This window comes from Protomyctophum bolini (genome assembly GCF_963924005.1).
Source record: "Protomyctophum bolini genome assembly, chromosome: 18".
Classification (NCBI taxonomy): domain Eukaryota; kingdom Metazoa; phylum Chordata; class Actinopteri; order Myctophiformes; family Myctophidae; genus Protomyctophum; species Protomyctophum bolini.
This window is the reverse complement of record NC_137879.1, coordinates 23003533-23075621: the sequence shown is the minus strand read 5'-3', so window position 1 is coordinate 23075621 and position 72089 is coordinate 23003533. Positions and strand designations below refer to the sequence as shown.

At 39.8% G+C, this 72089-nt stretch overlaps 2 protein-coding genes across 2 annotated transcripts; both read right to left on the bottom strand.

Moving 5' to 3' along the window:
• Positions 1 to 7429: 7429 nt before the first annotated feature.
• Positions 7430 to 9096, bottom strand: fgf21 (fibroblast growth factor 21; the record flags this gene model as incomplete). The annotated part of the gene is made up of 4 exons (XM_080790048.1): positions 7430 to 7723; positions 8111 to 8214; positions 8745 to 8822; positions 8952 to 9096. The coding sequence occupies 4 exons, from the start codon at positions 9094 to 9096 to the stop codon at positions 7430 to 7432; spliced, it is 621 nt and encodes a 206-aa protein (XP_080646174.1).
• A 30732-nt stretch (positions 9097 to 39828) lies between these two features.
• Positions 39829 to 69047, bottom strand: LOC308333308 (liprin-alpha-3-like). Its single transcript, XM_080789624.1, has 31 exons — positions 68407 to 69047; positions 61511 to 61612; positions 60753 to 60917; positions 60025 to 60099; positions 59832 to 59891; positions 59401 to 59535; positions 58574 to 58666; positions 58164 to 58216; positions 57216 to 57309; positions 56474 to 56608; positions 55583 to 55666; positions 54978 to 55109; positions 54806 to 54868; positions 54174 to 54256; positions 53343 to 53529; positions 52997 to 53184; positions 51993 to 52236; positions 50558 to 50697; positions 49919 to 50067; positions 49332 to 49428; positions 49119 to 49200; positions 48819 to 49019; positions 48539 to 48601; positions 48060 to 48086; positions 46926 to 47101; positions 45841 to 45938; positions 44921 to 45096; positions 44214 to 44282; positions 42772 to 42922; positions 41909 to 41976; positions 39829 to 40769 (listed from the first exon to the last, which is right to left on the bottom strand). The coding sequence occupies exons 1-30, from the start codon at positions 68740 to 68742 to the stop codon at positions 41924 to 41926; spliced, it is 3711 nt and encodes a 1236-aa protein (XP_080645750.1). The 5' UTR covers positions 68743 to 69047; the 3' UTR covers positions 39829 to 40769; positions 41909 to 41923.
• Between the last annotated feature and the right edge of the window lie 3042 nt (positions 69048 to 72089).

The window sequence follows — 72089 nt, the reverse complement described above, 5'->3', positions numbered from 1 at the left end:
GTCACCACACTTACTGAAACAGCCACACAAATCATATAATGTTGTCAGGGTTCACTGGTTCACTCATACTGGTAAACTGACTCACGAAACTATATGAATCATACATCAAGTTGGCATGTAATTGAATAAAAATGAAAGGCTGAAACTTAAGAGAGAGAAGTGTCCACCTGTTTTATGGGAGTGTAATAAAGCAACGTTTGTAGTCAAACCAGGAATCAAGTTAGCATTTTGCACTTCATGGTTCTCTCTCTCAACGTCTCAATGGTTTTTTTTGTGCTAAATGTCTGAAAACAAAAAAAGGTCTGTGGTCAACACATTTTCACGTTTTGTTGTTTGACATACAGTATATTGGTAAAAAAAAAACATTTGGTGTGTGGGGTGACATGGAGCAAATCCGCTGCTGGACTGGGAAATTAAACCCAGGATACGATGTCAGACATCAAAGCCTGTCGGCAGTTGGCTATCAGTGCGACAGTGCCCCAGACTCAGAGGTCCATGTGTCTGATGTACGTGGTCCACCCATGTGATATAATTAAGTGCCATATGTAGGCTACATTGTTGTGTAGACGCCATGTGCATTCATGGCCTTTTCCTGCTGTGCTGTGAACGCCAATGTCTCGGCCCCGTACAGTAGCACCGACTCCACCGTGGCTACAAACAGCCTTGAGGTCATCTTCCATGTCAGATTTCCACACTCTGCTCATCCCATGCAAGGCATTCCAGGCAAGTGCCCTCGGGACATTCAGATCCTGTTTTGTTGAAGCAGGCCGGACAGTGTGAATAGTTTTCACATTTTGTGAATTCATAATCTCAGATCTGTTGTCAACAAAGATCCACAGTTGTTTGTTGATTATTGTAGTTTATTGAGATATGGTAGATCTACTGTAGTGCCGTATACTGTATGTATGCCTATTCTAATTTTTATAATAATAATTAATAATAATAAAATAAATTACACTATCATTTATTATTATTATTATTATTGTTGTTATTATTTTATTTTGGAAGAACATGGTATAGTATCAGTTTGTAACATAATAACCTAATGCTATAGCTTTTAGTACTGAAGTCATGATGTCACCTATAGCCTGGCCCCAGTCCCTGAATCGCTAGTGAAACAAGTGTCGGGCTAGGCATGTTCTGATGAAGACGTTAATCAATAAAGCCTTGACTGGGAGCTTTACAAAGTTACAGCGTGCAGACTTCTATTTTCTCCTCTGTTGGTCCTGCACCTGCCATCCAGTTGATGTGCCAGTTCTATTCTTTCTTTAGATGTCATCCTGGGTCATAAAGTAATGTTTACTCAAAGCATTTTATTCTACTCATATGGTTATCAAGCATGAATACACTATAGTAGCCTACTAATTCATCCAAAGAGGCCAAAAATACACATCACAGACTGTACTCTAGTGTACTGTATCAAAATATAAACCGAACAATATAAATCAGAGTCAAGTGAAGGAAGTAAAATACTTCAAGTACCTGGGGTCATGGGCCAACTCAATAGAGCAAGATCTTAAGTGATGAAGGCACTTGCATGGGCTCTCACGTTGCAGTACTTGTCTTAACATTAGCAAGATGTTACCAACAAGAATCTGTATGATGGAATGCCTATTGCCTAGGGTGAGCCAGAAAATAGCAGCCAGGAGAATGACACTAGCAGGACACTGCCAAATAAGACACCAAGAGCTCCAAGTCAGCAAACTAGTGCTGTGGGAACCAACACACAGGCACTGGTCACAAGGATGTCCTACATTAACATATGTGGATGTACTCAGGAACGACATGACACAGGAGTGCAAAGCACCAACGAGCTGGCCAGATATTTAATCGGTTTTCACAAGCAAAAATTAAAATAAAATGAAATGTAAAAATTCATCAGTGACTTCAATATAAATCTAAAGTGAATAGTACCTCTAGTGTAGAACAAAAGCCAAATAAAAGTCAAAATAAACATTACATTTTTCTACATTTAAGTCATCTCATTCAGTAGTCATTCAGTTGTGAAAACAGACACTTGGAAAAGAGTATAGACTTTATTAACAGGCTTTGGGCACAACATGTACAATCACATCAGCTGGCAAGATAGAATTAAAATTATAATTGTTGTGTCCCATGGTTGCTTAAGAGCTGTGATTGAAATTTAATAAACAGTATGACATTCAATAACTGATTTTCTTTGGTTAAAATTAAATAGCTATATTATTATATGTCATCGAAGAACATTCTGAAAAAATATGCAATAAGCTCATAACGTACGCGGCGTGGCGTGTGTTACAGTGTTGGTGAGGATATACTGTTTTTCTCAGCAACTCAGACAAATGGGCCTGCAATATAGAAGTAGTAGTAGCTCTGGTCCATAGCCCTAATGCTAATTATGCCCTGCATTAAGGCTATGGGACCGATCGCATCTAGCTCTCGCATGAAATGCAGACGTTTTATCTACTCACATTACTAGCCTGGAGGAGAAGAGAGTGTGTGAGGAGGCATTTCAGTAGGTTTCTGATTTTGAGTGAGTATGGATGGATGCCATTGCTATCTGAGAACTGTAATGACATAGATAGACGTGGTGTTTTGGATAGTGTGCTTCAGGACCCCAGCGGCAGCTGCTACCAAAAAGCTGTTGCAGAGACTTGTCACTGCATAGTGCATACCGTATAGAATCCATGGTGCACATAGAGGGTGTAGGCTTCTAGCCACTGACTGCAGTGCTCAGACACACAGTCACTCAGTCAGACAGGTGGGGCAGCCGCATACATACCGGTACTGTATATGTGTTGTGATTTCTTGATAGGTCTCCGGTTCCAGGGCTGGACTGAGACAAAAATTCTGCCCTGACATTTTCACAGAATTTGGCCCATGACTGGCCCACCACAACCAGCGCGCAGATAGTCTACTTACTTTTCGGGTCGAGGCCAATACAAATACTTGAAATACAAGCCCTTAACATCACCAGATTTACAGTATAACAAATGATACACAACCAACAGACAATTCATTTAACATTTGGCCCATACCAGCCCACCATGGTCGGCCCACCGGGCATATGCCTGGTACGTGGTCAATCCAGGCCTGTCCGGTTCTAAGGGAATATATCAGAAGTTCAGAACAATGTCCAATCTGGGAATAAATTCCTTACCAATATATTTCTTCACCAATATGTGTGTGCTGTCAAAACCCCAAATTGGCCTAAATTGAATCACTGTCAATCACTGATCAGTCAGCACCTGGTGGCAATCACTGATTGGGGAGAGGCACAGAAAGCAGGAAGTGTTTGTTCAGTATGAAGGCAGCATCAGTGGTGAACACTGCATGGAGAGAACAGCAGAACTAAAAGACTGTCCAAACATTGGAGCTGCAAAACCGAAACCTGTCAAGCCATCAAGGGGAATGCCACTGGTGCGTTAAGTTAAGTGTTTCTGCATTCCAGTTTATTTTATTGCTTAAATTTGATGCTAGTTATTTATGTTTTTGTGCTGCTAGGCCATATTTAACTGCTGTAATTATGTTTGATTTAAGTTGCATATATATTTAAGTTGCTTAGTCGAATTGATGATCTTTAATTGAAGATAATGAGTTTAAACAACCTGTTTATTTGGATTACTGAAGTGACTATTGATTCAGTGCTGTCAGTTACATCAGTAACCATGGTTATTGAAGTGAAATGAGTGCATTTCACTTATTGTTTTTTGTTTGATTGACCTTACATAGTTAATGACGGCTTGTATTTTGTTTTGTCTTTTTCTCTGTTTAAGGTTTTCAACCTATATACTGTACTTACCTGTACTGTACCACAACTAAAACCCCATAAAGATTTTTCCTTCCGGTGAAAAAAGAATCCCTTTCTGGCCAAAAAGTGCATTTTATACTTTTGGTGGGGGGCTCAGAGTTCTAAGTGGGTAACTGGTGAGTAACGTTATTTTTATTTTCGCTACAGACGAGAGGCTGGTCTGCATTGCATGAAAAACCTTGGCTAAAAACCTTTAGACATTTAGAAAAGTGGCTATGGCCGTTTTTAGACCAGGAGTGGTTTTTGTGCACAAATGCTTGCAATGCATTCAGAACAATGAAAAAAACCCTAGTTAGGTTATGGTACCCCAACTTTCAGCAGCTGTCACAGATTCCCCTATAGGAAAACTGAATTTCAATCATTGTGAGATGTGTTACTTAGTAAAACATCTCACAAAGTAAACATTGGCGAAGAAATGTATTGGCAAGGAATTTATTTCCAGATTTCATTATAATATCCTGTGACTATTTAGTAATTTAATTGTCACAAATAGCCTATCTTGGATCCCTCTCTTGTGCAGGATATTATGTGTGCACTTAGTTAGGTACAGTATGCATGGGAAAAGTCCTGAGAATCAGATTCTATTTTCTGTCTTCTATGGCAGTGCTTCTCAAATTGTGGGTCGGACCCCCAGCACCATATAGGGAGCACCTAACCTTGCGTCACCAGGCTTAGGAAGCACCATAGATGAGAGGGAAGTATCATCATAGGAAGCAGAAGCACATACAGTAGATCAGGGTGAGCAACTCTGGCAGCGTCCTGTTACATTGCATCTACTGTCGGGCAGAAACCTCTTATCGCTGTATTTTAACTTTCTTCGTAAATTAATGCCCAACTTTGTCATTCTATGTCACACAAAAATAGCTGATCTAAAAGCTCAAAACACGTCGCAGTGCTTGTCGATCTGCTATTTTTGCTATTTAAAAAAAAAATCTGAATCCTGAAAAGTAACTTATGAAATTTCAAATGCATTTAGTTATGCTTATGTTAACTATATGGAAGGAGGTAGGGCACACCATCTTTGGTAAAGAATGACTTTATTGAATAAACGACAACTTTTCGATCTGGGGTGCATATACTTTCTTTGTCAGGTCAGTAGCCTACAGATGCACACATGTTTCATCACATTTTTTTTTTTTAAAACATCTGTTTATTATGATTTTTGGCATAGAAGCATTTCAGTAATGATTAACCATAAAATTACAGAAATTACAAGCAAAAAACATACAAACAAGAGACTTACAATAAAAGGAGACAAAACATAACTCAAAGAAAAAGACAAAAACAATAAAATTATAACTGACAAGGCTGATGACTACACGGCACTCCGAGGACAGAAACAACATCACTATCAATTCTAAAAAACATTTCTGATATGAAAAAGACATATGCATACATGTGTACCCTCATAGAAAATACAAACATACATACAGTATACACATATCAAACATTAATTAGATGACATTACGGGGCAGAACAACATTGAATTACACCACTTCAGTCCAATGTAACAAGCATCTCAATAATGGGCGACCAGGTTTTTAGATAAAGGTGTTCCCTTTTCGACAAGGTGAATCTAATTTTCTCCATATGCAGCACTCCTCCCAGCTCCCTTAGCCACATGTCAACTGTCGGAGGTTTATCCGATTTCCAGGCTTGTAGTAGGCCTATTAATTTCCTAGCTAACAGTGTTGCGAGCGAGATGGCCTGTGCCTCGTTTGTTTTGTACTTGATCTGGTTCCACCACACCGAAGAGTGCAACTAGAGGTGCCGGGGGGAAGTCTCTTTTATAAGCTTTAGCCAAGAAATCAAAAATTTCATTCCAGAAATGTTGCAATTTATGACATTGAAGGAACTGATGAGACAAAGTCCCTTGTTCCGTTAAACACTTTCCACACATGGGAGAAGAATCTTTAAAGATTTTGTTTAATTTAGTTGGGGAATAGTGCAGCCTATGAACAATCTTAAATTGAATCAGAGAGTGCCTAACATTGATAGAGCTATGGTGAATGTTGGTGATACAATCCTCCCATACTCCATCTGAAATCTCTATGCCCAATTCTCTTTGCCAATTGTCCTTAAACAAGCTTGAGGATGGGTTAACCACGGTCAGTAAGGTGTCATAGAATTGAGAGACTGCACCTTTTTCAAAGGGCTCAGTGTTGAAGAAACTATCCAAGACTGGATGACTGGGTTGTTGTTCATATTGTGGGACATGCGTTCTAAGAAAATGTCTTAATTGCAAGTAATGGAAGAAATGTGATGATGGGAGCCGGAAGGATTCTCGTAATTGTTGAAAAGAGGCAAGATAACCTTCACCACGGCCTTGATTAAAGTATACATTTCGAAGGTTCAAAATACCTTTCCCCTTCCATGACATAAAAACCGGGTCTGCCAGTCCCGGCTGAAAAGCCGGATTGGAACATATAGGAGAATTTCATCACATTTATGTTAACTTTATGAACATAAATATTAAATCAATAATATCAAGGCTGAAATCAATAATATATCAGTATTCCAATATTAACCTGCGGCCGCATTAACGAAGGTGAGGGCCGCATGTGGCCCCTGAGACACGAGTTGCCCATGTATGCATGCAGGGAAGCATGGGAGATTCTGATATACTCACTACTACTCATCTGTCCACTAGAGGTCACTCCAGTGTTCAGATTCAGAATATAAATGTACTGGTACATCTTCACCCCCTCCCTCCCTGTCACACAGACATCAGTGATGGTGTTGGTAGCTAGGTACAGTGCAATCTTCTTCAACACGAGGTAAGCTTCTGGTTTTGTCCACGGTTGGACAGAGCAATATGCTCTCAAATTACATTATGTCCTCTTATAGAGACTACTAGACTGTTTCAACATTTAAAAAAATATGAGTAAATAAAGATTCAATAGAAAAATAATTTATTTATTGAATGAGCCTATATTATTGGCTAATTTACATTAAACATAAAAAACACACATTAAATAAGTTATTAAATATAAATAGATAAATTAACGAAGTCACTAAAATCATTTTAACAGGTAAACACAGAAAGTTGACTGATTGATGCACGAGATTAACTGTAGGCTACAACTGGCCATGCTGGCACATAGTAACACCAACAATCTGATTACATTCAGCTGTACTCATCAATGTCCCAGTGAATTGTCAACCAAAACTCCTGCGTTCCCGAGGCTAAACATGACCTGATATATAATTCATTGTGGGTGACTTACATGAATCAACTCCTAACACAACTGGACAACTCAAATCCAGACTGGAGTAGGTCCATATTTTCAAACAGGACATTGAAGTCTGATGTAATGCATTGGGCCATGCATTAGGCATGTTGTGGAATGTGGAACCTCAGCAGTATTTACTTATATAGTTAAAAAGTTAATTTAAAGAGTTTGTCACGGTCCGGGCTGGCCTAGCAGTCTGGGCACCTAGGCTGGTAATCCAGAGTCCAGACAGTGCGACAGCGTGTCGCGGGTTCGAGTCCCGATCCCAATGACCTTTGCTGCGTGTCTTCCTCCGCCCCATCTCTCTCCCCATTTCCTGTCAACATAATGTAGGCCTGTGTATCAATAAAAGGCAAAAAGGCCCAAAAATATAAATAAAGGGAAAACAAAGAGTTGGTCACACATGTTATTTATCCACTGAGAACAGAGGACTGGACATGGAGTTCAAACTCATTCCTAGAGGATCGCCCATGTCCATGTTTAAATGTTCTTGTTCATTCTGTGGTTCATGTTCAGGCACACTCTCCGTGGTCAGCCTGTTCCTCATGGGTAAGAAACGAGTGAAGGGGAGGTGGTGTCGTTCTGGGGAATGGTTTGATGCGAGGGACACAGGAAGTCCATGGTGTGAAGACACAAAACGGGTGTATCCATCAGCTAGCAGCAGCTCCCTGAAGGTGCAGTCAGCCTCTGTGTAGTGGCTCTGAGGAAACAGAAAAGCATGTATGGATAAAGCAGTGCTTCACAAACATTTATGGATCAGGGTCCACTTCTGAAAAATCTCGAAAATGTTCACGGCCCACCCATTTTACTTTATTTTAATGATCTAGGAATCAATCAATGGAACTAACACAGTAAACTATTTAGCTGAATCACAAATATGAAAAATATTTTTTCATTTATGACATAAAAAAATAAACTTTACTATGGAGAATTGGAGATACATAATAGTTTCCGCAGTGCAATCTATCAAATACAAAATTTGCAATATCAATTCAACACACAAACACTCTACTGTTTTATATTAATGTTATATTATATATTATAATAAAATCTTAGTGTTTAGCTGTATAGTGTGCTTCTTGCTTACCTGTCCCCTCAGATGGCCTTCACTGTCTATACAGAGGTAGAGAGAAGAGGACACTCCCTTGATGACTGTCTGGCCGGCTCTCACCGACCTGAGCTCCAAAACACCTGGAGACACACAAACAGATCTCTGGTCAACGTATACTGTAGGGTAGGCCATTGTTTCCCTAAACTTTTTCAGCGAAACCTCCCAAAATGTATCTCCGCCGGGACTCAAATGTACAAAAAGACTTTAACAAGTGAGCTTGTAGATCTGCTATTCTCACTGTTTCCTAAAAGTTTCTCACTTTTATTGAATTTGGTCATTTCTTTTTAAATGCCTTCTGATGGGGGTATTTAATCGCGACCAATACAAAAGTGGGTCTGCGACCCAAATATGGGAAACATCCTGCACATTGCTCTCATAATGGACTCACATGTCTGCAGAGCTGTGTTTAAGTATTTTGGTCAAGTGAAGTATCAAGTTATTTGAGACGAGTCATGGCTCAAGTTAAACGTGACAACACGCATGCTTGCACACATGGACACAAAAAAGACTTACATATTGCAGTATTAAAATAAATATTTGAGGCCACATTACGAGTTTGGTTCTTTCTTTCTTTCTTTCTTATATACTGTTTTCTTTATATCACACTCACTATGGTGGGTCTGAGCACGGCTCCCGGAGACTCTCCCATCTGGGGATAACTCCAGATATATTCCTCTTCTGTGATTCTCTGCAAAAAAGAAAACAACAAAAAGACAACATTAAGCATCTTAAAGAAGTAAACACGATTGACAGTATTTTAGCAATATGGTTATTTACATTGTATATTGCCTGCCCTACATTGTACTGTTGTGAGTACCTGTGTAAAGATGCCTCTCTCTTACTTGATCGCTGAGCGACAGAAGAGGGCTGGAGTCAGGGATGTAAATAGACAGAGACGGTGGAAGGTGGAAGACAAAGAGAAAAGCAGAGCAGAAGGATGATATGTGGGAAAATGCGCACATTTTAGACAAATAAATTAATAAATATTAAATAACTTAAAAATTAATATATGAATGGTCAATTATATACAGCTGTGAGCAAGCTTTTGTGATTGTGATCTCAGGCCAGGATTTGGCCCCTTTTTAAAGGAGCGCGGAAAAGGCTGGAAAGAGCCAGCTGAGAGTAGCAGAGAGATGAGTCAGATGTTTTCCTAGAAAAAGGATACATGCCATGTATGGGCTTTTTCCTGCTACGGAAATTGGGTCTTTGAGGGTGCCTGGCTGTCCTCACTAAGTAGTGAGGACAGTAATGAGTATAATAAAAACAAATGGACATCCAGCGTCCAACCAGGGAAACTCCCCCCTGCCAGGTGTAAAGGAGCAACTTGGACACTCAAGCATGAAGGAAGCATGAGTTAAGTCCGTTGCTCTCCCCAGGTTGGCGGAGGGTGTGTAGAGCCCATAATCACAGTAGATGATTGACACAGGGGTGAAAAATGGGTTACAAAATCGGTTTTCCCAGACAAATTGGTTGTCTGGGAATTGGAAAGTTCCATTTTATTTTAGCTATTGTTTTTACGAATTTTATTTTGTTTATTTCAACTTGTATATCTATATGTAGCTAACTCTTCTAAACTGCATGCCGTAACAAATAGTTACGTGTTTTAAAGTGTGTGATACATACACGCCAAGTAAGTTACAGTAATAGACTGAGGATGCATTTCCTCTCCAAAATGTCCACATTTTAAGGGTAATTTCAAAACTGCAACAACATCCGGCAAAAAGCTTTTCATCTCAGTAACGTTGTCCTTGCTGGTGTAAACATTGTAAATTGTAAGTGAGTTATGTTTATAGAATGACACAGAATGTTACAGTAAGCATCAGGGTTGTTTATTTGACCGCAGCTGTGTAGTCTCACTAGTAACAACTAACAAGACCTAAGTACGTAGGTTGTCGCTTGACAACTCAGGATGACCAAAATACATGTGATCACACGGTAGAAGATGTTATAGGCAGTGCTTCTCACAAATTCTCAGCCTAGTCGGCTGTGAGGCCCCTAATTGGCCAACCAAATCAAACGTTCTTCTGCTGTAGGCTATTTAGAGCATTAAAGTTAATTATAGGATTTTGTTGTTTTGATCAAATGGGTTTCACAAGTTTGTTTTTGTTGATAATTTGGGTCAAGAAATGATGTCGATGTCCTGATTATTAGTAGTTTTAGGAAGGTCTAATCCTAGTCTGGACCCTAGTAGTAACATGCCAACTGCTATTGCCATTGAGAATGCATTGGGCGTTTAAGTAAAATAACTCAGAAACTACAAAACATTTCAAAGTAAAAAGTTCCAGCATGTGACTCCACAGTAAGCTGAATTATAAAAAGTGTGAATGGAGTTTCTAGGTGAAAGGGCTTTTTTGACGTGCCAGTGTCTGCCATTGAGCCCCATGTTAAAAGTCTCAAATTTGAAAGCACTATATTTCTAAAACTATGACACCCTTCAAAGATTCCTTTTCAGGCTAGAATGGGGTTGGTAGGTTAAAGTATGTAGGACTAGTAGCATGCCAAAGTTTGTGCTATTGCCATAGAGAATGCATTGGGCATTTAAGTTAAACTAGAAAGCAGTTCCTGTAGAAACTGCGTGGGCTCGCATAAAATGCAATGTATAAAGTTATTGCCGTGTCAAGTTTGAAACTCATGGACCGGAGTAATAGTGTTAATTGTAATTAACTTAATTGTAAGTGTAATTGGTGGTCTAAATCCATAATCAAAATTTCGGGACTGTAGCATATTGTAAACAAAAGTAGAAAATGTATTAAAGCTGAAGTAAAAGTTAAAAAGTATGAACATTTGGAAAAACTATAGTTTAAGCATAAATAACTGCATAAAGCGGAATTTATGTGGAAGTATGTGGAAGTTGTAGAAGTGTTTTTAAAAGTTTTTCTTTAAATGTAAAAAAAAAACTTTATTAAAAAAAATTCAAGTTAGTTTTTTCTTAAGTAAGTAAAACATTTTGAAAACAACGATGGGTTATAGCCCATGTTTTTTGAAATTTTGAAAAAAAAAGTTAGCCTCGTTTCGCATCATTTTGGACCATGGGCTAGCCCTTATCGTACGGCATACTATAGCACGCCGTTTTTCATAATTTTTGAGGATTTGAAAAAAATGGGAAAAAAAATGAAAAACGATGGGTTATAGCCCATGTTTTTTTAAATTTTGGAAAAAAAAGTTATCCTCGTTTCTCATCATTTTGGACCATGGGCTATAGCCCATATCGTACGGCATACTATAGCACGCCGTTTTTCATCATTTTTGAGGATTTGAAAAAAATGAAAAAAACGATGGGTTATAGCCCATGTTTTTTGAAATTTTGAAAAAAAGTTAGCCAAGTTTCTCATCATTTTGGACCGTGGGCTATAGCCCATATCGTACGGCATACTATAGCACGCCCTTTTTCATCATTTTTGAGGATTTCAAAAAAATGAAAAAATGAAAAAAACGATGGGTTATAGCCCATGTTTTTTTTAATTTTGAAAAAAAAAGTTAGCCTCGTTTCTCATCATTTTGGACCATGGGCTATAGCCCATATCGTACGGCATACTATAGCACGCCGTTTTTCATCATTTTTGAGGATTTGGAAAAAATTAAAAAAACGATGGGTTATAGCCCATGTTTTTTGAAATTTTGAAAAAAATAAGTTATCCTCGTTTCTCATCATTTTGGACCATGGGCTATAGCGTATATCGTACGGCATATAGCGCGCCGTTTTTCATCATTTTTGATGATTTGACAAAAATAAAAAAATGAAAAAAACGATGGGTTATAGCCCATGTTTTTTGAAATTTTGGAAAAAAAAGTTAGCCTCGTTTCTCATCATTTTGGACCATGGGCTATAGCCCATATCGTACGGCATACTATAGCACGCCGTTTTTCATCATTTTTGAGGATTTGGAAAAAATTAAAAAAACGATGGGTTATAGCCCATGTTTTTTGAAATTTTGAAAAAAATAAGTTATCCTCGTTTCTCATCATTTTGGACCATGGGCTATAGCGTATATCGTACGGCATATAGCGCGCCGTTTTTCATCATTTTTGATGATTTGACAAAAATAAAAAAATGAAAAAAACGATGGGTTATAGCCCATGTTTTTTGAAATTTTGGAAAAAAAAGTTAGCCTCGTTTCTCATCATTTTGGACCATGGGCTATAGCCCATATCGTACGGCATACTATAGCACGCCGTTTTTCATCATTTTTGAGGATTTGAAAAAAATGAAAAAATGAAAAAAACGATGGGTTATAGCCCATGTTTTTTGAAATTTCGAAAAAAAGTTAGCCAAGTTTCTCAAGTTTCTCATCATTTTGGACCATGGGCTATAGCCCATATCGTACGGCATACTATAGCACGCCGTTTTTCATCATTTTTGAGGATTTGGAAAAAATTAAAAAAACGATGGGTTATAGCCCATGTTTTTTGAAATTTTGGAAAAAAAAGTTAGCCTCGTTTCTCATCATTTTGGACCATGGGCTATAGCCCATATCGTACGGCATACTATAGCACGCCGTTTTTCATCATTTTTGAGGATTTGAAAAAAATGAAAAAATGAAAAAAACGATGGGTTATAGCCCATGTTTTTTGAAATTTCGAAAAAAAGTTAGCCAAGTTTCTCAAGTTTCTCATCATTTTGGACCATGGGCTATAGCCCATATCGTACGGCATACTATAGCACGCCCTTTTTCATCAATTTTGAGGATTTGAAAAAAATGAAAAAATGAAAAAAACGATGGGTTATAGCCCATGTTTTTTTTAATTTTGAAAAAAAAAGTTATCCTCGTTTCTCATCATTTTGGACCATGGGCTATAGCGTATATCGTACGGCATACTATAGCACGCCGTTTTTCATCATTTTTGAGGATTTGAAAAAAATGAAAAAATGAAAAAAACGATGGGTTATAGCCCATGTTTTTTGAAATTTCGAAAAAAAGTTAGCCAAGTTTCTCAAGTTTCTCATCATTTTGGACCATGGGCTATAGCCCATATCGTACGGCATACTATAGCACGCCCTTTTTCATCATTTTTGAGGATTTGAAAAAAATGAAAAAATGAAAAAAACGATGGGTTATAGCCCATGTTTTTTTTTATTTTGAAAAAAAAAGTTAGCCTCGTTTCTCATCATTTTGGACCATGGGCTATAGCCCATATCGTACGGCATACTATAGCACGCCGTTTTTCATCATTTTTGAGGATTTGGAAAAAAATTAAAAAACGATGGGTTATAGCCCATGTTTTTTGAAATTTTGAAAAAAAGAAGTTATCCTCGTTTCTCATCATTTTGGACCATGGGCTATAGCGTATATCGTACGGCATACTATAGCGCGCCGTTTTTCATCATTTTTGATGATTTGACAAAAATAAAAAAATGAAAAAAACGATGGGGTATAGCCCATGTTTTTTGAAATTTTGAAAAAAAAAGTTAGCCTCGTTTCTCATCATTTTGGACCATGGGCTATAGCCCATATCGTACGGCATACTATAGCACGCCGTTTTTCATCATTTTTGAGGATTTGAAAAAAATGAAAAAATGAAAAAAACGATGGGTTATAGCCCATGTTTTTTTTAATTTTGAAAAAAAAAGTTAGTCTCGTTTCTCATCATTTTGGACCATGGGCTATAGCCCATATCGTACGGCATACTATAGCACGCCGTTTTTCATCATTTTTGAGGATTTGGAAAAAATGAAAAAATAAAAAAAACGATGGGTTATAGCCCATGTTTTTTGAAATTTTGAAAAAAAGAAGTTATCCTCGTTTCTCATCATTTTGGACCATGGGCTATAACGTATATCGTACGGCATACTATAGCGCGCCGTTTTTCATCATTTTTGATGATTTGACAAAAATAAAAAAATGAAAAAAACGATGGGTTATAGCCCATGTTTTTTGAAATTTTGAAAAAAAACAGTTAGCCTCGTTTCTCATCATTTTGGACCATGGGCTATAGCCCATATCGTACGGCATACTATAGCACGCCCTTTTTCATCATTTTTGAGGATTTGAAAAAAATGAAAAAATGAAAAAAACGATGGGTTATAGCCCATGTTTTTTTTAATTTTGAAAAAAAGAGTTAGCCTCGTTTCTCATCATTTTGGACCATGGGCTATAGCCCATATCGTACGGCATACTATAGCACGCCGTTTTTCATCATTTTTGAGGATTTGAAAAAAATGAAAAAATGAAAAAAACGATGGGTTATAGCCCATGTTTTTTGAAATGTTGAAAAAAAGAGACAAGCGCACATCTATTAGTCGCACGTCTATACCTTTAATTTATATTTCTGTGGTATGGTGGTGTCGTACCCCCAGTTTGACATGATTAGGACTCGGACAAACATTTAATGGTATTTCTATTCTGACCCCAATTTATATTGTAATATCAATGTTAATGTACCTGAGAACGGATCCATTTGGTTCCTATCATTTGACTAGAACTCATTGTTTTTTCTCTACTGTCTTGGGAGGCATGTGGACAGTTCAGAAAATAATAGTTGTTTGACCTGTTTTCCAAAATAAATTCTAATAATACCATGTGTTGTCATTTTTAAGTTTGTTTTCACACATTTGGGGTAATGATGAAAAACGGCGCGCTATAGTATGCCGTACGATATGGGCTATAGCCCATGGTCCAAAATGATGAGAAACGAGGATAACTTTTTTTTTCAAAATTTCAAAAAACATGGGCTATAACCCATCGTTTTTGTCAAATTGCGGAGTTGCGGAATTTGCGGAAATTGCGGAAATCGTAATTGCGGAAATTGCGGATTTTTTCCCCCCATTTTTTTATTTTTTTCAAATCCTCAAAAATGATGAAAAACGGCGTGCCATAGTATGCCGTACGATATGGGCTATAGCCCATGGTCCAAAATGAAGAGAAACGAGGCTAACTTTTTTTTTCAAAATTTAAAAAACATGGGCTATAACCCATCGTTTTTGTCATTTCGTCATTTTTTTCAAATCCTCAAAAATGATGAAAAACGGCGCGCTATAGTATGCCGTACGATATGGGCTATAGCCCATGGTCCAAAATGATGAGAAACGAGGCTAACATTTTTTTTCAAAATTTCAAAAAACATGGGCTATAACCCATCGTTTTTGTCATTTTGTCAATCCTCAAAAATGATGAAAAACGGCGCGCTATAGTATGCCGTACGATATGGGCTATAGCCCATGGTCCAAAATGATGAGAAACGAGGCTAACTTTTTTTTTTCAAAATTTCAAAAAACATGGGCTATAACCCATCGTTTTTGTCATTTTGTCCTTTTTTTCAAATCCTCAAAAATGATGAAAAACGGCGCGCTATAGTATGCCGTACGATATGGGCTATAGCCCACGGTCCAAAATGATGAGAAACGAGGCTAACTTTTTTTTTCAAAATTTCAAAAAACATGGGCAATAACCCATCGTTTTTGTCATTTCGTCATTTTTTTCAAATCCTCAAAAATGATGAAAAACGGCGCGCTATAGTATGCCGTACGATATGGGCTATAGCCCACGGTCCAAAATGATGAGAAACGAGGCTAACTATTTTTTTCAAAATTTCAAAAAACATGGGCTATAACCCATTGTTTTTGTCATTTCGTCATTTTTTTCAAATCCTCAAAAATGATGAAAAACGGCGCGCTATAGTATGCCGTACGATATGGGCTATAGCCCACGGTCCAAAATGATGAGAAACGAGGCTAACTTTTTTTTTCAAAATTTCAAAAAACATGGGCTATAACCCATCGTTTTTGTCATTTCGTCATTTTTTTCAAATCCTCAAAAATGATGAAAAACGGCGCGCTATAGTATGCCGTACGATATGGGCTATAGCCCACGGTCCAAAATGATGAGAAACGAGGCTAACTTTTTTTTTCAAAATTTCAAAAAATATGGGCTATAACCCATCGTTTTTGTCATTTCGTCATTTTTTTCAAATCCTCAAAAATGATGAAAAACGGCGCGCTATAGTATGCCGTACGATATGGGCTATAGCCCACGGTCCAAAATGATGAGAAACGAGGCTAACTTTTTTTTTCAAAATTTCAAAAAACATGGGCTATAACCCATCGTTTTTGTCATTTCGTCATTTTTTTCAAATCCTCAAAAATGATGAAAAACGGAGCGCTATAGTATGCCGTACGATATGGGCTATAGCCCACGGTCCAAAATGATGAGAAACGAGGCTAACTTTTTTTTTCAAAATTTCAAAAAACATGGGCTATAACCCATCGTTTTTGTCATTTCTCAAAAATCCTCTCAAAAAATCCTCAAAAATGATGAAAAACGGCGCGCTATAGTATGCCGTACGATATGGGCTATAGCCCACGGTCCAAAATGATGAGAAACGAGGCTAACTTTTTTTTTCAAAATTTCAAAAAACATGGGCTATAACCCATCGTTTTTGTCATTTCGTCATTTTTTTCAAATCCTCAAAAATGATGAAAAACGGCGCGCTATAGTATGCCGTACGATATGGGCTATAGCCCACGGTCCAAAATGATGAGAAACGAGGCTAACTATTTTTTTCAAAATTTAAAAAAACATGTGCTATAACCCATCGTTTTTGTCATTTCGTCATTTTTTTCAAATCCTCAAAAATGATAAAAAACGGCGCGCTATAGTATGCCGTACGATATGGGCTATAGCCCACGGTCCAAAATGATGAGAAACGAGGCTAACCTTTTTTTTCAAAATTTCAAAAAACATGGGCTATAACCCATCGTTTTTGTCATTTCGTCATTTTTTTCAAATCCTCAAAAATGATGAAAAACGGCGCGCTATAGTATGCCGTACGATATGGGCTATAGCCCACGGTCCAAAATGATGAGAAACGAGGCTAACTTTTTTTTTCAAAATTTCAAAAAACATGGGCTATAACCCATCGTTTTTGTCATTTCGTCATTTTTTTCAAAAATGATGAAAAACGGCGCGCTATAGTATGCCGTACGATATGGGCTATAGCCCACGGTTCAAAATCATGAGAAACGAGGCTAACTTTTTTTTCAAAATTTCAAAAAACATGGGCTATAACCCATCGTTTTTGTCATTTCGTCATTTTTTTCAAATCTTCAAAAATGATGAAAAACGGCGCGCTATAGTATGCCGTACGATATGGGCTATAGCCCACGGTCCAAAATGATGAGAAACGAGGCTAACTTTTTTTTTCAAAATTTAAAAAAACATGGGCTATAACCCATCGTTTTTGTCATTTCGTCATTTTTTTTAAATCCTCAAAAATGATGAAAAACGGCGCGCTATAGTATGCCGTACGATATGGGCTATAGCCCACGGTCCAAAATGATGAGAAACGAGGCAAACTTTTTTTTTCAAAATTTCAAAAAACATGGGCTATAACCCATAGTTTTTGTCATTTCGTCATTTTTTTCAAATCTTCAAAAATGATGAAAAACGGCGCGCTATAGTATGCCGTACGATATGGGCTATAGCCCACGGTCCAAAATGATGAGAAACGAGGCTAACTTTTTTTTTCAAAATTTCAAAAAACATGGGCTATAACCCATCGTTTTTGTCATTTCGTCATTTTTTTCAAATCCTCAAAAATGATGAAAAACGGCGCGCTATAGTATGCCGTACGATATGGGCTATAGCCCACGGTCCAAAATGATGAGAAACGAGGCTAACTATTTTTTTCAAAATTATAAAAAACATGGGCTATAACCCATCGTTTTTGTCATTTCGTCATTTTTTTCAAATCCTCAAAAATGATGAAAAACGGCGCGCTATAGTATGCCGTACGATATGGGCTATAGCCCACGGTCCAAAATGATGAGAAACGAGGCTAACTTTTTTTTTCAAAATTTCAAAAAACATGGGCTATAACCCATCGTTTTTGTCATTTCGTCATTTTTTTCAAATCCTCAAAAATGATGAAAAACGGCGCGCTATAGTATGCCGTACGATATGGGCTATAGCCCACGGTCCAAAATGATGAGAAACGAGGCTAACTTTTTTTTCCAAAATTTCAAAAAACATGGGCTATAACCCATCGTTTTTGTCATTTCGTCATTTTTTTCAAAAATGATGAAAAACGGCGCGCTATAGTATGCCGTACGATATGGGCTATAGCCCACGGTCCAAAATGATGAGAAACGAGGCTAACTTTTTTTTTCAAAATTTCAAAAAACATGGGCTATAACCCATCGTTTTTGTCATTTCGTCATTTTTTTCAAATCTTCAAAAATGATGAAAAACGGCGCGCTATAGTATGCCGTACGATATGGGCTATAGCCCACGGTCCAAAATGATGAGAAACGAGGCTAACTTTAAAAAAACATGGGCTATAACCCATCGTTTTTGTCATTTCGTCATTTTTTTTAAATCCTCAAAAATGATGAAAAACGGCGCGCTATAGTATGCCGTACGATATGGGCTATAGCCCACGGTCCAAAATGATGAGAAACGAGGATAACTTTTTTTTTCAAAATTTCAAAAAACATGGGCTATAACCCATCGTTTTTGTCATTTCGTCATTTTTTTCAAATCCTCAAAAATGATGAAAAACGGCGCGCTATAGTATGCCGTACGATATGGGCTATAGCCCACGGTCCAAAATGATGAGAAACGAGGCTAACTATTTTTTTCAAAATTTAAAAAAACATGTGCTATAACCCATCGTTTTTGTCATTTCGTCATTTTTTTCAAATCCTCAAAAATGATAAAAAACGGCGCGCTATAGTATGCCGTACGATATGGGCTATAGCCCACGGTCCAAAATGATGAGAAACGAGGCTAACCTTTTTTTTCAAAATTTCAAAAAACATGGGCTATAACCCATCGTTTTTGTCATTTCGTCATTTTTTTCAAATCCTCAAAAATGATGAAAAACGGCGCGCTATAGTATGCCGTACGATATGGGCTATAGCCCACGGTCCAAAATGATGAGAAACGAGGCTAACTTTTTTTTTCAAAATTTCAAAAAACATGGGCTATAACCCATCGTTTTTGTCATTTCGTCATTTTTTTCAAATCCTCAAAAATGATGAAAAACGGCGCGCTATAGTATGCCGTACGATATGGGCTATAGCCCACGGTCCAAAATGATGAGAAACGAGGCTAACTTTTTTTTTCAAAATTTCAAAAAACATGGGCTATAACCCATCGTTTTTGTCATTTCGTCATTTTTTTCAAAAATGATGAAAAACGGCGCGCTATAGTATGCCGTACGATATGGGCTATAGCCCACGGTCCAAAATCATGAGAAACGAGGCTAACTTTTTTTTCAAAATTTCAAAAAACATGGGCTATAACCCATCGTTTTTGTCATTTCGTCATTTTTTTCAAATCTTCAAAAATGATGAAAAACGGCGCGCTATAGTATGCCGTACGATATGGGCTATAGCCCACGGTCCAAAATGATGAGAAACGAGGCTAACTTTTTTTTTCAAAATTTAAAAAAACATGGGCTATAACCCATCGTTTTTGTCATTTCGTCATTTTTTTTAAATCCTCAAAAATGATGAAAAACGGCGCGCTATAGTATGCCGTACGATATGGGCTATAGCCCACGGTCCAAAATGATGAGAAACGAGGCTAACTTTTTTTTTCAAAATTTAAAAAAACATGGGCTATAACCCATCGTTTTTGTCATTTCGTCATTTTTTTTAAATCCTCAAAAATGATGAAAAACGGCGCGCTATAGTATGCCGTACGATATGGGCTATAGCCCACGGTCCAAAATGATGAGAAACGAGGCAAACTTTTTTTTTCAAAATTTCAAAAAACATGGGCTATAACCCATCGTTTTTGTCATTTCGTCATTTTTTTCAAATCTTCAAAAATGATGAAAAACGGCGCGCTATAGTATGCCGTACGATATGGGCTATAGCCCACGGTCCAAAATGATGAGAAACGAGGCTAACTTTTTTTTTCAAAATTTCAAAAAACATGGGCTATAACCCATCGTTTTTGTCATTTCGTCATTTTTTTCAAATCCTCAAAAATGATGAAAAACGGCGCGCTATAGTATGCCGTACGATATGGGCTATAGCCCACGGTCCAAAATGATGAGAAACGAGGCTAACTATTTTTTTCAAAATTTTAAAAAACATGGGCTATAACCCATCGTTTTTGTCATTTCGTCATTTTTTTCAAATCCTCAAAAATGATGAAAAACGGCGCGCTATAGTATGCCGTACGATATGGGCTATAGCCCACGGTCCAAAATGATGAGAAACGAGGCTAACTTTTTTTTTCAAAATTTCAAAAAACATGGGCTATAACCCATCGTTTTTGTCATTTCGTCATTTTTTTCAAATCCTCAAAAATGATGAAAAACGGCGCGCTATAGTATGCCGTACGATATGGGCTATAGCCCACGGTCCAAAATGATGAGAAACGAGGCTAACTTTTTTTCCAAAATTTCAAAAAACATGGGCTATAACCCATCGTTTTTGTCATTTCGTCATTTTTTTCAAAAATGATGAAAAACGGCGCGCTATAGTATGCCGTACGATATGGGCTATAGCCCACGGTCCAAAATGATGAGAAACGAGGCTAACTTTTTTTTTCAAAATTTCAAAAAACATGGGCTATAACCCATCGTTTTTGTCATTTCGTCATTTTTTTCAAATCTTCAAAAATGATGAAAAACGGCGCGCTATAGTATGCCGTACGATATGGGCTATAGCCCACGGTCCAAAATGATGAGAAACGAGGCTAACTTTAAAAAAACATGGGCTATAACCCATCGTTTTTGTCATTTCGTCATTTTTTTTAAATCCTCAAAAATGATGAAAAACGGCGCGCTATAGTATGCCGTACGATATGGGCTATAGCCCACGGTCCAAAATGATGAGAAACGAGGCTAACTTTTTTTTTCAAAATTTCAAAAAACATGGGCTATAACCCATCGTTTTTGTCATTTCGTCATTTTTTTCAAATCCTCAAAAATGATGAAAAACGGCGCGCTATAGTATGCCGTACGATATGGGCTATAGCCCACGGTCCAAAATGATGAGAAACGAGGCTAACTATTTTTTTCAAAATTTAAAAAAACATGTGCTATAACCCATCGTTTTTGTCATTTCGTCATTTTTTTCAAATCCTCAAAAATGATAAAAAACGGCGCGCTATAGTATGCCGTACGATATGGGCTATAGCCCACGGTCCAAAATGATGAGAAACGAGGCTAACCTTTTTTTTCAAAATTTCAAAAAACATGGGCTATAACCCATCGTTTTTGTCATTTCGTCATTTTTTTCAAATCCTCAAAAATGATGAAAAACGGCGCGCTATAGTATGCCGTACGATATGGGCTATAGCCCACGGTCCAAAATGATGAGAAACGAGGCTAACTTTTTTTTTCAAAATTTCAAAAAACATGGGCTATAACCCATCGTTTTTGTCATTTCGTCATTTTTTTCAAATCCTCAAAAATGATGAAAAACGGCGCGCTATAGTATGCCGTACGATATGGGCTATAGCCCACGGTCCAAAATGATGAGAAACGAGGCTAACTTTTTTTTTCAAAATTTCAAAAAACATGGGCTATAACCCATCGTTTTTGTCATTTCGTCATTTTTTTTAAATCCTCAAAAATGATGAAAAACGGCGCGCTATAGTATGCCGTACGATATGGGCTATAGCCCACGGTCCAAAATGATGAGAAACGAGGCAAACTTTTTTTTTCAAAATTTCAAAAAACATGGGCTATAACCCATCGTTTTTGTCATTTCGTCATTTTTTTCAAATCTTCAAAAATGATGAAAAACGGCGCGCTATAGTATGCCGTACGATATGGGCTATAGCCCACGGTCCAAAATGATGAGAAACGAGGCTAACTTTTTTTTTCAAAATTTCAAAAAACATGGGCTATAACCCATCGTTTTTGTCATTTCGTCATTTTTTTCAAATCCTCAAAAATGATGAAAAACGGCGCGCTATAGTATGCCGTACGATATGGGCTATAGCCCACGGTCCAAAATGATGAGAAACGAGGCTAACTATTTTTTTCAAAATTTTAAAAAACATGGGTTATAACCCATCGTTTTTGTCATTTCGTCATTTTTTTCAAATCCTCAAAAATGATGAAAAACGGCGCGCTATAGTATGCCGTACGATATGGGCTATAGCCCACGGTCCAAAATGATGAGAAACGAGGCTAACTTTTTTTTTCAAAATTTCAAAAAACATGGGCTATAACCCATCGTTTTTGTCATTTCGTCATTTTTTTCAAATCCTCAAAAATGATGAAAAACGGCGCGCTATAGTATGCCGTACGATATGGGCTATAGCCCACGGTCCAAAATGATGAGAAACGAGGCTAACTTTTTTTTCCAAAATTTCAAAAAACATGGGCTATAACCCATCGTTTTTGTCATTTCGTCATTTTTTTCAAAAATGATGAAAAACGGCGCGCTATAGTATGCCGTACGATATGGGCTATAGCCCACGGTCCAAAATGATGAGAAACGAGGCTAACTTTTTTTTTCAAAATTTCAAAAAACATGGGCTATAACCCATCGTTTTTGTCATTTCGTCATTTTTTTCAAATCTTCAAAAATGATGAAAAACGGCGCGCTATAGTATGCCGTACGATATGGGCTATAGCCCACGGTCCAAAATGATGAGAAACGAGGCTAACTTTAAAAAAACATGGGCTATAACCCATCGTTTTTGTCATTTCGTCATTTTTTTTAAATCCTCAAAAATGATGAAAAACGGCGCGCTAGAGTATGCCGTACGATATGGGCTATAGCCCACGGTCCAAAATGATGAGAAACGAGGCTAACTTTTTTTTTCAAAATTTCAAAAAACATGGGCTATAACCCATCGTTTTTGTCATTTCGTCATTTTTTTCAAATCCTCAAAAATGATGAAAAACGGCGCGCTATAGTATGCCGTACGATATGGGCTATAGCCCACGGTCCAAAATGATGAGAAACGAGGCTAACTTTTTTTTTCAAAATTTCAAAAAACATGGGCTATAACCCATCGTTTTTGTCATTTCGTCATTTTTTTCAAATCTTCAAAAATGATGAAAAACGGCGCGCTATAGTATGCCGTACGATATGGGCTATAGCCCACGGTCCAAAATGATGAGAAACGAGGCTAACTTTAAAAAAACATGGGCTATAACCCATCGTTTTGTCATTTCGTCATTTTTTTTAAATCCTCAAAAATGATGAAAAACGGCGCGCTATAGTATGCCGTACGATATGGGCTATAGCCCACGGTCCAAAATGATGAGAAACGAGGCTAACTTTTTTTTTCAAAATTTCAAAAAACATGGGCTATAACCCATCGTTTTTGTCATTTCGTCATTTTTTTCAAATCCTCAAAAATGATGAAAAACGGCGCGCTATAGTATGCCGTACGATATGGGCTATAGCCCACGGTCCAAAATGATGAGAAACGAGGCTAACTATTTTTTTCAAAATTTAAAAAAACATGTGCTATAACCCATCGTTTTTGTCATTTCGTCATTTTTTTCAAATCCTCAAAAATGATAAAAAACGGCGCGCTATAGTATGCCGTACGATATGGGCTATAGCCCACGGTCCAAAATGATGAGAAACGAGGCTAACCTTTTTTTTCAAAATTTCAAAAAACATGGGCTATAACCCATCGTTTTTGTCATTTCGTCATTTTTTTCAAATCCTCAAAAATGATGAAAAACGGCGCGCTATAGTATGCCGTACGATATGGGCTATAGCCCACGGTCCAAAATGATGAGAAACGAGGCTAACTTTTTTTTTCAAAATTTCAAAAAACATGGGCTATAACCCATCGTTTTTGTCATTTCGTCATTTTTTTCAAATCCTCAAAAATGATGAAAAACGGCGCGCTATAGTATGCCGTACGATATGGGCTATAGCCCACGGTCCAAAATGATGAGAAACGAGGCTAACTTTTTTTTTCAAAATTTCAAAAAACATGGGCTATAACCCATCGTTTTTGTCATTTCGTCATTTTTTTCAAAAATGATGAAAAACGGCGCGCTATAGTATGCCGTACGATATGGGCTATAGCCCACGGTCCAAAATCATGAGAAACGAGGCTAACTTTTTTTTCAAAATTTCAAAAAACATGGGCTATAACCCATCGTTTTTGTCATTTCGTCATTTTTTTCAAATCTTCAAAAATGATGAAAAACGGCGCGCTATAGTATGCCGTACGATATGGGCTATAGCCCACGGTCCAAAATGATGAGAAACGAGGCTAACTTTTTTTTTCAAAATTTAAAAAAACATGGGCTATAACCCATCGTTTTTGTCATTTCGTCATTTTTTTTAAATCCTCAAAAATGATGAAAAACGGCGCGCTATAGTATGCCGTACGATATGGGCTATAGCCCACGGTCCAAAATGATGAGAAACGAGGCAAACTTTTTTTTTCAAAATTTCAAAAAACATGGGCTATAACCCATCGTTTTTGTCATTTCGTCATTTTTTTCAAATCTTCAAAAATGATGAAAAACGGCGCGCTATAGTATGCCGTACGATATGGGCTATAGCCCACGGTCCAAAATGATGAGAAACGAGGCTAACTTTTTTTTTCAAAATTTCAAAAAACATGGGCTAAAACCCATCGTTTTTGTCATTTCGTCATTTTTTTCAAATCCTCAAAAATGATGAAAAACGGCGCGCTATAGTATGCCGTACGATATGGGCTATAGCCCACGGTCCAAAATGATGAGAAACGAGGCTAACTATTTTTTTCAAAATTTTAAAAAACATGGGCTATAACCCATCGTTTTTGTCATTTCGTCATTTTTTTCAAATCCTCAAAAATGATGAAAAACGGCGCGCTATAGTATGCCGTACGATATGGGCTATAGCCCACGGTCCAAAATGATGAGAAACGAGGCTAACTTTTTTTTTCAAAATTTCAAAAAACATGGGCTATAACCCATCATTTTTGTCATTTCGTCATTTTTTTCAAATCCTCAAAAATGATGAAAAACGGCGCGCTATAGTATGCCGTACGATATGGGCTATAGCCCACGGTCCAAAATGATGAGAAACGAGGCTAACTTTTTTTTCCAAAATTTCAAAAAACATGGGCTATAACCCATCGTTTTTGTCATTTCGTCATTTTTTTCAAAAATGATGAAAAACGGCGCGCTATAGTATGCCGTACGATATGGGCTATAGCCCACGGTCCAAAATGATGAGAAACGAGGCTAACTTTTTTTTTCAAAATTTCAAAAAACATGGGCTATAACCCATCGTTTTTGTCATTTCGTCATTTTTTTCAAATCTTCAAAAATGATGAAAAACGGCGCGCTATAGTATGCCGTACGATATGGGCTATAGCCCACGGTCCAAAATGATGAGAAACGAGGCTAACTTTAAAAAAACATGGGCTATAACCCATCGTTTTTGTCATTTCGTCATTTTTTTTAAATCCTCAAAAATGATGAAAAACGGCGCGCTATAGTATGCCGTACGATATGGGCTATAGCCCACGGTCCAAAATGATGAGAAACGAGGCTAACTTTTTTTTTCAAAATTTCAAAAAACATGGGCTATAACCCATCGTTTTTGTCATTTCGTCATTTTTTTCAAATCCTCAAAAATGATGAAAAACGGCGCGCTATAGTATGCCGTACGATATGGGCTATAGCCCACGGTCCAAAATGATGAGAAACGAGGCTAACTATTTTTTTCAAAATTTAAAAAAACATGTGCTATAACCCATCGTTTTTGTCATTTCGTCATTTTTTTCAAATCCTCAAAAATGATAAAAAACGGCGCGCTATAGTATGCCGTACGATATGGGCTATAGCCCACGGTCCAAAATGATGAGAAACGAGGCTAACCTTTTTTTTCAAAATTTCAAAAAACATGGGCTATAACCCATCGTTTTTGTCATTTCGTCATTTTTTTCAAATCCTCAAAAATGATGAAAAACGGCGCGCTATAGTATGCCGTACGATATGGGCTATAGCCCACGGTCCAAAATGATGAGAAACGAGGCTAACTTTTTTTTTCAAAATTTCAAAAAACATGGGCTATAACCCATCGTTTTTGTCATTTCGTCATTTTTTTCAAATCCTCAAAAATGATGAAAAACGGCGCGCTATAGTATGCCGTACGATATGGGCTATAGCCCACGGTCCAAAATGATGAGAAACGAGGCTAACTTTTTTTTTCAAAATTTCAAAAAACATGGGCTATAACCCATCGTTTTTGTCATTTCGTCATTTTTTTCAAATCCTCAAAAATGATGAAAAACGGCGCGCTATAGTATGCCGTACGATATGGGCTATAGCCCACGGTCCAAAATGATGAGAAACGAGGCTAACTATTTTTTTCAAAATTTTAAAAAACATGGGCTATAACCCATCGTTTTTGTCATTTCGTCATTTTTTTCAAATCCTCAAAAATGATGAAAAACGGCGCGCTATAGTATGCCGTACGATATGGGCTATAGCCCACGGTCCAAAATGATGAGAAACGAGGCTAACTTTTTTTTTCAAAATTTCAAAAAACATGGGCTATAACCCATCGTTTTTGTCATTTCGTCATTTTTTTCAAATCCTCAAAAATGATGAAAAACGGCGCGCTATAGTATGCCGTACGATATGGGCTATAGCCCACGGTCCAAAATGATGAGAAACGAGGCTAACTTTTTTTTCCAAAATTTCAAAAAACATGGGCTATAACCCATCGTTTTTGTCATTTCGTCATTTTTTTCAAAAATGATGAAAAACGGCGCGCTATAGTATGCCGTACGATATGGGCTATAGCCCACGGTCCAAAATGATGAGAAACGAGGCTAACTTTTTTTTTCAAAATTTCAAAAAACATGGGCTATAACCCATCGTTTTTGTCATTTCGTCATTTTTTTCAAATCTTCAAAAATGATGAAAAACGGCGCGCTATAGTATGCCGTACGATATGGGCTATAGCCCACGGTCCAAAATGATGAGAAACGAGGCTAACTTTAAAAAAACATGGGCTATAACCCATCGTTTTTGTCATTTCGTCATTTTTTTAAATCTTCAAAAATGATGAAAAACGGCGCGCTATAGTATGCCGTACGATATGGGCTATAGCCCACGGTCCAAAATGATGAGAAACGAGGCTAACTTTTTTTTTCAAAATTTCAAAAAACATGGGCTATAACCCATCGTTTTTGTCATTTCGTCATTTTTTTCAAATCCTCAAAAATGATGAAAAACGGCGCGCTATAGTATGCCGTACGATATGGGCTATAGCCCACGGTCCAAAATGATGAGAAACGAGGCTAACGTTTTTTTTCAAAATTTCAAAAAACATGGGCTATAACCCATCGTTTTTGTCATTTCGTCATTTTTTTCAAATCCTCAAAAATGATGAAAAACGGCGCGCTATAGTATGCCGTACGATATGGGCTATAGCCCACGGTCCAAAATGATGAGAAACGAGGCTAACTTTTTTTTCCAAAATTTCAAAAAACATGGGCTATAACCCATCGTTTTTGTCATTTCGTCATTTTTTTCAAAAATGATGAAAAACGGCGCGCTATAGTATGCCGTACGATATGGGCTATAGCCCACGGTCCAAAATGATGAGAAACGAGGCTAACTTTTTTTTTCAAAATTTCAAAAAACATGGGCTATAACCCATCGTTTTTGTCATTTCGTCATTTTTTTCAAATCTTCAAAAATGATGAAAAACGGCGCGCTATAGTATGCCGTACGATATGGGCTATAGCCCACGGTCCAAAATGATGAGAAACGAGGCTAACTTTAAAAAAACATGGGCTATAACCCATCGTTTTTGTCATTTCGTCATTTTTTTTAAATCCTCAAAAATGATGAAAAACGGCGCGCTATAGTATGCCGTACGATATGGGCTATAGCCCACGGTCCAAAATGATGAGAAACGAGGCTAACTTTTTTTTTCAAAATTTCAAAAAACATGGGCTATAACCCATCGTTTTTGTCATTTCGTCATTTTTTTCAAATCCTCAAAAATGATGAAAAACGGCGCGCTATAGTATGCCGTACGATATGGGCTATAGCCCACGGTCCAAAATGATGAGAAACGAGGCTAACTTTTTTTTTCAAAATTAAAAAAAACATGGGCTATAACCCATCGTTTTTGTCATTTCGTCATTTTTTTCAAATCCTCAAAAATGATGAAAAACGGCGCGCTATAGTATGCCGTACGATATGGGCTATAGCCCACGGTCCAAAATGATGAGAAACGAGGCTAACTTTTTTTTTCAAAATTTCAAAAAACATGGGCTATAACCCATCGTTTTTGTCATTTCGTCATTTTTTTCAAATCCTCAAAAATGATGAAAAACGGCGCGCTATAGTATGCCGTACGATATGGGCTATAGCCCACGGTCCAAAATGATGAGAAACGAGGCTAACTTTTTTTTCCAAAATTTCAAAAACATGGGCTATAACCCATCGTTTTTGTCATTTCGTCATTTTTTTCAAAAATGATGAAAAACGGCGCGCTATAGTATGCCGTACGATATGGGCTATAGCCCACGGTCCAAAATGATGAGAAACGAGGCTAACTTTTTTTTTCAAAATTTCAAAAAACATGGGCTATAACCCATCGTTTTTGTCATTTCGTCATTTTTTTCAAATCTTCAAAAATGATGAAAAACGGCGCGCTATAGTATGCCGTACGATATGGGCTATAGCCCACGGTCCAAAATGATGAGAAACGAGGCTAACTTTAAAAAAACATGGGCTATAACCCATCGTTTTTGTCATTTCGTCATTTTTTTTAAATCCTCAAAAATGATGAAAAACGGCGCGCTATAGTATGCCGTACGATATGGGCTATAGCCCACGGTCCAAAATGATGAGAAACGAGGCTAACTTTTTTTTTCAAAATTTCAAAAAACATGGGCTATAACCCATCGTTTTTGTCATTTCGTCATTTTTTTCAAATCCTCAAAAATGATGAAAAACGGCGCGCTATAGTATGCCGTACGATATGGGCTATAGCCCACGGTCCAAAATGATGAGAAACGAGGCTAACTATTTTTTTCAAAATTAAAAAAAACATGTGCTATAACCCATCGTTTTTGTCATTTCGTCATTTTTTTCAAATCCTCAAAAATGATAAAAAACGGCGCGCTATAGTATGCCGTACGATATGGGCTATAGCCCACGGTCCAAAATGATGAGAAACGAGGCTAACTTTTTTTTTCAAAATTTCAAAAAACATGGGCTATAACCCATCGTTTTTGTCATTTCGTCATTTTTTTCAAATCCTCAAAAATGATGAAAAACGGCGCGCTATAGTATGCCGTACGATATGGGCTATAGCCCACGGTCCAAAATGATGAGAAACGAGGCTAACTTTTTTTTTCAAAATTAAAAAAAACATGGGCTATAACCCATCGTTTTTGTCATTTCGTCATTTTTTTCAAATCCTCAAAAATGATGAAAAACGGCGCGCTATAGTATGCCGTACGATATGGGCTATAGCCCACGGTCCAAAATGATGAGAAACGAGGCTAACTTTTTTTTTCAAAATTTCAAAAAACATGGGCTATAACCCATCGTTTTTGTCATTTCGTCATTTTTTTCAAATCCTCAAAAATGATGAAAAACGGCGCGCTATAGTATGCCGTACGATATGGGCTATAGCCCACGGTCCAAAATGATGAGAAACGAGGCTAACTTTTTTTTTCAAAATTTCAAAAAACATGGGCTATAACCCATCGTTTTTGTCATTTCGTCATTTTTTTCAAATCCTCAAAAATGATGAAAAACGGCGCGCTATAGTATGCCGTACGATATGGGCTATAGCCCACGGTCCAAAATGATGAGAAACGAGGCTAACTTTTTTTTTCAAATTTTCAAAAAACATGGGCTATAACCCATCGTTTTTTTCATTTTAATTATTTTTTCAAATCCTCAAAAATGATGAAAAACGGCGTGCCATAGTATGCCGTACGATATGGGCATATTTCGTCACACACACACACACACACACACGCACACGCACACGCACACGCACACACACACACACACACACACACACACACACACACACACACACACACACACACACAGTAATTAGTGTTAAGCCAGTTCAGTTGTCGTAGATCAGCTCAATTGATGTCCAGCACACATGTGAAACTGATCAGTTTGGTAGAGTGATCTCATCTCCTCTGCCCTTTTCCTCCTCCATTTGCATAATTATACGTTTTCACGCTTTAAAAAACATTTCATGATGCAGTGGTTAAAATAATCCTATTAAAGCAAAGTTGAAACCCATGTTTTTTTTAATTTTGAAAAAAAAGTTATCCTCGTTTCTCATCAACCAAATGGACCCTTACAGGTCCAACACTGGTTATCGAAGCGTGCACACACACACACACACACACACACACACACACACACACACACACACACACACACACTGTTGAAATGTAAAATTTACATTTCAACGAAAGGACCTGTAAATGACAACACAAAAACTAAGGCACTGGTGTCGTACTTCTGGTTTACCGGAACGGGGTGCAACTCCCTGCAGTGCCCTGCTCAATTTGTTGTATTTACATGGTTCATTGGTCCATTGCTTTGCACACTGACTTTCAGAAGGACAACTTTAAAGCAGCACAGAAATTCCCCATGATTGTGTGCCTCAGTGGACCAACGGATAAGTCAAATGATATCCCTAGTATACTTAGTAGAAGTGTGCCGGTTCGAACCCCGACATACTCAAATCTTTACTGACACTTTGCATTCCACACTAACATCAACTAGCACAGAAAAGCTGTGTTGTAGTAACCAGCAGGTAGCTCAGTGTGATGAGTGGCTGTACTTAGTTGTGATCCACAGGTCCACGGTTCAAATCCCACATTATTCATGTGTCTCTGTGATGCTTTGCTTTGCACACTGACTTTCTTGAATAAAAAATAAAAACTCAAAAGCACCAGGAGACATCTGCTGAATGCCCCAAGGTGCCTTGGCTCAATGGTGTGGAGCGCTTGACCCAGTTGCCAGCTTCAGACAGTTGGCCGGTTCAAGTCCCATGTCATGACATCAAGGTGCTGGGAAGGACCATCGGGAGACGGTGCTCTCTCCCCCTGTTTCCTGAAAAGTAACGGTTGGGGGTTATGCCGTACGATATAGGCTATAGCCCACGGTCCAAAATGATGAGAAACGAGGATAACTTTTTTTTTCAAAATTTCAAAAAACATGGGCTATAACCCATCGTTTTTTTTTTCATTTATGCCGCAATTTCCGCAATTTCCATTTCCACAATTTCCATTTCCGCAATTTCCATTTCCACAATTTCCATTTCCGCAATTTCCACAATTTCCATTTCCGCAATTTCCGCAATTTCCATTTCCGCAATTTCCGCAATTTCCATTTCCGCAATTTCCGCAATTTCCATTTCCGAAATTTCCGCAATTTCCATTTCCGCAATTTCCGCAATTTCCATTTCCGCAATTTCCGCAATTACCATTTCCGCAATTTCCGCAATTACAATTTCCGCAATTTTGCAATTTCCGCAATTTCCATTTCCGCAATTTCCGCAATTTGCGGAAATTGCGGAATAAATGAAAAAAAAAACGATGGGTTATAGCCCATGTTGTTTGAAATTTTGAAAAAAAAATTATCCTCGTTTCTCATCATTTTGGACGGTGGGCTATAGCCTATATCGTACGGCATAACCCCCAACCGTTACTTTTCAGGAAACAGGGGGAGAGAGCACCGTCTCCCGATGGTCCTTCCCAGCACCTTGATGTCATGACATGGGACTTGAACCGGCCAACTGTCTGAAGCTGGCAACTGGGTCAAGCGCTCCACACCATTGAGCCAAGGCACCTTGGGGCATTCAGCAGATGTCTCCTGGTGCTTTTGAGTTTTTATTTTTTATTCAAGAAAGTCAGTGTGCAAAGCAAAGCACCACAGAGACACATGAATAATGTGGGATTTGAACCGTGGACCTGTGGATCACAACTAAGTACAGCCACTCATCACACTGAGCTACCTGCTGGTTACTACAACACAGCTTTTCTGTGCTAGTTGATGTTAGTGTGGAATGCAAAGTGTCAGTAAAGAATGGGGTGGGATTGGCCCCTTTATTTTTTTGTTTGAACCTGAGTGGGCTTTGAACCCACCATCTCCCGATCATGTGGCAGCATTCTAACACACTGAGCCACTGGCTCCAGACAATTCACACTTATTTTTTGTTTCTTTTGTTCTTCTGTAAACTCATAAAGTTTTTCACTCCGTGAGATCAGCCAAAGAGTCGAAGGGTTTTCTGTACCTCATTTGAACTGCCTAAATCCAGGATTGAAACAGGGACCGACCTTTAAATCTTCAGCAGGTTCGAACTTGATGCAGTTGAGAATGTCTGACTTAACCCACCTTTCAGAATATAGAGGTTCTTTAGGAGGTTAAAAAACAATGCACACTTTCGACACAGTAAAATGTGGGTGTTATGGCAAAATAAACTAGAACTGCACCCTATCGAGTGCCTACTTGCTTGTTGCACACAAGTAGGCCTACTAGTACGGACATTTATACAATATTTAGCTCAGTCTTACATCAAGGATGTTTTTCCAAGTTTGTATGTGTATTACAAAGAGCAGGGCCTTTAGTAACTTTTTTCATTTTGCATCTTTGCAAGGTTGTACCTTTGTAGGTTTGTCTCTAATGTATAAGCAAAGTTGTAGCAGCGGTTAAGACACAGGCTTCGCAAACAGAAGGTTCTAGGTTCAAGCCCAGCAAGGGGCTTTTTACAACCGTTATCTTAGTCTTACCCAATATGTCACTCCTAATGAAGAGTGTGATTTGTTGTTTCAGTTTTTATATTGACTCATTTTTTAACCTACAACATTCGGTTTATACATCCTTGTCTTTATGTTTATGCCACAAAGGCATGTGAGATGCATGGTGCAGAGTTCTGTCTCCATGCGACGATGGGTTATAGCCCATGTTTTTTTATTTTTTTTAGTTATCCTCGTTTCTCATCATTTTGGACCATGGGCTATAGCCCATATCGTACGGCATACTATAGCGCGCCGTTTTTCATCATTTTTGAGGATTTGAAAAAAATGACGAAATGACAAAAATGATGGGTTATAGCCCATGTTTTTTGAAATGTTGAAAAAAAAAGTTATCCTCGTTTCTCATCATTTTGGACCATGGGCTATAGCCCATATCGTACGGCATACTATAGCGCGCCGTTTTTCATCATTTTTGAGGATTTGAAAAAAATGACGAAATGACAAAAACGATGGGTTATAGCCCATGTTTTTGAAATTTTGGAAAAAAAAGTTAGCCTCGTTTCTCTTCATTTTGGACCATGGGCTATAGCCCATATCGTACGGCATACTATAGCGCGCCGTTTTTCATAATTTTTGAGGATTTGAAAAAAATGACAAAATGACAAAAACGATGGGTTATAGCCCATGTTTTTTGAAATTTTGAAAAAAAAAAGTTAGCCTCGTTTCTCATCATTTTGGACCATGGGCTATAGCCCATATCGTACGGCATACTATAGCGCGCCATTTTTCATCATTTTTGAGGATTTGAAAAAAATGACAAAATGACAAAAACGATGGGTTATAGCCCATGTTTTTGAAATTTTGAAAAAAAAAGTTAGCCTCGTTTCTCATCATTTTGGACCATGGGCTATAGCCCATATCGTACAGCATACTATAGCGCGCCGTTTTTCATCATTTTTGAGGATTTGAAAAAAATGACAAAATGACAAAAACGATGGGTTATAGCCCATGTTTTTTGAAATTTTGAAAAAAAAAGTTAGCCTCGTTTCTCATCATTTTGGACCATGGGCTATAGCCCATATCGTACGGCATACTATAGCGCGCCGTTTTTCATCATTTTTGAGGATTTGAAAAAAATGATGAAATGACAAAAACGATGGGTTATAGCCCATGTTTTTGAAATTTTGAAAAAAAAAGTTAGCCTCATTTCTCATCATTTTGGACCATGGGCTATAGCCCATATCGTACAGCATACTATAGCGCGCCGTTTTTCATCATTTTTGAGGATTTGAAAAAAATGACGAAATGACAAAAACGATGGGTTATAGCCCATGTTTTTTGAAATTTTGAAAAAAAAAGTTAGCCTCGTTTCTCATCATTTTGGACCATGGGCTATAGCCCATATCGTACGGCATACTATAGCGCGCCGTTTTTCATCATTTTTGAGGATTTGAAAAAAATGATGAAATGACAAAAACAATGGGTTAGAGCCCATGTTTTTGAAATTTTGAAAAAAAAAGTTAGCCTCGTTTCTCTTCAATTTGGACCATGGGCTATAGCCCATATCGTACGGCATACTATAGCGCGCCGTTTTTCATCATTTTTGAGGATTTGAAAAAAATGACAAAATGACAAAAACGATGGGTTATAGCCCATGTTTTTTGAAATTTTGAAAAAAAAAGTTAGCCTCGTTTCTCATCATTTTGGACCATGGGCTATAGCCCATATCGTACGGCATACTATAGCGCGCCGTTTTTCATCATTTTTGAGGATTTGAAAAAAATGACAAAATGACAAAAACGATGGGTTATAGCCCATGTTTTTGAAATTTTGAAAAAAAAAGTTAGCCTCGTTTCTCATCATTTTGGACCATGGGCTATAGCCCATATCGTACAGCATACTATAGCGCGCCGTTTTTCATCATTTTTGAGGATTTGAAAAAAATGACGAAATGACAAAAACAATGGGTTATAGCCCATGTTTTTTGAAATTTTGAAAAAAAAGGTTAGCCTCGTTTCTCATCATTTTGGACCATGGGCTATAGCCCATATCGTACGGCATACTATAGCGCGCCGTTTTTCATCATTTTTGAGCATTTGAAAAAAATGACGAAATGACAAAAACGATGGGTTATAGCCCATGTTTTTGAAATTTTGGAAAAAAATGTTAGCCTCGTTTCTCATCATTTTGGACCATGGGCTATAGCCCATATCGTACGGCATACTATAGCGCGCCGTTTTTCATCATTTTTGAGGATTTGAAAAAAATGACAAAATGAAAAAAACGATGGGTTATAGCCCATGTTTTTTGAAATTTTGAAAAAAAAAGTTAGCCTCGTTTCTCATCATTTTGGACCATGGGCTATAGCCCATATCGTACGGCATACTATAGCGCGCCGTTTTTCATCATTTTTGAGGATTTGAAAAAAATGACGAAATGACAAAAACGATGGGTTATAGCCCATGTTTTTGAAATTTTGGAAAAAAAAGTTAGCCTCGTTTCTCATCATTTTGGACCATGGGCTATAGCCCATATCGTACGGCATACTATAGCGCGCCGTTTTTCATCATTTTTGAGGATTTGAAAAAAATGACAAAATGACAAAAACGATGGGTTATAGCCCATGTTTTTTGAAATTTTGAAAAAAAAAGTTAGCCTCGTTTCTCATCATTTTGGACCATGGGCTATAGCCCATATCGTACGGCATACTATAGCGCGCCGTTTTTCATCATTTTTGAGGATTTGAAAAAAATGACGAAATGACAAAAACGATGGGTTATAGCCCATGTTTTTGAAATTTTGAAATTTCTTCAAATCCTCAAAAATGATGAAAAACGGCGTGCTATAGTATGCCGTACGGTAGGGGCTATAGCCCATGTTCAAAAATGATGAAAAATGAGGATAACATTTTTTTCAAAAATTCAAAAAACAATGGGCTATAACCCATGTTTTTTGAAATTTTGAATTTTCTTCAAATCCTCAAAAATGATGAAAAACGGCGTGCTATAGTATGCCGTACGGTAGGGGCCATAGCCCATGTTCAAAAATGATGAAAAATGAGGATAACATTTTTTTCAAAAATTCAAAAAACGATGGGCTATAACCCATGTTTTTTGAAATTTTGAATTTTATTCAAATTCTCAAAAATGATGAAAAACGGCATGCTATAGTATGCCGTACGGTAGGAGCTATAGCCCATGTTCAAAAATGATGAAAAATGAGGATAATTTTTTTTCAAAAATTAAAAAAACGATGGGCTATAACCCATGTTTTTTGAAATTTTGAATTTTCTTCAAATCCTCAAAAATGATGAAAAACGGCGTGCTATAGTATGCCGTACGGTAGGGGCTATAGCCCATGTTCAAAAATGATGAAAAATGAGGATAACATTTTTTTCAAAAATTCAAAAAACGATGGGCTATAACCCATGTTTTTTGAAATTTTGAATTTTCTTCAAATCCTCAAAAATGATGAAAAACGGCGTGCTATAGTATGCCGTACGGTAGGGGCTATAGCCCATGTTCAAAAATGATGAAAAATGAGGATAACATTTTTTTCAAAAATTCAAAAAACGATGGGCTATAACCCATGTTTTTTGAAATTTTGAATTTTCTTCAAATTCTCAAAAATGATGAAAAACGGCATGCTATAGTATGCCGTACGGTAGGAGCTATAGCCCATGTTCAAAAATGATGAAAAATGAGGATAATTTTTTTTCAAAAATTAAAAAAACGATGGGCTATAACCCATGTTTTTTGAAATTTTTAATTTTCTTCAAATCCTCAAAAATGATGAAAAACGGCGTGCTATAGTATGCCGTACGGTAGGGGCTATAGCCCATGTTCAAAAATGATGAAAAATGAGGATAACATTTTTTTCAAAAATTCAAAAAACGATGGGCTATAACCCATGTTTTTTGAAATTTTGAATTTTCTTCAAATCCTCAAAAATGATGAAAAACGGCGTGCTATAGTATGCCGTACGGTAGGAGCTATAGCCCATGTTCAAAAATGATGAAAAATGAGGATAACATTTTTTTCAAAAATTCAAAAAACAATGGGCTATAACCCATGTTTTTTGAAATTTTGAATTTTCTTCAAATCCTCAAAAATGATGAAAAACGGCGTGCTATAGTATGCCGTACGGTAGGGGCTATAGCCCATGTACAAAAATGATGAAAAATGAGGATAACATTTTTTTCAAAAATTCAAAAAACGATGGGCTATAACCCATGTTTTTTGAAATTTTGAATTTTCTTCAAATCCTCAAAAATGATGAAAAACGGCGTGCTATAGTATGCCGTACGGTAGGAGCTATAGCCCATGTTCAAAAATGATGAAAAATGAGGATAACATTTTTTTCAAAAATTCAAAAAACAATGGGCTATAACCCATGTTTTTTGAAATTTTGAAATTTCTTCAAATCCTCAAAAATGATGAAAAACGGCGTGCTATAGTATGCCGTACGGTAGGGGCTATAGCCCATTAGCCCATGTTCAAAAATGATGAAAAATGAGGATAACATTTTTTTCAAAAATTAAAAAAACAATGGGCTATAACCCATGTTTTTTGAAATTTTGAAATTTCTTCAAATCCTCAAAAATGATGAAAAACGGCGTGCTATAGTATGCCGTACGGTAGGGGCTATAGCCCATGTTCAAAAATGATGAAAAATGAGGATAACATTTTTTTCAAAAATTCAAAAAACGATGGGCTATAACCCATGTTTTTTGAAATTTTTAATTTTCTTCAAATCCTCAAAAATGATGAAAAACGGCGTGCTATAGTATGCCGTACGGTAGGGGCTATAGCCCATGTTCAAAAATGATGAAAAATGAGGATAACATTTTTTCAAAAATTCAAAAAACGATGGGCTATAACCCATGTTTTTTGAAATTTTGAATTTTCTTCAAATCCTCAAAAATGATGAAAAACGGCGTGCTATAGTATGCCGTACGGTAGGGGCTATAGCCCATGTTCAAAAATGATGAAAAATGAGGATAACCTTTTTTTCAAAAATTCAAAAAACGATGGGCTATAACCCATGTTTTTTGAAATTTTGAATTTTCTTCAAATCCTCAAAAATGATGAAAAACGGCGTGCTATAGTATGGCATGAATTGAACAAAGGGCATTGTTCAATTCATCAAAACATTTAGAGACAAACAAATAGACACTTATATGTAGTTAAAGCAACAGAGTTAAGCAACAGAAACAAACAACAATGGATTATACAGTGTAAAGACACCAATTTAATTATAAATGTCAATAAAGTTGAATATCTAATAATATCAATTTAAAATGTATTATCCAATACAAATTTCCTTACCATTTTTAATGTTTTAGTTTTGTATTGCTATTTTTATTTGCTAATTGTAGATTGACCTACTTTTTGTTTCTGGCATTCCGCTGCTTGTTATTTTTTATTTTATTTTCATGTGAAGTACTTTGAGTTGCATTTTATGTATGACATGTGCTATATAAATAAAGTTTAATATGTGAAGTACTTTAGTTGTCAAGGATGCAGACAGAGTTGAACCCAGGAGCAAAGTCACAACAAACTAGAGTATAATAATAAAGTATTTAATAAAGAATTACGAGATATCTTACACAGGGGAATGCAGGTAGGAATCAGGCATGAATCAGAATGACATCAAAGTCAACACATGAACAGGCAGGACATCTGTGACACAGGTTATGAACTGACAATGAGTGTTTGTACTGAGTCCAGTTTTATAGTGAGCAGGTTGATTGGAGAAGTGTTCACTGCTGGGCTGATTAGGTAGTTGACAGGTGTGTAAATGGAACTGGGTGTGCTGGAATGGGATATGGGAGGCCAGTGTGGAGACTGAGGGAGAGACAGAATGTGACAGAGTTGCATTTTATGTATGAAATGTGCTATATAAATAAAGTTTACACCACTGACTGTCCCTCCATATAAAATAAAGGCGAAAGTCACAAAAGAAAATTGATCAGTTACAATTCCAGACTATGAAGAATCATTTAATAAAGGAATACTTCCAGATTCAGTTAAAGATTAGCTACAATAATTGTGATATTAAAAGTTAAATGCTCGTCATATGACATAACAGAGAGGAATGGGCCGGACCCTGCGCGCAGCGGTGGGGGTGGCTGGGGTTGTAGGTGGAACGGAGTAGAGACTAGGGACACCCCTCGGGGCTGTCTTCAGGTGTAGGTGTAGCCGTGTGTAGGTGACGCGCATACTCTAGTCTAGGGTGACGCGAGGTTAGACTGTTGTAGTCCGGAGGGGAGGGGCCTCCGTGTTAGTGACGTACATAACATGTAGAACTAACCAGGATATCTGAAAACAGAGATTGCACACAGAAAAACCCAGGAAAAGTGTTTCTAGTGCCCTAAACATCATTAAAATAAGATCAGGTTGTGTCAGGGGTGAAGTGGCCCTTCAGCTGGGTTTCATCATTCAAATAAAATAGAATTCTGTCCGTTTAGCTATAAAATTATGTCAGGGAATAGGGATACACAGTATATGTCTTTCATTTGCATTGCATCTCCCCCCCCCCCCCCCCCCCCAAGCTTTTATTTTCGTTCGAGTAATAGTACAACTCTAATAGTATTACTTATAATAATGTAATTAAAGATAACTTCATTCAGATTTTTTTTTTTTTATTTCATTTTCCAGATTTTATTTTCTTCTTTTTTTTAGATTTTCATTGGTGGGCCAGTCATAATGGTCCCGCGGGCCTGATGTGGCCCGCGGGCCTGAGGTTGAGTATCACTGGCCTATATCATACGGCATACTATAGCGCGCCGTTTTATTTATTTTTCAGCAGGGGTGCTATGGATATAGGGTGGAGTCTGAAGAGGTGATTATTCAGATTAAGTATTTACTGTTATGAAGGGAAATTGTGAAATAAATACTCGGAGAGCATTGTACAGGTATCTTTTTTTAATTACAGCTTTTACAATCATCATTATTGTTATATTATATTCAATTATCATCACTACTCTCCATTAATAATATTAATTTAAATCATAACACAATTTGTTTTGTCAAAATGTACACATATAGCATATCTTAAATGTTCATAATTTAAAACATATTTACTTTTTCCAACCTAAAATTAAATTACACTCAGTCTAAGTATGAAATGAACGTACAGTTCAAATACATACACACACATACATACTGTACATACATACAATAGTAGTTATCATAAAAAATGATAAAAATAAAATACACACATTTTACAAATTCCTTGCCCAAGCTTCCACATCGTTAGATGATTAACATCATGACTTTCACTCTAAAATGGTTTTGTTTTAGCATGCATATTAACACAAACGCTTAACTTTTTTTTTTTGTTTGAACAGGGTTTTTGTCATAATGCACTTCACTAATTGTCCCATAATCTTTCTTATTCACATTTGTGCATCTCATAGTGTCTGTTATGGCTTAAGAACATATAATTCACTTGACCCGTGTACACGCTACCCATGTGTACGCTCTCCTCTAATAGCTCCCTTTGCAACCTCCCTCTCACTCTGTCCTACTATCCGTACTATACTGATGTTACTTTGTATAGTATAGTAACAAACGTGGGGGGAATGGGCATCATTCTCTAGACTGGGGAATGTATTTTTCAATGGAAAAATAAAATAAAAAAATCACGACACCTCGTGTCAATATTGCCATCTCACACAGTCACACTCGGAACCGAAGATGAACTCACAATGGGTTGATGGAGTCACTTTCTATAGCGTCATACAGCTTCATGCCACAACTGTGGACCATGGAGGGAGAGGGTAACGGGGGACAACAGACAGACAGACATTCACTCATTCTATTCTACATTGTCATCTTGTCAGATATCATTCACTCATTTCTCTTTGAGACGTCTGGCCTGGATCCTGTTGCTCATCTTCTAGTGTCCATCTTCACGTAGATCCACTTTCTTTCCCTTTCAAAATGTATCTTAATTTTTTTTCCTTGGGTTCGGATGGGGAGGGGGGGTTTCTATAAAATGACGACAAAACAACTGCTCTTATTCATGTGATGACACAATGAGAAGCTAATGTGCATGTAGCTTGCGATAAAATTGCGACAGCAGTAACGTGGATAAATCGAGGGAAGAAATGTTTTCCCCAGATTTAGTCATTGCCATTCCCCATTTCCCTGCTCTCACTGCAAACCCTGACCTGACCCTGACTGAGGACAATATAGAAATACTCCATTACAAGTAAAAGTCTTGAATTAAAAATGTACTTGAGTAAAAGTGCAAAGGTATTGGTATCAAAATGTACTTAAAGTACCAAAAATAGCAGATCTACAAGCTCACAATGTGTCACATCACGACGCATTGTGAGCTTGTAGATTGGCTCTTTTCAAATGGCTAAAAAGATAAAGGGCTGTATTTTTTGTGATAATAATAAAAATCTACAAAGTAAAAACTAAGTAACTAAAGTTTTCAAATAATTGTAGTGGAGTAAAAGCACAATATTTGCCTCTGAGATGTAGTGGAGTAGAAGTAAAAGTACAAATACCTCACAATTGTACTTAAGTAGTACTTAAGTAAATGTACTTAGTTACTTTACACCACTGGACGCAACCTCGAGTCATGACTCTTACACATCAACACTGTTGGGTGGAAACCTCATATCTCCATATTGATTAGTTGTTGTTTTGTCTCTTTCTTTGAAATCAGTGCTATTGGTCATACTTTACAAATATGTATCCACTCTTATGCCCTATCTTATACTTTCAAAGACTTTGCCTATAATGACAAGCTGAAAATAGAAATGCCAAGGTGAAAATGATTAGGCAATGAAACTATTTAGAGCTTGTTACTAAGAATTTCATAACTCATAAAAAATTCCATTCATCCATTTTGGGCGGGAACCCGTTTTGGTGTTAGCATTATGTTATGCTTTAGCTATTGAAAAATAGCAGATCTACAAGCTCATAGCTCTACGAGCTTGTAGGTCTGCTATTTTTTGAAAACTGTCAGGATTTAGAATCTGATCTCAGGTCAAAATGCGTTAAGGTTTCTGACGGCAGTGCCATTATGGATTTGTGAGCTGTTTCTTTTCACCTGAGAGCAAAGACTTATTAGGCATTTTGCATTTAGAATGTGTAAATACAGGTGCTTTTCTCACCTGTGTGCTTATCTTTTAGCAGGAATATGTTCTCACAGACCCCGACTCACCCCTTGGACCAGAGTTCACTGAAAGAAAGGACAGCGCAATATTAAATAAAACATTATATCAAGAACAGAAATAAATATGTTACACAATCATACAAGTGCCAAAACTAACAAGAAAAGTTGAGGGATTATTAGGAAGGTATCAGATCATTCAAAGGCTACATGTCCACAGGCATAAACATTTGTTTGGCAAATAACTGATCTAATCTGTCTCAGTCCTAATTGTTTGGATTATTCAAAGCGTATTACAAAGAGTGCATCATTGCATTTATTTAATGTTTTTTACATTGACGACATAGTGTAACATGGCATTATTTTATGTATTGTAATTGTATTTGCATATTTAAGCTGTGAGTGTGTGTGTGTGTGTGTGTGTGTGTGTGTGTGTGTGTGTGTGTGTGTGTGTGTGTGTGTGTGTGTGTGTGTGTGTGTGTGTGTGTGTGTGTGTGTGTGTGTGTGTGTGTGTGTGCGTATTCCTCCACTATCTGCATCGAGTGATCTTGGTACATAGAAATTGATTTATTGGAGTAAATAGTCACTGTGTTGACTAATCAATGTAAATTAAGCAATGTAAATTGCTTAACAAACATTTTGTTTTTGTTTTTTAAATGACCGAAATAAAGATTCAAACTCAAACTCAATTTATTGGAGATTCTGAATTTCAATTTGTTTGATTGTATTCCACTTTTTGCTTTGGCAATGTAAACGTATGTTTTCTCATGCCAATAAAGCACTTTGAATTGAAAAACATTGTGTGCGAGATCATGCCTGCGTGCGTGGGCGCCTGCGTGTGTTCAGCCTAGCTCCATGCTGTACCTTCACTCTGGACTTTCCTCAGGGTGACAGAAGGGGTGGAGATAGCAGAGGCACGGAAGTTGGCGGGCAACGTCTCTGAGGAATCTGAGGCCTTCTCTCTGAACATCTTCCTCCATGAGGGGGAGCGTGTGAACGTCTTGGTGCCGTCCAACTAGCAACACACAGACAACTAAATTAAAACTAAGCTATGTGATAACTAAAATTAACTAAATATATTGACAGTTCCGTCAACAAATAATAACTAGACAAAAATGTAATAGGGAGGGTCTAGTCAAGTGGTGAAGAGATCCAGTAGATTTAAAAGGCAAGTCATTTTATGTTTGTTTGTGCTTGGGTGTTAGAGAGAGAGTTGCACTCTGAACATAGATACTGTAGTAAAAATAAGCATTACGATGCCATTAAGGCATCATAAAACATTACAAAAAATTATGTTTTATGATATTGTCGATTAAAACTAGACCAAAACAAAAACATTTCAGATGACTAAAACTAAATGGAATTTTATTCAAAACTATTTGAAACTATTAGCCTGTGTTCCAGCCTGATTCGCTGTGTTCCGTAGATTTGTATTGTCACTTCGCTACTCAATCTGGCCAGCAGGCAGCAGACTCTTATTTCCTAACATCACCTGCTGTTACATAGCCCCGTTGTTGCTGATACGTCATCAGCTAGCGCCACTCTATCCATGCTTCTCACTGTTGAAAAAAACAGTGCCAGTTCGAGACTCGAGAGTAAAAACCTGCGGTAAAAAGTAAACATTCATTTGATTCAATACGGTTGACGGCTATGTGGGGTGAGTTTAGTGAATGATAAGGAGACTTTGCAGGGCAACAGCAGTAGCTTGGAGATAGGACACTTTCCAGACTGAGTAGCGAGTGACAAAACAGATTCATGGAACGCAGGGATTCAGGCTGGAACCCAGGCTAAAAGACTACAGTGTATAGCTGTTAACTAAAATCAACATTTGCAGTCAAAATCCAACACTGCTCAAATGGGAGGCTACCTATTGTAACTTAGTTTAGTGTTCATGTAGTATGTCGTTAAAAAGCATGATTTTCATCTTTGAAAAATATTACTATTCAAATAATATAAGAAAGACGCTAAAATTGTGAAAATAGGTCATCTTCAATCTCACAGGCTCGCCTGTATATTGGATATTTTCACAATATTTATCTGTGGAACCAAGTCACATTACTAAATGTAATGTCTCAAATCCTACAATTCTATACTGCTTGTCATGGTGGGAGGTCCCCAGTTCAAATATGATTATTTTGGGGGGTTGTTGCCTGAAAAGTAATTTTTGACACGAAAGGATCATTTTAAAAGCTAAAATCCAGAGAAAGTCTCAGCCTTGGCACTATCAGGCTAAAGATGCTCCTGCCCGTAGTGGGAGTGATTATCTTGATTGATTTATTTCGACTGACAAGTCTGAGTTGTCTTACCTCATCCGGCCTCCTCTCTGTTCCCATGGAGATGAGAGCATTGTACTCCTTCTCCAGGAGCTGTCTTGCCTGCGACAGATACACATGGAGTGTTTTAAGATCATAATTAAGATAATTAAGAGGGTGTTGAAGATTGCGATAATCTCGACATTCAGGGAAACAGCAGGCGTGGTAATGTGGATTTCTGACAGCATTCGTGAGATAAGCCTTAAATGATATGTCGACTCGGCATGACGTGTTGAGTAGCTTGTGCGTATTGTGCCTGTGGAAGACTGACAGCCTGGGCACACTTGAACTTCCATGCACGGCCAAAGGAAGCTGTCTTTTGCGTCATTTCCGGCTTTTTAGACAGCTGGTGGATGGAAATGAAGCTCCACCCACGTGGCAGAATGCCGAAGATAATCGATCCCAGTTGGAGCCACTAGAGGGGAAATAGTACACAAATCCTACAAATGGTCTCCTCAGTGGGCGTGGTTTGCTTCTCCTTTGTCAGAGTTTTTTTAAATTATTATTACAGCCATGTTTTGGCATTGTGACATAGTCAAAAATCGAAAATCTTGTGTTATGAATGACCTGATTGTGAATGTGAATGTCATTGCACTGTGCAGTGTGTGCACACTGATAAAGGAGAAATAACAGATGGCAAAATGATTCCCAAATCAGACCCCATCAACCAATAAATAATAATAATAATGTGCATGTGTTACCTGTATGTTCTGATTGGGAATCTGGAGGAGGAGGGCCAGGTCAGTGTAGTCAAAGGTGTCGTCTAGCGCCAGGAGGGCCCCGTGGACCCCGCTCTCTGTTAAGTTGTCTGCAAACTCCTTCAGACCAATCGTCTGCACCCAACACATCACTCGCTCATTGGACCATACCATCACATCTGCGGAGAGGGACAGAGTTATCACCCCACTTGGAAAGTGACTGACCTCACTGATGAAGGACTTCACCATAGCACCCTGAAGTTCCTGAACCCAGGTGCCAAACACAGCTAAGTGCGGATGGTTTGGTAGAATTCGGTTGTTCCCCCAGGTGTAAAGGAAACTGAAACACAGGTTCATGCAACAGCGGAACCGGCTGTGTTCTCAGCCAACTCCCTCCCCACATGGTCAGGAATCCCAGCAGGACTGTACTGTACTGTACTGTACTGTACTGTACTGTACTGTACTGTACTGTACTGTACTGTACTGTACTGTACTGTACTGTACTGTACTGTACTGCATGCTAAATCTAAATCATTTTGGGGTCCAGTTTTAGAAGCACTGCTCTATTATCTAATATTCAATCATGGAGAATTCCCCTTTCACCATGAGGACTGGTGGAGTACTGTAGGTTACACTTACTATGAGGACTGGTAGAGTAGGTTTACACTGTTATACACTATATACGTGGTATGCCGTGCCAAAGTTTTTTGGGGAAAAGCGTATACAGTCTGCTATTCATTTCATCTATTGACCACGCACGAGCGTCTAGCCTATAAGTGTGCATGTCGCGCTGGGAATAATGATGGTATACCGTCTGCAAAACACCTAGGCTACAGCACTGGTTTACACTCACCATGAGGACTGGTGGAGTACTGTAGGTTTACACTTACTATGAGGACTGGTAAAAGTACGTTTACACTCACCTTGGTTCTGATGTTGACTCTCCTCCCTCTTCCTCTCCAGCTCCTTTCTGTCGTAGTTCAAGCGTTTCAAGCACATGATACCATAGTGCATACTGACCCTATCAGAAAAGCAAAACGTCGGATAATTCCCATGTGATTCGACAGAGGACTAGGGGGGGAAAAAAGACTAGGCCAAACCTTGTTGACTTGACCTCTTGTGAAAAGCTACATCGCTTTTTATGACATGACAGATACAAGGAAGTGGCAACTCAGCTGAGGCAAGTGATGAAGTTATTCAGGATATTATATTAAACCAGTGTGTGTTTGTAATGTGTTGAGTGGAACCACTGTAAACGCCTTCTGGAAATGCCGAGTATGAAATTGAAGATAAACAAGCCATAGTGCTTTCATGGGTTCAATCCTTTTAGCATTATATTTGTATGAAGCTGTATGCTTGTATGCTTTTTATTTGCAAACTGTTATAAAGTATTATTGGTGCCAGCCCACTAAATGCAAATGTCGCTGACTGACTTCAGTCACTGACTAATGAAGTTACACCATTGGTTGGCCGGCCAAAGAAAGAAAGGGGAAAAGAATTGCTCAGAGAATTAAAAAAAAGTAGGGGACAACCGATTTCACAGCATGAATAACTACAACAACCAACAAAGCATTAACACACCAGTTTTTGAATTACACTGTGGTGTTCTGGGAGAGCCGTATGTTTTCAGTGGAAGGGTGAAATACTGTGTATACACCGACAGTATACAGTGTACATACAGTATGTGCCCGTGTGCAAAAATATACTATCAATACATTCCAGTGTAAACAGAGGATATTTAGTCTGGGACAATAAAGAAAAAGAAGAACACCCAAGGATTATAATTAACACACACACACACACACACACACACACACACACACACACACACACACACACACACACACACACACACACACACACACACACACACACACACACACACACACACACACACACACACACACACACACACACACACACACACACACACACACACACACACACACACACACACACACACACACACACACACACACACACACACGGTGGAAAACCAATGTCAGACCTGTGGAAGCTGTCCACCATCTTGAGTTGACCCCTCAGTTCCTTCTTGGTGAGGTGGTCGAGCATGCGGGCGTCAACCAGGGATTCCATGAAGTAGGAGCGGTACTGGGGAAGACCCAGGCTGGGCAGCCATTCGTTGCCCACCCACTCATGGTTCATGTCCCCATAGGCTAGAATCTGGAGGGTAGGAGGCAACAAAACAGAGGGAAGGGATACAGTATACGTTGTTTAATGATACATGAGGAGATGATAGACTTGCATGGAAGTGCAACATCCTAAAATCTGTATATGAAGCATGACTAATAGAACATTATTCTTCTATGACACTGATAAACCCTTGTTTGATTTGTAATTTTGTAATTTGTGTAAGAACAAAGTCGTCCATATCCATATAAAGCAACACGAGATGAATGTGCAACGGTGTATAAAATGGACAGAAGGAAAGATGAAAAGTTTTATAAACTCTGTTGACTCAAAGTATTCCCGTTAGTGTGTCATAGTTAGCCTGAATCATAAATCTTCTTTATAAAAAAAACAAAAACAAATGTTAACATGGTTCATCCTGTCTTTTTGTGTGTATATGCATGTACCTTATCTACTTTGACTCACTCAATACACAGTCAAAACCACATTTAGAAAGCTGGGAAGAATATATATTATGGTGAAGTTGGTGGTCAACGTTGAAGAACGCCAATTATTGATTAACACTCATACATACTGTAACTTCTCAACTATTCATTGTAGATTAGATCTCAAATAATTTCACTTCCCTGTACTGTATGTCATGAAGAAAAGTCCTACACACTGCTCTTGCTCAGCACAGAATTTAGTATCAATTTTATTCACACGTTTCGGTCCCTCTGAACCTTATAGAAATGAAATGATACCATCATGATCTCATAGATACTAGCTCAATGGTTGTCTGTGACCTGTGTGTGACTAATTACCTTACAGACATGAACATGATCATGTGACATCATGGCCTATTTTGACACACCACATACTCCATTCCACACAACTTCCCTGTATGTGTCATCATAAGATACTGAGATACGGCTCAACTACAGTACTATGCACGCCTCTGGGCTGTCCTTGTTTAGAGTTGAAGCAGCACTGTGTGGTGACGGCAACTCACCTGGTCCCAGCTAAACTCCTTCTGCTCCTTTGGATTGAGGCGAAGAGGAAAAGAGAGAAAGAGGAAGGAGGTGGAAGGAAGAGGGAAAGATTGCCAGGATGAGCGTGTGCGTTTTACCATAAATGGGTGGTCAGAGGAGGAGGGCGGGGAGAAAAATAGGAAAGGCATATAAGGAGGAATAGTGTTGTTAGTGAGTGAGAAATTAGTTGGAGAAACACCACATCAAAACAGATTTTGAGGGAATAGTAGGGGGGAGGTGAAGCCATACATGCCTAATCAGAAGACAAAACAAAAAAAACACAAAACAGTTCATCAATGTCGGCATATTCATGACATCGAAATATTAATAAATAGCAATTCATGAATTCACTGTGATCAAATACAGAGAACCGTAGGGGGATTGTGCCGTGATGAGTATCTACAGCATGAAGGTTGGTTTGTATAGGTGTAAATGTTCTTAATGTTACTTCAAAACTTACTGGCTTGGTGGCAGCAGTGAGGGATTCCATCTCAGCATGTGTCATCCAAATGTTACTGGTTGACTGCAATGATGAAAAACAAGTGAAATTCATTACTAAAACGCATAACAAAAGTAGGACAACTTTAGTTTTTTTCAACCAAGGTTCATGTTTTAGGTTGTTATTAGAGAAAGTAAAAGATGATAGATGAAGTTTGGGAACCACTGCTGTAGGGTATATAATTTGTGTTTGCATGTCATTGCGTGTATACGTGTATACAGTATGTGATGCCGAGTCTTACTGAGCGAGTGCTTGCGGGTGCAGAGGGGCTAGTGAGGGACACCATCTCCTGGATGGCCAGGCGGAGTTTCAGCCTGTGGAGAGGGTTGCTGATGCCGATCTCCCTCTGGATCTCTGTGTCCGACAGGTTGGCCATGATGGCACCGCTTTTCACGTTGGCGCGGCACGCTGCCACGTACCACGCTGGCATCCCCACCCACAGCTGACGCAACGCAGGAAGACACACAGGACAGTTAAATTGGGTTGCAATGAACAACCCGATTTGAACCTAATCACTGGAAATGATTGCCTAACGCTCTACCTCAAGCCACGTGACCACAGTTGGGCCGTCCCATGAGGCGAAGGGCAGTCCCTGACGGCAGGCTTCCTCTAACAAGTCGTGCCTGAGATGAAAATGGAAGAAGATTCAGAATAGACACACATGGCGACCGAGAGGGTAGGGAGAGCATGTCATATTAAACACAATTTGTAAATGTTCTAAAATGAATGTTGCATGAGTAAAGGGATGACTAACTTCTTCTTGCTGCGGCGATCTTTTTCCACTGTTCCAGTCCCGAGTTTGGCCAGGCCCAGGGGGTCAGCTGAACCCAAATCATCAGAGGGTGTGGAGGCTGAAGAGGGCAAATGTACAAATGAGTAATACACTGTCTGGATGTCATCTTGAATGAGATTAAAAACGGAGTAGTTCTGAAATCAAAACCACCTGTGTTTGGAGGATGACACAGCAATGAGTGAATTTAATCAAGATTCATTAATGCCTTGACACGTCATCACGCAGCACGTTTACATTCAAAGGAAGTAATTAAAATTAGATTTTATAGACTTTTGATATAAAAACAGTGCAATATTAGTAGCTCAACGTCCAGCACCGGGTCGTGTGTGTGTGTGTGTGTGTGTGTGTGTGGTGTGTGTGTGTGTGTGTGTGTGTGTGTGAGAGAGAGAGAGAGAGAGAGAGAGAGAGAGGGGCAGAGACAGTGCTTTGCTTGCTTCATGGACCACTTGGGGGTCTGCAGATCACCTGCTTCAATAATAGGCTATGATCTATCTTGGAACGGGTAAGGACTAGTACAACATAATTACATAAATCATGTATTTACTGACCCAGTGATGGAGATTCACGTCCAGGTCCACCAATTCTTCCCTTTTCCTTCTTCCCAAAGAGACGGCCAATGGATGACTTAATGCTTTTCTTCTTGCTGGCTTTATGGAGGGAATCCTGGCTAGCAGTGATTGCTCCATCAGTGGACATACTGACAAGACAATAGACCAAAGAAGAAGAAAGAAAGAAAAAATATATGTTAATGACGTTTAGAAGATTTAGAACACTTTGCTGGGGTCTTTATGTGTGTAATATGAGGTTTTAGATATTTTAGATTTTAGCAGTGAGCCCAGTGTCTCTGATGTCATGGACATTGGGCTCACTTACTTCCTGGACTAAATGTTGTCTCAGTAAGACAGCCCTATCCACAAGGAGGAGCAGTGCACAAAAGCATTATGGGAATTGTAGTCCAGGAAGTGAACCCAGTGTCCATGACATCAGAGACACTGGGCTCACTGCTAAAATCAAAAATATCTAAAACCACATAGGCTATTGCACACATAAAGACCCCCAGGAAAGTGTTCTAAATGTGCTTTTGTGAGCCTTATCCGGTTATTCGTTCACTTCATAGTTTCCTTTGTGAGCCTATGGAGTTATTCATTAATGACTTTCGTGCTAAAAGTGCAATCACAATACTGTACCTGCGGAATTCACGGTGATCATCAAGCCCCGCCCCTGGGTGAGTGTGGGTCATTCTGTCCAATCGCAGGGCACGAGGAACAGGGGGCTGGTTGGGGTCAATCAGGGCTAGTGCTCTGCATTCTTCACCCTCTTTGCTATTCTGCATTTAGGAGGGGAAAAATGCATGTAGTTACCATAAGCATGCAGCACCTGCAGTCTCATCTGACGGTACACTGTGATGCAAGTATTCACCTGCAATACAAACTTCAACTCCCTGTGTGCTACTACTTAGCCTTTGTGAGGCTTTTCTAACATTTATACGTTATAAGTATAGCCTATACAAATAAATATTCTCTGTTTTGGCTATGTTGAATATGATTATTTGTTAACCACATGAACTAGCATCCCTATACTGTATAGGGATGCTAGGGTTCATGTGGTTAACAAAAAACCTTACCTTGAGACCTTATGAATATTTTGAGACTTGTACAAGTAATTGTGCATGTTCTGTCCATCATCATGTTGCATGTATTCAGGGCCAAACCCAGTGATTTTACAATACAGTTTATATCATATCAGAACAAATCACATGACATATCCTGAATAACTGTATTTTATTTATTTTAAAAATGTTATCCCACGATTTTGCAACGCATTGTTTCACCCAGTGTCAATTATCTAATGCAGGGGTTTTCAACTGATTGTGAACGAGGGACCACCACCCCCTTAGAATCAACCTGGGGACCACTGTTGTGTTGGATGGGGATATGGGCTAAGATTAGTACTTTCGTAACACTTGCTTATGCATCCCATGTGTATACACCCCACTATAATCCGGTGCACTTCCCCTCCAACTCCAACTCCTTAGTTCCAACTCCCTTTTTTCTGTTGAATTTCTTGAATTCCAACTTGTCAGTAAATGACTACATGGACGGTCATCATAGGTCACCAGGTCATTCAGTTCACTGTTTCGCAACTAGTGGAAAGCAATTTCTTTAAATCAACAAATCCTACATTACTATATGAATGGTCAGAGACCACTTACTAATACTTCCACAGACCACCTGATCTAATGTAATCCTGGGTGCTGCACTTCCTCTGCCAACCTGGGGGGGCAGTGGACTGACCTCATGCTTCCTTCAATGCATGAGGAGCCCAAGCTGCTTCTTTTCACCTGACAGGGGAGAGTTTCCCCGGCCGGACGGAGAGTGTGGAAGGAACACCTTATTCCGAACAGTTCCTTTCCCCTCCGCATCAGGCGCCACGGCTGGCCAGGGGGAGGTAGTTTATAGGCCAGGATTACTGCATGTTTTTGTGAGGGTACCTACCCTAGGGAACACGGGGAGAACATGCAAACTCCACACAGAAAGGCCCTTTCGCCAACCCAATCAAACCCTTTCGCCAACCCACTCCCGTACCCGCCCCCACCCCCATTGATAACTGTATGTACGGTACCTGTCTGTCACACTCCCTGGCAGGGGAGTGTGGTAGGCGAGGAGTGGAATGTCCAGAGCTGGGCGGGGAAGGGGAAGCCAAGGTGGAGGATGTGAGTGAGGGGGTCATGTACCCCCGTCCCACGCTGTCCCGACCTCCACCCAGCGAGGACTGGGCAAGAGACACATCCAGGGCCACGCTGCTGACCCGGCTCTCGATCTCCTCCGCCCTCAGCTCCGTGCTCTCCTTCTCCTCCTGTATCAGCCTGAGGGGAGACAGCAAATACATTAAAAAAAATCTTCACCATATTAAATGAACATGGTCATCCGATTATTATTATGTTTTTATCAAAGTTTCTTTATTAATTTTTCAAGTCACAAAATAGCATACCATTTTTTTTACCCCTCCCTCCCCCCAGAGTTCCCGCTCTGAAAGAGCCACAACCCCGGTAGCTTGTACCATTAACAAAGATACATTGAAATAAAAGGCACATACAAATATACATATTCAAAAATAGAAGAAATTAATAAATTATTGGACGGTCATCCGATTATTGACATTGAAAATGAGTGCTGTGCCCATCAAACGCTCCAAAGCAATACAAGTCAAGCACTCCCTAAACGGCTGCCTTCAGGGATTGAATTTCTGTGTAGATTGCGAGGATTATGATTATTTAATTGATTGCCTCAAATTTCGCACTGATAATGAGGGAGATTCCCGCACACATCCACAGCGATAATATATTTACAGTATCAATGTGAATGTGTAAGGACTGGCTCAGAAGCACTGTATTTCAGTCCTCCATCCGTCCACTGTCTATCCCTGTTTGTAATTTTGGCCAGAACCATGCAGCCCTAACTGCACTTGTCTGTGAGGAGCAGAACAGTCAACACATTTTCACAAAACACTTGATGTTTCAGGGTGTCCCGTCATGTCAAAACTTGACATTTCACTTGACATTCTGACAGAGCTGCAAAATGTGACGACTTGGGAGTGAGAACGAGATGGAACAGACTAGCACTTACTTGATCTCCTTGTTGATGGCCTCCAGCTGCTCCTGCAGCATAATGGCCAAGGTCTGTACGTCCGTCTGGCCGCTGGGGGACAGAAGCTCAGAGCCAAACAGAGTCTCTCTGTCCTCCTCGTCGTCAGAGCAGCCTCCCTCCCCATCGAACCCAGGACCCATCATGTTGCCGCTGTCCCACTCGCCATACTGGAAGGATAGGGAGCGAACACATGGGGAATGAAACGAGACGGGAGACAAGACGAGAGGCAGGAGGAGAGAGGTGAGGAGATGAGAGGAATAAATTCATGATTATCATCATCATCATAATCATCATCATCATCCCAATCATATTATGTGATCCCCACCTTGTTGCCGTCATCCCGAGGTGTCCCCCACCGGCCACGGTGTGCCCGCCTGACCACCACCCCACTAGAGGAGTTGCTGTAGCCGGATGGGAGTGAGCCACCACCCTGGGGGTACCGCAGCTCCGAGGCACTCCCTGGAAGAGATCTTCGAAAAAGGGTGGATGGAAGTGAGCTCACGCTGCCCGCCCTATGGAGGTTTGGTGAGATCCAGAATTCATTTGTTATGGCAGTGGTTCTCAAACTTTTTCTTTTTGGCTTCACTACCCCTTTCCCTGAGTTACAGTATGAATAACTGCAAATAAGTATATTAAGTAAACAAATAATTGGGCTAGTCAAGTTTTAGATTTTATTTGGTTTACAATGTGTTATTGAAAGTTTATCAATGTGTTATCATTAAACAACAGTAAAATACATTTTCTCTCGTGTACCACCTCCACATACCCAAATTTGAGAAACACTGTGTTATGGAACAGTTCTTGAAAATGACAAAGGAAGGGTGTAAGAAATACCAGCTACAAGGTCCCACGGTAAACAGAGTAACAACGATTGTGTTCAGATGACAGATCATGTGCATGTTTCTTTATCAAACACACCACACTCCTCCTCCTCCAGGCAACACATAAATAACTCTGTTTTCATAGTAAAACAACATCACAAGAGAACTCGAGGTTTAAGGGGGAATTGGGGGGTAAACATAGGTCAGCTAGTCTGAGCGAGCGCTGCAGAGCAGGGGCGCGCATTAAATCTCCCCCGGGACAGTTTAGACTGTTTATTTAGTCCTTTTATGTGGAATATATAAATAAATACCCTTGGAGGTCCACTGTGACTAACCTGGAATAGGAGGAGGAGCCGGGCCGGCCTCTCAGCTGGTCCAGCTCCACTTGAATGCGCTCCAGCTCCGCCAGGAGCTGGTCCTACAGGACAACGATGGAGAGGGAAGGTCAAAGGAAAATGACTGATTACTCTGAAACAGCGTTTGTTAACTCTAAATGACATTTAGAATTGTGGAAATTGTCTCTGAACCAAAGTCATTACGTGTCATTACTAGGTTACTAGTTCATTAATAGTTTTTTTTACAGTCTTGGATTATCTCATTAAACTGTCAAAGGAAAGCATATTTTAGATTTTAATACGTTGGGCCGTTGGCTATTCAAAAATAGCAGATATACAAGCTCACAGCGTGAAGCATGAAGTGACGCTGTGGCGCGATGCAAGCTTGTACATATGCTATTTTTTTAACGGCGCGGTTGGAATGAAATCAAATTGGTAATTAGAAAAACTAATGTGTTGGTGCATGTGTGACTTGAGGCAGCATAATGCTGTTAAAAGTATCAGTGTGACAATTTGAAACGTGTAAATGCTAAATAAAAATCACACCCGTGTGAACTGAGTCCCCCCCCCCTCTCTCTCTCTCTCTCTCATTACCACTCAAAAACAAACAATTAAATTAATTATGGAAATACCTTGTTTGCTAGAAGATCGTCCTGGATTTTCTTCATATTGGATAGTTCCTCTGACAGAGAATTCTACAGTGCCAGAAGGGAAGAATTAATATGCAATGTACTTTTCTTGCTGATATACTGTAGTTGACAGAACTTTATGAGACCAAAGCACTGACGAGATATATCTCATTACCTTCTCCTCCAGGGCAGCCATTCTCTCTTTGAGATGGAGCTGCAGTCTCTCGTTGGACTCTGACAGGAGTTTGTCTACTGTGTCTGAGAGGCGTTTGTTGTGTTCGTCATTCATCTTTTCCCTCTGCCTTGCCTGCATTTAAAAATATGACAGAGGGATTCAGGGCAGAGAAATATAAAAAAAACTAAAAGATGAGCCGAGTCAATCAGCCGCCATTTTTTCATCGGGAGAGCGCAAAACATGCGGAAGTTCATGCTATTACAGAGTACACACAAACTGCTGATATACTGTATGGCACCAATAACTTTGTTTGCAACTTTGCATATATTGCGATGTTGGCCTGAGCCAGCACTTTTTTGTGATGTGGCCTCCTTCCTCAACAGTGATTTCACACAATGTTGGGGTCGCTAATGCAGCAATGAGGACACACAAATACTGCCAACTGTGTTCGTCAAGGCACCCGGACAGGCCTACATTGAACCTACATCTCTGCTGGTGGGCAAGTATTTTTAAATGTAGCCCTGGTGTAAAATTGGACCAAAATGCCAGAATATGGGGATGTGGCTGGCCAGGTAGAGAGAGACATAGAGACATGCAGACATTACCCTCTGTAACTCCTGGTTCTTCTCTTCCAGTTGAGCATCCATCTGCCGCAGCCGCTCCTCAAAGTTTCCATGGCGTTCCTCCGCCTAAATAAGAGAGAAGACAAAATGTGTACACTACTTCATCCGTATTCATAAAAAACGTCTTAAATGGGTTCTGTTCTGTTTTCATTGGCTTATTTTCTATATCTTAATGCGTCTTAAAGCTTTACTTTTTGGATTGTTTTTTGTACTTTCTTGCATGTAAGTTTTGTATTTGCTATTTTCAGGACCCCAGGAGGACCTTAAAATCGTCAGTGTTACAGGTCCATTTGGTTACATTATTTTGCACACTCTATGACCTAATTTAGAAAGGTTGTGAACTTGTAGATTGGCAACATGATGCACAACCAACCTAGTACCAGTTAGACGCCTGAGGGCCCTAAAGGGCGAGGTCAGACTGCTGGTGCTTTGGCATAGGGGGTCAGATCAACATATGGAATGAATTATGTACTGGCCATATATGGAGCGTGTCTTGAGTGTACAGGGTTTGATGTGGTCAGATCAACATTTGGAATGTCAGAACATGTCAGCTCCATATATGGAGATCTAAGGGTCTCAGAGGGGGCAGTATCTTGAGTGTACAGGGTATACAATACTGTAGTGTATATTGTGCTAGTCCTACATCCTCCATCAAGAACTGGTCGTGAATGAGCATCTAGTTGTGTGTGCTTGACAATTTGGAGATATAGGCCTACATATATGGTTGACTAACGTTAACTAATAACATGCTTGCACAATATGTGGTTGTAGTCAATTAAGTCCTTGTGTTCTTCTTGTTTCAAGTTTATTAGAAAACATTGCATAACAATATGATAAGGATAACCTGTGAGTTACCAACAGTCCAAGCAGTACCTTGTTGAGGGCAGCTACTCTCTGTGCGAGTTGGGCCTCGATCTCGGGCAGCGTCTCGGCCCTCTGGAGGGTCTGCTGGAGCTTCTGTTTGGCGTCATCCAGTCGCTCCTGGAGCAGCCGGTTCTTCTCTTCACTCTGGACACAGGAGGTAAAACACACAACTTTGACGCTCAACCCCACTGTAAAGGCATTACAATAATGAATCTGTGACTGTTCATTCATATGATTTCATAATGAATGCCCTTCTCTGTGGCTGCAGTATTCCTTTTATAGAGCTCTCATGCACAATGGAAGCCCAATGCCCTATGCCAGTGGTTTTCAACCAGTGGTCCGGGGACCACCAGTGGTCCTTGAGAGGGCTCCAGGTTGGTAACCAAATTGACCCTTATAGATTTTTTACTCTTGAGAGCGTAAAATGAAACCGGTCAATTTGGTTCTCTCTCATTTGGTTAACTCTCAAGAGTTACATTATTGTTAAACATCTGAATTACAAGTCTAATGCAGTCTACACAATTAGAGAAGTTAGAAGAATTGTTATTTTGATAAACGTTTGCCAAAAGCATGTAGACAAAATCTTATCCAACAACAACAAAATATTCTTTAGTTTTGGGTCTGGGAGGCTAAATCTCATCAAATGGTGGTCTGTGGCTTAAAAGCTGATTAAATAATGGGCCATGAAATGCAGGCACACAGAGCTGTAGCAATACACCCAGAGCGGTATGTGGTTTTAGCTGTTCCCCACCTGTCTGTGCAGAGACTCTTTGCTGGCCAGTTCATTCTCCAGCTTGTCTTTGATGTCATGTAGAGACGTCGCCTCCCTCTGGGCGCTCAGGTACCTGCGCACACCACCATGGTACAGTGTGAGATTATTTTGCGTGATTGACAGAGCTGGTCTGGTACATTAAGGAGGTGAAGGAATGACTATGAATATTGCAGTGGAAGGCTGAAACCTGATGTGTACTTCGACGTGCGGAGGTCACCTGCCAAGAATAGCCAATTTACAAGCTCACAATGATGCATGACGCATTGTGAACATGTAAATCTGCTATTTTCAGCAGGCAACACGTCATACGACAGATGTTGTGTGGCAATAGGCAAACTGAAAGGAATGTTACAGTTTGGGACAGATGTCTACAACTTATTTGAAAGCTCAACAAAAAAGCAAAGAAAATATGTTTTTTGATGAAAAGTGAACCAAAAAAAGTGAACAAAAAAAAGAGTGAGGTTGTGCCAAGCTTGTGCCAGGGATCCTACTTAAAGAATCCCTTCATTTTTTAGTTTACAAAAGGTTTCAAGAATTGGCTACTTACAGTATGTCAAACGGCACAGAGCAACTTTAATAATTCAGGGTTCACACACTATTTCATAAAAAAAGGATTCACACTTGCGTTAGATGCGTGAGAGCGAGGAATCATGTCGTTGCAACATTCTACTGCTTTTTCCAGATTTTCCAGGTGTTGAAACACTAATTATAAATTAGAAACGTCAGCACAGACGTCACCAGATGAAAAAAAGCCAGTGACTGCTTAAATTACGCATTATGCCTTCACAACATCTTTCAAGCCAACATTACCCATACGCATTATGATACATGTGTCACACACTGTGTGTGAGAGAAATCGCCATGGGTAAGAATAGATCTTTACAATCATGATATTATTCTGAAGGCAGCGAGACAGGATCAGGTTACCTGCGTTCTAGCGTGGTAATCCTCTCCTCCATATCCTCTCTTTGGCACAGTGCCTGAAAGGAGAGAGAATCATTGTGATGACGCATAGCGATAAACACGTTCATATAATGTATCATTGAACACGCAACTCTGCTCTCATAACATATCATGTTACACTGTATAACTGATGGACACGTATCTGTTAGTGGGGTGGCATGTTCTGCCTTGTGAGGTAACAGTGCTGTGTTATATATTTAACAACAGCCTACACAGCCCAAACAGGGGGCAACGTTATGTCACCCCTTCTTATTTAATTTCTCAAACGAAACAAAATGTTTTCCTTCTGTGATTTTCAAGTACAGTAGATGCATGTTATGTTGTCCAGAGAGCTGAGGGCCTCGGCCAGGAAGGAACAGATCGGCCCAACAGACCTCTTTTACGTCCCTCTGGAGCTTTTGATTGGCCTCCTCTGACTTCGTCACCTCCCTCCTGGCGGCCGCAAGCTGTTCCTCTATTTCCCCAACCTGACACGACACCACAAGACGACACAGACAGAGCTGTCATTACTCACCGCTAAATCCTAAATGTGCACTTTGGAAATGGCTGATCATAATATTGGCATTTAAAGCTGAATGGGAACTCATCAAGAGCACCAGAAGCCCAATACGAGTATGGAGGCGTGTAAAACATTCATTCTTGTTGTGGATTCTGTCTTCTTGTATTTTTTTGTGTGTATGTTGTCCTATGTCCTAAGTATGTGTCGTTGTAAATGTGCACATATAATTTTGTCAAAAATCTGTATAAATGCTGAAATAGGATATTAGTAGCATAATTTCATTCCTTCACTCCTTTGCCTATGAAATGTTGAATTTGTGTAAGCCAAATAAAAAAGCTAGGTACTGCAGTTAGTTAGCAATCATCCACCGTCTATTCAATTTGAATTGATTACACAATAATTGGCCAATGACTAAAATGATGCACTACATAATGAGGCTTGCCAAAACAGTTGCATTATTCTAATTAGCCACAAGAGGGAGGAGGGGACACAGCTTCCTCCAGTCTGGGCTCTCCTTGTTAAATGCCCCTGCTGTGCTGTTTGGAGTTCCTTTATTTCTGGTTTAGCCAAGCACTATTACAGTAAGTCACCTAATATATGATAAGTTATCATATATTAATTTAGTTAGCTAAATTGCCACGCACGCACACTCGCTCGCTCTCACTCTCACTCACTCACTCACTCACTCACTCACTCACTCACCTGCCGGCACATGAGAGCCAGTCTCTCTTTCAGCTGGGAGAGTTCACCTCTCTGTCGTTCTATCTCTCCTTCTCTCTGTCTGTCGAGCTCGCCATCTTCCAGGCCAGACGACGGGCCGTTGGGAAGGCGCTGCAGCTTCACCACGGCGTATGGGAAAAGAATGAGAGCAACAGAGAAAAATAATCAATTAGAACCAGTTGAGGTTGCAGGTGAATATGAATGAGATTTCCACAAGGTATGGTAAGCACATGTTATACAAAACGCCATGATACCCATACATTTACAGTACTACTCTACTGCTAAGACGCACGCACGCACACATGCACGCGCACACACAGTCCCACGCGTGTGCGCGCACACACACACACACACACACCCACACACACACACACACAAACACTGGAACCAACATGCATAAAACCCTCCCTTACATCTTTCCCGATGTCCAACCCTTGTTGACGTCTTTTAATTTGGTCTCTTAAAGAGATTACCTGGGAAGGACGGAGACAAAATAGACAAGCAAGACAATAGCATCAATATTCTGTCATTGTTCTAGGTCGGTTGAATGTACTGTGCTTCTTCAGACATTCGAAAACGGGCAAAGTTTCTATACTGGACTTTTACCTCTTGAGAAGACGTTGTTAGTTGATCCTCCAACACAGATACCCTCTCGAGGGCCACGCGGAGTCTCTCTCGAACCTGCAGGGGTCCCAGAGGAAGGAGACAACCAATGGTGTAAAAAAGTGCTATACTTCTAAACTATTCTTCTTTTAATGTTGTTTTAATGGGGGGGGGGGGGTTAAATAAAGGCTTTCGCCTTTATTTTATATTCTATTATAGAGGGACAGACAGTAGGCTGACAGGAAATGGGGGAGAGAGACGGGGGAGTGACATGCAGTAAAGGCCGTCAGGATCGGGAGTCGAACCTGCGGCACACTGCCAGACTCTGACTAGGCCAAGGTGCCTGGACTGCTGAGCCACAGCCCAGGCCATACTTAGCGACAATTTTGTGGTATTTTTAATAGGACATGATTCCAATTTTCTGTACTTTTAATTCTACTCCATTACATCTATGGGTTATTTACAGAATGCAGATTATAACACATTATAGAGTACAACTGTTACCTCTCCATTTGAAACATACAGTAGCCTACTCTATACACCAACCCCCCCACCCCCCGCAGTACTGATTTGTCGTCTCTCATCCTGAACTGGAAATGTCATGTGCAAATTGCACTTTTGGGACAGCCCTGGTGGACCGGTTGTCTGTCAGTGAGACCGACAGGCTCTATTGCTAACAACGGTCTCTACCGGCAATTTAAGGCAAACAAAAAATGACACATGTCACCAACCTTTTCGTCCAGCGCCTTGTGGTGCTCGAACAGAGACTTAAGGGCCTTGAGGACTTCCACCTCGCTGGAAACCCCTGCCGGGGACTGGGCCTGTCGCTTCACCACCGTCATCCTCAGGCTCCGCTCGTGACGCGACACCAGACACTCCAGGTGTTCCAGCAGTAACTGGGGAGGGCAGGATTTATAATTTGTCACACGATGTGCCGCATAGCAAAATTACCAGATCTGCAAACTGATGCGGGGCATCATGAGCTTGTAGATCTGCTATTTTTAGTCTGCAACACTTTCGTTCCATGAAGCATTAATCAAGCATCAGCAATTCAGGCAGAGGAGAGAAGAAAAGAGTGATGACGTACTGTAGAGCAAGGGAGGGAGGTAGAGGAGAACAATGGGGTGAGAGGGTATAGAAAGACAGGAGGGAACGGAGGGACCATGTGGGTGATATCATGAGATACGGAGAAAGTAGAAGATGGAGAGGTGTAGCAAATTTGAAGGATGCCGATTTTTCTAGAAGAGCATGAGGTAGCACAAAGTGACAAAATGGTTGGAGAGATAAGAAACGAAAAGGCGATGTAGAGGGAGAGACGTGAAGGAAAACGAAAACGGAAGAGGTACGAGAGGAAGTTAAAACAAAAAGCACACAAAAGGGAGGGCCGTCCTACCCACGAAGTCACAGCACAATGGATGAGGAAGATAATGACAGGAAGACAGGTTTTTTTGCTAATAGGCAAAATGGCCGCTACTGTATAACATCTTACACGTGTGTTGTTCCTCTCTGCTTTGAGCTCAGCAATCTCCTCCTCTCTCTCCAGTAGCTGCTCCCGGCAAACGTTCAGCTCCTTAGTCAACACAGCGAACTCCTGTGGAACACACATGCAACATGCGTTCAGGGGTGACTCAGCATCAGGTGCAGCTATTTGACCTGATATTGTTCTTCAGGAACACCACACTGCCTTGCTGTAGCTATGCCTAAAAATTTCCCATAAGCCCTGTATACTTCACCGTGATCTACAGATGTATGAAAAAAATCAAAATAGCATTTTTTTTTATAGTTTTGCCAAATTATGGAAAATGTTCATCTAATGAGATACTCAAAATAGTGAGGTGAGGTTGAAATTGTCACACGTGCACACACACGCACGAACAACATGCGTACTTTCTACTTCGTCCAAAATCCAGCTGCAGAAAGACACTTTGTCTGACCCGTATAGTGCGGGAAGATGTACTGTACTCAGTACATCTGAGGTAAACACACTTAACAATCACGTAGCTCACTGACACACTTTCCCGTATCACTCTCCAGCCCAACCTAGCATTTTTTTTTATAGTTTTGCCAAATTATGGAAAAACTCAAAATAGTGAGGTGAGGTTGAAATTGTCACACGTGCACACACACACACACTGTTATGGCTGGATTTCGGACACTAAACGATGAGACCAAGTTCCCTTTGTAGATCATTCTTTATTAACGTGCACTCAGTATACACGGATGCCACTGGCTCGCAGGCCGGTCCTCCCAAGAAGCATAACATAACAATCACAGAGTTATACCTTATATACAGTCTTAGTCCCACCCACAAGGCGGACCAGAATGAGAGCAGACAGGATGGGGAGGTGAATACGCAAAGGACCATTTGTTTACACACAAAGGAAGAGGAAGAGGGGGGGGGGGGGGGGGGGGGGGTGGGACGGAACAGGTGAGAAGGGAAGGGGGGGGGGAACTTGCTCTCCCAACATGGACAGGAAGAGACGGGGGTTGTGAGGTGGAGCTGTGGAGAGGATCTAAGTGACAACCGCCAAATGTTGCCTCTCACAGGATGTCAGGTTGTCTAGACGAACCTAGTGTATTCAATGAGCTTCAAATGAGCTTTGATGATGGAAATTCCTCGTCAAATCCTTCCTCTTGTTAATTAAAACAACAGCTTAATTAAACAATAATTTGAATTTTCCATCAATATCAAAATAATACATCATAATACATTTGAACAAAATACATTGTAAGCATGGTTTAAGCAGCTGCGTCAATGCGATTTTTTTTGTTGAACTTTGTGCATGTTGTCGTGAAGTTCAGTCCTCGTTCTCGAGCAGCTTCACATAACTTCTCAAGTCAACTTGTAATTGTAGCAATACATAACTTCAAGTCAACTTGTAATTGTAGCAATACTTTCCATAAAGTTATGTGCAGTGTCTATGTCCCCACATTTATAGACAAACTACACATACTCCTCTATTTTTTTTTTTTTTTTTTTTTTTTTTTAGACTGATAAAAAATCACTGATGTGCACTCAATCACTAGCTCATTTATCACTTACATGGAGACTATATATTTTGACTAATAAGAAAATCCTGTAGGCTTAACAATCCAAATCTTATCTAATTTACAAAGGATCCAAGAAATCCCTAAAATTGATACTAATACAGTACCCTGTTGATTTAGCACGGCAAACTATAACATAACAAATAGCCCAGAGAACATCATATATTCCAAACAATATTTTCTTTCCAGGTATTGCATTAGCTTTTTTTAGCAACAAACTGGCATGCTGCAGGTGTCGATTTTCACACCTTACACCTACCTACCTTAACTGAAGGAAAGAAGTTAACATGGTATAGACATTATTTTCCATTTCATCCTATGAGTCAGGTCATCTTCGGTGTGCCTGATTTTGGTTAGGAGATTTTGTACTTGGTAATGTTATTTTCTATATAACACAATCTACACAATACAATTGTTTTAACAACACAGATCAATCCCACTGCCTCTCACTGTTTTGACAGCTGCAATGGGACACTTTTCCCCCTGGCTGCATCGGCGGCCATCTTCTGATAGGGGTGTGTGTGTGTGTGTGTGTTGTTGAGGCGGTGGGCAAGTCACATGCTGCTACTTTTTAGCAGACTTCCGAAAAGTGTCTTTCCATTTCCATTTCACCTTCTTTTTCTTTCCATCTGGATCGGAAAATAAAGGCATCTTTCTGGCCTTAGATTTAAGGAATGGAGGCGTGAACCTCTCCTTTCCTGCCAACTCTGACAGTGCGTGTAAAAACTTACGGAACGCAACTGCCGGTACTTTGATCATCTCCTCCTTCACTGGCCGGCCCGCCGGAATCCCCTCTGGGCGCATGAGTGTGCACTCCTCTCCCACCGCCTGTCGAACGAGCAGACCCCCGACACCCTCGACGTCCGTTGCTGCTCCGACGACCAGGGTCGTGCAGGTAGGCTTCAGGGCCTCCGAAGGAGATGTCCCCTTGTTCTCAACGTCTGTCGCTGGCTTGTCTCCGGTCCCGAACTGCTCAGCAGGAGCCTCCGTCTTTGTAGTCAGGAGCCTTCCTGCGCTGTGCACAGGAGATGTCCCCTTGTCGTTGACGTCTGTCGCTGGCTGCTCTGCTCCTGCTGGTTTTGGTTCCGTTCTCCCCACCTCGATGTCAGACGATTTCCTCTTGGTTGAAGGCTGTGGACCGTCCGCGTGGGCTCCTGCAGGCACCGTCTCCTCTCCGTCTGGGCATTGACTGGCTTGTATGTAGCCCAGGTCGAGAGTCAGTGCCTGCTGTGAAGACAAAGGAGATTTCTGAGGAGCCAGTGGTCTGCTCTGTGTCCTTGGAAGTTCTTCTATATGATTTCCCAGTTGTCTCTTCCTCCATCCACACTGAAAATACTTTTTTGTGGCGGTCAGATTTGTCTTTACTGACTTTTTCTTACTAATTTTCTTCTCATATTTTGCAACCATCTCTTTCTTTTCTGTGGCCGCCGGGGCACTTTTTTTGTTTCCCATATTGAAATACTGTCTCTGGCAAGCACGGTTCTTTGGCTGCGACGTCTCTGGCAAGCACGGTTCTTTGGCTGCGTCTCTGGCAAGCACGGTTCTTTGGCTGCGACTTCTCTTAATGCAAAACAAGGTCTCTCTTTTCTCTTCTTTTTTTTTTTTTTTTTTTTTTTTTCAAAATATGAGAATTAGCACTTAATCTGGAAAGTTCTCACCGTTTCAGTGTAGCCACAGGTTTTTTTAAATCCTGGCGTTTTGAACTCCGTAGATTCAGCATTTGACTCTTCTGTAGATCTGTCCGTTTGTTGAAATCAGTCAGTTTTGATCTTCCGGAGTTTTTAGACGACAACAGGATCCCACTTCTCGACACCAAATGTTATGGCTGGATTTCGGACACTAAACGATGAGACCAAGTTCCCTTTGTAGATCATTCTTTATTAACGTGCACTCAGTATACACGGATGCCACTGGCTCGCAGGCCGGTCCTCCCAAGAAGCATAACATAACAATCACAGAGTTATACCTTATATACAGTCTTAGTCCCACCCACAAGGCGGACCAGAATGAGAGCAGACAGGATGGGGAGGTGAATACGCAAAGGACCATTTGTTTACACACAAAGGAAGAGGAAGAGGGGGGGGGGGGGGGGGGGGGGTGGGACGGAACAGGTGAGAAGGGAAGGGGGGGGGGAACTTGCTCTCCCAACATGGACAGGAAGAGACGGGGGTTGTGAGGTGGAGCTGTGGAGAGGATCTAAGTGACAACCGCCAAATGTTGCCTCTCACAGGATGTCAGGTTGTCTAGACGAACCTAGTGTATTCAATGAGCTTCAAATGAGCTTTGATGATGGAAATTCCTCGTCAACACACACCCGCACTCACGCACAACATGCGTACTTTGTCCAAAATCCCAGTGCAGAAAGACACTTCTGTCTGACCCGTATAGTGCGGGATGTACTGTACTCTACATTTGACATAAACACACTTAACAATCACGTAGCTCACTGACACACTTTCCTGTATCACTCTCCAGCCCAACCTCCTCTGTGAACACAACATTCATGGAGAGATTACGTCACACCATTACACAATGGCACTGCACGGGAATACACAAGAGAAGGCCTGAAAGCATAGCGCCGATATGTCACTGAAAGCATACAGTAGCGCCGATATGTCACTGAAAGCATACAGTAGCGCCGATATGTCACTGAAAGCATACAGTAGCGCCGATATGTCACTGAAAGCATAGCGCCGATATGTCACTTCAACACTAACTGATGCATTTGCAACCAGTGCACAGTAATGGAGAGCAAATTGGAAAGCTCGTCTTACATTGTGAAAAACTATATACAAATCAGACAGACAGGCAGACGCATGCATGCGCACGCACGCACGCACGCACGCACGCACACGCACACACACACACACACACACACACACACACACACACACACACACACACACACACACACACACACACACACACACACACACACACACACACACACACACACACACACACACACACACACACACACACACACACACACACACACACACACACACACACACACACACACACACACACACACACACACACACACACACACAACTCAGTGGATGTCATGTTCATGATCTCTTAACCACTATATGTCTAATAACTATAGCCTATACTTACAGCAGCTGATCTAAACGCTAACACTTCTTGTTTTATCGTTGCCTATCTATAGTCTGCCCAAAGTAGGTGAAAGTGGTTAACACCATCAACACAAAAAAACAAGAACAGCAACACAAAAGATTCAGAGGTTTGAGGAAACTACTCTGTTTTGACTGGCTGAGAATGACAGTGACATATTACTACTTGTTTCATAAATCAAAACAAAAACAAACAACTAAATACGTTTAAACACATAATGGGCCTGTGAGCAAGGAGGGGGAGAGAGAGAGAGAGAGAGAGAGAGAGAGAGAGAGAGAGAGAGAGATAGATACAGATACAGATGGTGACACAGTGGGTCCATTGGCTCATGGCCTTGTGGGATTGTTCCTTGTTTGGATAAGGGCGGATTCTCAGTTGGCTTCTCTTTGTTCCCTTGTCGATTCTTTTCCATTTCATCTCTGAAAAAAGAAAGGCTCTGTGGGCTGGTAGGCCGGCCTTCATTCATCTAAATGAAAGTAGTATCTTTCTTTTGAAAACACAGTGAAGGTGTTAATATGAATACTAAAAAAAGAAAAATCAAAGAGAGGGGAAAACAAACGTCAACAAAACTGAGATAGTGGCTGAAACATTAGCATGTAGCCTACTCAATATTATGTGGAATGCATGTAAATTTAGTGAAAACTAGAAAAAGTGCCCCTCGGAGCACAGGTCTCCACCAGGCCAGGTCAGGTAATTGTGGCCTCCTGCATGGTGGCGCCATAATAGGCCAATGTGAAAAGGCTGCCATTTCTTCTTACACCTTTGATGGCAATTGGATGATTTGAGGGATTTCACATAAATTGCACGCTGCGTTCATGATTTGAGGGGTTTTGTTCAAAACAGGACAGACCTGCAAACTTTGGAAGCCAATTAGCATGAAATATGAAATATCTATCGGACAGATCCGTCTTGAGCACATGACTATATAATAGAGCGTCGCAGTCCCTCCCCCTTTCAGAACGACGAGTGGCCCAGGAAATGAAATGCAATGCATTTCTCCCATAGGATTTTCTTTAAGTATTTATTTAAAGACGGTTACGCCGCGGACAAAGCCAACTCGGATCGTGACAAATCATGACAATGAACACAATATTTTGGTCCGATCAAATCATTAGAAAGAAGAAAATAAAGGCAGGAGACAACACTATTTGTTTTGTTTTTCTTCTTATAAATTATTTGATCGGCCCAAAACATTGAACATTGCCTTGAAATTGAACTATGTGTTGGTATAAAAGCCTACAGTACCTACACTTGGGTCCAGCTCAGTAGCCTTGTGATTGGAGTGTCCAACATGAGATTTGGAGGCCAGGGGTTCAATCCCCAGCCGAGCCATAGCAAAGGCTATAAAAACCGTATGCAATGCCTCCCTGCTTGGCACTCAGCATCAAGGGTTGGGCTCAGGGTCCTGTGTCATGTAGGGCTGAACCTACCTTGCACTTTTTCAGACTAATATTGGCCTTCAATTCACAATTGTTTCATCATGCAATACAGAAACAGGACCTTATGGGTCTTATGGCTCCAGAACCGTTGGTTCCCCAGGGCTACTTAATTTACTTACATTTGGAATTGGTTTCTACTTTCTACACATAAACACATTCATTTCCTTTTCTGTCTTATTTTTTATGGGGAGTGGAGATGCATTTACGTACACTTCAATGCATCTCTGACCTCCTTCTAGTATAAATAGGGCCTCATCTTACAGAATCTACAAGTGAAGTTATCTATAAGAAAGAATAGCATGCCAAATGAAACAGAAAACAGCATACAACAGAACACATATGAACATAAACAGGGCATGAACCTAAGGCCTTATATTTGTGTAGAAGGTTCTTAAGTATGCTGAGCGGGGTGCATTGTGATGTTCCTTTGTAGCTGCTGTGTGTGTGTGTGTGTGTGTGTGTGTGTGTGTGTGTGTGTGTGTGTGTGTGTGTGTGTGTGTGTGTGTGTGTGTGTGTGTGTACAAACGGTCGCTGTCAAGGCTCTGTCATGTTTCAACACAACAAGCCATGCATGTCCAAACGAACATAATGAATGCTACAACTATGCTTTCAGGATACATAACACAAACAATTTCACCTTATATTAACACACATATTGTACTTCCCCCATTTACATAAATAAATGTCCATCTTACACACACACACACACACACACACACACACACACACACACACACACACACACACACACACACAGTACCTGTGGCAGAGCGATGGAGAGCTGCCTCTGAAGTGAGTCCTTCTCATGTCCCAGCTCTCTGAGGCGAAGCTGGGCAGTGCCGAGGCAGTCCTGGGTTTCCCTCAGGCTCTCCAGCAGTCTCTCCCTCTCTGTCAGCATGTTGACCATCAAGGACTCCAGGTTCCCTGTGCTCCCCCCCTCGTCTCCCCCGCCCCTGGGTTCCCTGCCGCCATAGCTCCCTCCTGCTACGGCGCCTCCCGGACCACTGATCCCAGCTCCAGCGGGAGACGAGGGACCCCCACCGGCCCCGCTGCGTCCATCCTCCGAAATAGTGGGCATCACTTCGCACATCATCATGAGACACCGGCGTGTGTCAGGGTTCAGTGAGAAAAATAGAAAACAAAAAGGACTAAATGGGGGATTGTACGTGCCAAGCGCTCGTCTCCGTGCTCAAGGATTCTCTTTGATCCAGGGTGGTCTTTTATGTTACAGAGGCATGTGTTTTCAGCCTTCAACAAACAGTCCTTGTAACAAGGATACTTCACGTTTTACTAAAAGTGCTATGTACAAAATACAAATCTTTATTTTCTCGGGCTTTCAAAAAAATATTACTCATTTGGTCACGTTTATGTCTTTCGCGGTTCCTCCTATTATTGCCTTCATGCTTTACCAAATCCAACGTCTTCACGCCATGTCTTGTCTCAATGCTCTTCTTGCGTCATGTGTCAACATGGAAGAGGAAGGGGAAGAAAGTGAGGGGCTGTAGGGGACGGAAGGGGATGAAATAGAACTGGTGCTCCTAATCTTGGTCCACTAGGCCAGGCTCCTTAACGCACCAGGAGATAGCTGGAAAACAGAGCAAACATCACATTAGACTCACCTCAATAAACATCACTGTGCATTTCTGAGATATATATATATACTGTATATACTGTATGGTATATTCACATCCGAATATAAGGATTTCCGCTACAGTGAGTAGAGTGCAGGTATTAAGGTGAGGCCTAAACACTGAGCTATATGGAACTCAATAAACTGCCTGTCTATGTCAATGACAGTAAAAACCAACGGTCAATACTGTTAAAAGGCAGGCTCATACGAATCAAGACAATTATGAGCTCCACATCTTTTTCTAGCGAGCTGAAATGTATTTGTTGTGATTCCAGAAAGCAACATTTTACAACTTTTAATCATTGTTGTTTGTTAATGGTTTTGATTGATTGATTACATTTTGCAGAATTACAGTACATTTCAAGCACAAACTCAATACAAAGACTGTTAACTGTGAGTGGACGACCCATTTAAGCATTACACTTGTTTACAAGAGAGTCCACCATGTTCAATTCATCAAAACATTTAGAAACGTACAAATAGACACTTCTATATAGTCAAAGAACAGAACAGGAATTCATCATAAAGGAGGTAAAAAGGGAAAAGAAACATACAGTGAGGGGGAAAAGGGGGGGCGGTTGGGGGAATAAGGCATGCACATACTTCATTGGTCCATTGTGTATAAGGACACCTTGTGAGTTGTGGGCCACAATTGCACTGATTCAGAGAACCACTATTGTTATTGTCCCTGATGTCCCACTCTCTCATACCCTATTCTTCCCTGTCTAGTCTATAGCACTCAAGGGCTTGCTGTGGCCTTTCTACTTTAAAATGTCCATGTCTGATTTAGTGGCCCATGTGGGTTTCTTTGTGCTTGTGAAGCCAAGGTGGTGCAATGAAAAACTTTTTCTCATCCAATCAAAATCATCCGTTTTGTAAATCAAAAGTATTCTGTACAAACTAAGTGCACCACAGCTGCCAACAAAAATTGCAGAGGGTTTGCACACCATGTGGATTTCCAGGATTTAATTTAAGGACTGTTACCTCGAAAGAAATCAGATGCCTTGTCCAGTTTCAAAGCGACCTCGCTTTGATGTGGTTCAGAATTAGCTGCTCATTGCTGGTGAAGTTGGCAGCATTTGGCAGCCTCACAGTGTCTCAACTTATAAACGTGCTTCCTTCCCCTGTGCGACGGATAATTACTCGTGCAAGACTGACAGTATTGCTTTAGTTCATATTACATTTTAAATGCTCAAAGGGAATGCAGTTTAGAGAGCCGTTTTAAACTTCTGTGAAATATCAACTGCTGCTCAATTGCTACATATCATTATCATCTGCCATCATCACAACCTAAGTTAACAAAGAGGTAGACTTGAAAAGGCGATGCTATGATGACATACAGTAGTCAAAAGTACAGATTTATGCCAAAGATAGCTTAGAACCTAACAACTTATACCCTACTTTGTTGATGTGGTACCCCAGGGGTCCGGACTTAGCCCCCTACTTTTTCCCTCTACACCAAATCTCTTCGCCAACAATTGATGATCTACACTACAAGATCACATCTGTCACAATGCGAATGATGACATTTTGAGAATAGGTACGCTAGGGTTCAAGTAGCCTCGGTACCAGGCTTTCATTTTTGTTGGTGCAAAAATGTAAAGCCTGGAGGAACGCATTGGCCGCTCTGGTCTAAAAGTGGGAGTCAACCCTTCCGGGTGGGCGTCGCTCCAAATTATGTGACGTAGCGCTGCACTAGGGGGAGAGGAGGGGCCGGGGGTGACGGACAGATCGATGAGATCCAATCAGGGCGTGCGCAAATCTCAGCCGGGACCCGCCCCTCTAGACCAGAAACCTAACATGTTAGCTCAGGCTAGGGTTCAAGTGGTATAACCTTAACTGTAACACGTATTGCAACTGATCTGTATGTGAGATGGGCCCCTGATGGAGGAAAAATAAATGTCAATCAAAATCTACAAAGTAATATAAAAACAAACGTCAAACCTAGATAAGTACTTTGCTTAAGTAAATGTACTCTTAATTACTTTCCGCACCACTGGTGGAGGCTGGAGGGTAAACTTAGCTATGGGTATTCTTGGTGTTTTATTGTATTCAAGCAAAGGTACAAGAGAGTCCAGAGATGTCCAGAGAGTTGGTTTCCTGATAGATTAATTCAAATAATACAGCAAATCCATCAAATTGAAAATGAAGCCTCCTGTAACTGTAAGAGTGCTTTGAGGCAAAAGTCCACTTTATAATTCTAAAATAATAAAGCATTTACCATAATGCTACAGTAAAGCAACGTGAAAGAGTTGTTGGTCGAACCTTGTCCGAAAGTTTAAAGGCAAAATGTCACTCTGACTGTCCTCAGTAGATGCAGGTCTAGTGATTTAGTGGTCATTCAGTATGTGTTTGTATAAGCAAAGCATTTTCACTTCTGAAAATAAACAACCTACAAGTTCACAATGCACTGCAACCTAATGCGTTGTGACTTGTGAACTTGTATATTCACTATTTTTGGCAAAGAGATTTGGTGTGGAGGGGTAAAAGGAGGGGGCCCAGAATAGAACCCTGGAGGACGCTACAAATTACAAATAACAAATTATATAGGATTTAAGTGGTTCAAATAGCACAGCATTGCTAGCTTACTTTAAAACAATACCCAAATAAGACCAGCTAAACTGTGAATTGTTCACAAATATGATGTAAAATCATTCCCTTTCAGCAGCACTTTAATAGAAGGAGGCACAGGAAATGTACAAGGCCCAGTATTATGCTGTAACAACACAGAGTAGGCTACTGCAAAGCTATGTGGAGCTATGGTCTGCCACAAAGTATTCAACATTTGTGTGTACTAACTTAATTTTAGCATC

What these genes read in the sequence shown, in the direction of transcription:
- LOC308333308 (XM_080789624.1), bottom strand. Translation starts at nt 68,742, where the DNA reads ATGATGATGTGCGAAGTGATGCCCACTATTTCGGAGGATGGACGCAGC. An exon ending in TGGCTGCCCTGGAGGAGAAG is followed by an intron (nt 54,869 to 54,977) that starts GTAATGAGATAT and finishes CTGGCACTGTAG; the next exon opens with AATTCTCTGTCAGAGGAACT. An exon ending in ATGGTGGACAGCTTCCACAG is followed by an intron (nt 45,939 to 46,925) that starts GTCTGACATTGG and finishes CTTTTCTGATAG; the next exon opens with GGTCAGTATGCACTATGGTA.